This window comes from Mauremys mutica, chromosome 5, assembly GCF_020497125.1.
Source record: "Mauremys mutica isolate MM-2020 ecotype Southern chromosome 5, ASM2049712v1, whole genome shotgun sequence".
NCBI lineage: Eukaryota > Metazoa > Chordata > Testudines > Geoemydidae > Mauremys > Mauremys mutica.
Window position 1 is genome coordinate 59110629 of NC_059076.1, and position 68661 is coordinate 59179289.

Consider the following 68661-nt stretch of genomic DNA (forward strand, 5'->3'; position numbering starts at 1 on the left):
GCACTGCATTTCCCCTCCTACCTTGCATGGGAGGGAGGGGGGAGAAGCGGAGCAGCGGCATGCTCGAGGGAGGAGGCGGAGGTGAGCTGGGGGGGAGCAGTTCCTTTGCCCCCCCAGGGTTACTTCCTGCGGCCATCCCTGTGCCCCCCACCGCTGCAGCTCACCTCCGCTCTGCCTGCTCCCCTGAGCACGCTGCTGCCACTCCGCTTCTCCCCGCTCCCTCCCAGGCTTGCCACAAAACAGCTGATTCGTGCAGCAAGCCTGGGAGGGAGAGGGGAGAAGCAGAGCAGCGGCGTGCTCGGGGGAGCAGGTGGCAGTGGAGCGGAGGTGAACTGGGGGGGGGAGTGGTTCCTCTTCCCCCCCCAGATTACTTCCAGCGGCCCTCCCCCCACCACCGCAGCTCACCTCCGCTTAGGGCCAGCTCCCAGCCTTTTGCGCCCCAAGCCAAAAAAAAAAAAGGAGGCGGAGTGCCACCCCTTGGAAAGTGCTGCCCCAAGCACATGCTTGGAGTGCTGGTGCCTAGAGCCGACCCTGCTACAGATGCAGGTTCTAGTCCCACTAATCCTTATACATAAATATATGGGGAGGTGATTTATGGGGCAGCTTTTCTTGAGAGAGGTGAGCTATACCGCGCAAGAATTTATTTAGACAAAGGGAGACTGCAGCAAATGACATGTCTTGTGCGAGAAGATCTTTCTGGTGGACAAGCTACATGAGAGCCCAGTGCTTCACTATTGGTGATCTATTCATCTGAGCCTGAAGATGGTATTGCTAAGGTGAAGGGAGCTCATCCTGTGGACTTGGAAGCTGAATGAAGGAAATGAAAGAAAGTCACCGGAAAATTTTCCATCTCTTCACTGTTTGAACTCTGACAGGGCTAGAGACACCAAACTGAAGCCAGAGAGCCCCAGGGGTTACCTCCTGGGACCACCCTGAAAGACACTTTGAATTGACAGATCACTACAACACTTGCATCCGAAGAAGTGGGTATTCACCCACGAAAAGCTCATGCTGCAAAACGTCTGTTAGTCTATAAGGTGCCACAGGATTCTTTGCTGCTTCTACAGAACCAGACTAACACGGCTACCCCTCTGATACGTGACACTACAACACTGTCACTCTTAGGATTTAGATGATAACTCATTTATGTGTATATGTTTGCTTGCTTTAACCTATAAATGAACTATTTCTTTTTCCTAGCTGTTAAACTTTTACATAGTTTATTATAGGATTGGCTACAGGCATTATCCTTGGTGTAAGACTTAGGGTACCAATTGATATGGGATAAGTAACTGGTCTCTTGGGACTGGAAGCAACCTGATGTAGTGTGATTTTTTGTGTAAGTGACTACTAAGTCCAGTTTGTCAGGGTGGCAAGATAGGCTGGAAAGTCTAAGGGGACTGTCTGTGACTCCACAGTAAGACTGGTACAGTGATCCAGGAGTTCACATTTGTTACTGGCTTGGTGAAATCTAATTATAGAACACACCATCAGTTTGGAATATCTGCCCTGTGTATGACAGTCCGCCATGAGGTAGGCACTCACAGTCATGAGTGACTCCTGACAGTGTGAGAACTCTATCTTTCAAGCCTGCCCTCTGCAGAGCTCCATAACGCATTTGTTGACAGAAGTATGAGGCTAGGAAAAAGGAAAGCAGTTCATGCCTTGATTGTGTCAGGTCCTGAACAAGTCCATGACTTTTCAAATCATTACCAAACCATTTAAAACTTAAATTACATTATTGGTAACTGAATGTTTGCTGATATATATGAATCTGCAGGGGAATCACAATTTTTTTTTGCAAGATATAACCGTCATATCTCCAACAACTCACAGGACCGGTCTCTGAAATGTTTCAGCGCTGTCAGAGTACATTAACAGGCTTAAAACGGAGAGAAGAAATTTCTACCAGTGCCAGCATTTCTGATATTGCCTATTATAATTTGGATTTAATATGTTTATATGTAAACTTTATTTTGCAACTTGTCTCCCCTACACTTTAAGAGGACTGAATTGAGACAGCTTTTTCAATGGAGGGAAAAGTCTAATACTTCAGCTCTGAGAAAAGAAATTTGTGTGAAAACTAAACTAAAAATAGTAACTATTCAATCTTCATGGGAAGTCCATTAGACCAGTGATTATTGCTGATATCACAGGAAACCTGCACATATAGGTGTACTGACCTTGACATTTGCTCCAGGGATAATATTATGAAAATTGGCCAACATCCTGGCTTATTCCTGGCTTTTCTGTACAAGTAGCAGGAGGAGAGAACTCTACTCCTCATGCCAACAGTACTCTGTTCATTCCTCAGTATGTCTTTCAAGATTGAAGTGTCAAAATACTAGACAATGTGATATTCTGTGTTGATAACTTGATCTTCTAGAATCTTAGTTTAAATTATTTGGATCTACTTGAGTTCCCTAACCTGATATATTTCCCTGGGTACTTTATTTTTCCTGATCACTGTTCATTGACCCAAATCACCAGTTATATACTATAAAAAGAGAATATACATATTGGGCATTGAGTTTTCTGGTCATCTAAAGGCCTTTTGAACCAGTTATTAAGTCTTGTATATGTGAAAACAGGTTCAGATGCTCTTAAGATGGCCAGAAAACTCAATTCCCAATACATATTTTCTCTTATGTTAGTTACAGCTTCAGGATTACATGCTAAAAACCTATGCAGCTTAGTCAGAAGCAGGTAGCAGTAGAAGTAGAAGCTTAAAAGAAGAACATTTGAAATCAGTTTAAGAATTTCAAGCCATCTCAGAATCAATGGCAATATATCCTATGCAAGATACTAAACCCTTAAGGCCTAATTTACAAATAAAAGATCCCAGGTTTTGATATTTGCTTGCTGTCCTTTCTCTTAGAGAAATAATCATGCACCTAGCTAATGACTGACTATATTGCTGTCAACATCACTTTGAAATGATTAGGCCCAGTCGATGTGGCATAAAAGGAAAAAAGATGGTCAACAGGCAATTTAGCTTTTATTTTAACACTCCCTTGAGGATTTTTATTACCCTTCCCTTTTCTGTTCTCAAGGTTAGCTCTGGCTAGACTGTTCCTGGCTTCTACTTCCTGCAGCTAATGCATATCTACAATAGACTCGCTTCTCTAACCTCGGAGTGTGCCCTTCCACCTGAGTAAGAAGAGTCCCTTCTTTTTTCTATTATTTGTGACCTTTCCCTGGGTTAAAAGGTCACTCATGCAGCAGGCAGGTTTCCCTTTTTATGGTGATTGCAGTGAAAAAAGCAGCTTCTACCTTGTTAGAAGTGACATCACTGTACATTAAAGACATCATATCTCCTTTCATATTAAAATGCCTGTCAGTTCTCCTGCTCAAAGGCTGTAAATCTGCCACAGTAGCCTGTGCTTGGGGAGCTTTCATTATGAAAATATGAAGATAAGCACTCTGTTTTACTGTCAAAAGAAAAAAAGTAGCCTGCTAGTAATGAGGTTACTTTAAAAAAATAAATTTACATTTTCTTAACTGTGAACTATATAAAGTGGGGGCAATTTTCAAAAGAAATCCTTTTATTTCATTTTTTAAAATCCAAACTTAAAACCATATGAGTAAAGCATGAATATACAGTGCTGTAAAATTTATTAATGCATCTATTTTACACTTGCTCATGCAGTAAATCACTAATCTTTTCCTTTGACGTTAGCCCTCCAGCCTTGAGAGAAACGTCGTACAAGAATTTAACCTGTTTTTCATCTTTAAATCAAAATACCTATGTGGTCTGTAAGAAACAGCGTAACAATATTCAGCTATTATATACACTATTTTAGAAAATGTCTGGTAGCAAAATATCTCCTAAATAGCAAGGAAAAATATAAATAATTATTGATCGTTGTCTCGTGGCATCATTTTAATAATACTTAGCTGCTATGTAGTGTTTTATTTACATTGAACAGAAAGCCCTTTATGTAGGAGGGGATCTATCATTATCCCCAATTTACAGAAGGGAAATTAAGGTACGGGAAGGTGAAGTGACTTGCCCAAAGTCATAGAGCAGGTCAGTGGCAAAACTGGGTATAGAACCCATGTCTCTTGACTCCCAGTTCAGTGACATAGCCACTACTTAAATTTATTATTCAGTGCTTAGCTTGTTTTAGGTGGTAGAATATATTTGAATTGTATCTAAAAATCATCACAGAAACAGGATACTACTTTTTTGAGATTGCACTATAAAATTTTCCATTTTGAGAGACTTGTATTGGTATTTTCTTTAAGAACATGGAATCATTCTCAAACTGCAGGGTTATACCTGCCCCTGGAAATTTCCACTACTTGCATCCGAAGAAGTGGGTATTCACCCACGAAAGCTCATGCTGCAAAATGTCTGTTAGTCTATAACAGGGGTCGGCAACCGGTGGCTCGTGGCTCGCCAGGGTAAGCACCCTGGCGGGCCGGCCTGGTTTGTTTATCTGCCACGTCGGCAAGTTCGGCCGATCGCGGCTCCCACTGGCCGCGGTTCGCGGTCCCAGGCCAATGCGGGAGGCAGGAAGCCGCGGCCAGAACATCCCTCGGCTCACGCCGCTTCCTGCCTCCTGCATTGGCCTGGGATCGCGAACCGACAAATATTGGGTCGCGAACCGACAAATATTGGGTACGGACTTGTATCTTATACGTGTCTTGTATTCCTGGGTAACTTGCACCAGATAAAATTTACATTGAGGCCAGACATGTATTGATGGCCAGCTATGTATTGATGTATTGAGGCCACAATAGGCCATAGAAGAAACTCATTCCACCCAGATAGCTCTTCCTGTGGATGCCTCAGACTCCAAGAGACCAATAGCCACCCTCTGTGAGTCATCAAGCCATGTAAGGACATGGGATATGCTGGACTTCATCCTGGGCCAGTAACTTTCCATAAGCAGGGGCTGTGGGCTTTGTTTGGAACAGTACATTTCCAGGCACATGGCAGAGGATATAAAAGACCTCTGAGATAGCTCCGTTTTGCCTCTTTCCTGCCCTGATTCTCTGAACCGTGGATTTACAACTAAAAGGAGCATTTTGAACTATGGACTGAGGACTTTCCAATCTTTTGAATGTTACCAGAGAGACTTTACAAGCTGGCAGCCTATTCCATCAGTGCTACAAAACTGATATAAAGACTTTGCAATTATTTGTATGTATATGATCTATTAATCATTCTTAACTTGCTTATTTTTTATTATTATTAAACCTTTAGTTTTAGTTACTAAAGGATTGGCATCAGCATGATTATTGGGTAACATCTGAGTAATATATTGACCTGGTAAGTGGCTGATCCCTTGGGATTAGAACAGTGGCCCCCAAACTGTAGGGCACCACCCAGCCCACCCAACTCCAGCCCAGCCCCCAGCCCTGCCTGCAGCCTTGCTCCCAGCCACAGCTCGGCTGCCTGCCTCCATCCCCAGCTCTGCTCCCAGCCGCAGCTCCAGTCCCCAGACGCAGCCCTGCTCCCAGCTGCCAGCCCTTTCTCCAGCATCCAGACACCAGCTCCTGCCCCCTGCTGTCAGCCTCCATCCTCCACTGCAACTCTGCTCTTGGCTCAGATTGTGTGTTGGGGGAGGTGGAGAGGAAAAGGTTAGGGACCACTGGATTAGAAGGACCCTATTTTCAATGAAATTGGTTTTCAGTAACTACTCATCATAGAGTCCGGTGTCTGGGTGGTGAGCCAAAGGCTGGAATGCCTAAGGAGACTGCATTTTTGATTTCTTGTTAACTAGTGTGATGAGACAGAAGTTAACTTTTGTTACTCTCTTGATAATCTAATGATAGAATAACCCGAGTTTGGGGTGAGTCCGGCCTATTTCTCAGCAGTTTGTCCTGAATTTGGTATCCTCAGCTGTGATCCACTGAGGCACAGTGACAGAGGTCTTGGCAGGTGAAGAGGGGGTCAAGTTGGGACATGTCACTAGAAGTGGGTAGAAATAGGGTTTGAGGTAGATATGTGTTGGAAGGAAAGAGGAAATAGATTGAAGCTCATGTTAATGGGCTGGGTTAGAGGGGGAATGAAGTAGGAGTAGATCACAGGAATGGAGAGAAAGTGGAATGGGTACATGGTTGTGAAGGGAGGGATATTCATTCTTTTCCTCCTGTCTGCCAGCTTCCAACTATAATTCTCCCACCACCAGCACAGCACCTTCTAGCATCACTTCACCATAGCTTCCAGCTTCCCCTTTGGTGTTCCACTACTCCCCTCTGCCCTAGCTTTTCACTGTTCTTCTATGACTTGCCTCTCACCTTCGGGCTGTCTCTTGTTCTCTGTGACTCTCTTCCTCTATGTAGAAGGTGAATGAATACAAGATTTCATTTTCAATAAAGCAGATCAAGTAGTGAGAAGTGTAGTTTTTTTTAATGGTCCAATTCATAAGAATTTATAGCCCAGTTCAGCTGAATATATCTAACACTTTCCTAGCCAGACAAGCCCCCGGAAGTTACAGATCCTGCCTTTGTGGCATCTATCCTTTTTCCAGAAGAACAAATCAAACATTTTCAACTCCACAGTCATAGATCTTATCTACATTGAGCTTTTTCTCAAAATTTCCCATTGTTACTAACATCAGCATGGCTCCACCAGTGATAGCAACAGTATGATGTCTAATGAAAGGAATTGGTGGTTACCGGCATTTTTACCCATGTGTCACCTAGAGACTTTCTGAAAAGCATTATATGACATGATGATAAAACCCTGGCACCTTGTCTGCAATAGCACTCCCACTGTTCCTAGAGCTAGAGGAGCTGCACTGATGGGTAGTTTTATGAAAAGCTCAGTGTGGACAATGGAGTAGTGAGCCTCTTGCTGTTTCCCTTTCCTAGAACGTTACATTCCTATCTCTGGCCATGAAGCAGAGACACATTAATACATAATCTTTAGTGGCTGATTTTACTTTGTTTTATTTTTGATGGTTTAGGCTTTTATTTTTTAAAAAGAGAGCAAGAAATGAAGTAGGAAGGAATATTTCCCCTCATGTGCAAACCCTACACAATCAAGTACATTATGGTTCGTTTTTCGTCTACCTCTGAAGCATCAGGTATCAGAACTGGTTCACGGACAAATGGTCTTTGGCTGATTCTATGTTTACAGATTATTAAAAATAAATGGAATACTGTACCTAGTGAAAAAGAAACAAAGTTAAAAGGAAAGACTTAGGAATGTAGAATGTCTTCTTTTTCATTAAAAACTTTAACTTGTAACTTTATATAAAGCTTCATGAGATTTTACTTTTATAAAATGTATTTTTTATTTCTAGTCATGTCTTTTGATTTTATCTATTCTTGTTATTAAATAGCAAAATTGTTTTCATATTCAGTTTCACTGCCTTAACCTCAGACATAATGATTTTGTGGTCAATGACCATGAGTTGAGTCCACTGAAAATCTCTGCTCATGAAGGCTCTAAGAGTGACCTACAAATGACACTAAATCACTTTTCCTTCCTAATGAAACTGAACTCTCCATGGCTCCAGCTAATAATGGCATAGCAGGAATAGGATGATTGCATCACAATGGCTAATATTTTAAGTACTTAACAGATTAAATTTTCAGTTTCCTAGTTTAGCAGTGGATTAAAACTTTATGTTTAAAAATACTGAAACTGTTAATAATTGAGATTTTCAACATTTCAACCATATTTGCCCATCACTTTTAAAATTTATACTAATAATGTTTAGCTCTTTTATTACATCTTTTATCTAACCAAACTTCTGTCAGATATTATATTCATTTTACAAGTGGGAGAATGGAGGTACTGAGCATTTAGTATTTCACTAGAGGTGACATAGGAAGTCTATGGCAGAGCCAGGAGACAACCCAGATCTCTTGAGTTCCGGTCCCTGTGCTGTATAACCAACACCATCCTTCATTTCAGTTCATTTTCAGTTCCTCAGCCATTCTCTTTTTCCTCATGATAGTATTGTATCATTGTAGCTGAACAGATACTTTGCAGCTACCACCTGTGGCTGGCTGGCAAGCTGGCTGATATCCAGGAAAGTACTCTTCTCACACTAATCTACTGAATCATTTTCACATACGGTACCTATTTTCTTTCTTTTCTCTTCTAACATATGATTATGATTAATTATTTGTTTTGCAGTAGTGCCTAGAAGCTCCAGTCCCCTGATGCTATGCCCTGTACAAACATAATAAAGAGATGGTTCCTGCTCCAAAGAGTTGACAATCTATGGTCTCAGTCCTTCATCTTCCTATCATTTTTCTTAACCTTTTCCAGGTAGGCTTTTCACATTTCACTTAGTTACTCTGCCCTTTTCTATATGATATATATTGGCCTGTGTCAGTGAATTTCAGTTCACAACTTTTCAATGTATTATGTACCTAAATTTTAACTACTTTATCCAATGAAATACTGCCATTGGGATTGACTTACATTTCCTGATCTCTGGAAGATACACACTTTGAGGATGGAAGGAAGCAATTCTTATCTTATTTTAGGCTTCTTCCCTCCACTCCAGCCTACCTGGCTTCACCCTGTTATATTTTATTATTTAAAATCTGTCTAACCCATTTGTGAACATATATACAAATTGCCTCAACTACTGGGGTGAGAATCCATTTTACACAAATAATCATGCTCTTAGTAAATAAGTCTTCCCAAATTCTCCCTATGCTCAGTTTTGTACTTATTGGTAATTATTTGTACTCCTATTTCTTTTACTTTGTCACAAGGGAAACAGGTGACACATCGACAGTCAGATATTGCTACTTTAGCTCTGCCACAGGTGGGACCCCTTTGGAAGTCACCTGATGTGCTGAGGTACCACTGAGTCTACCTGTTCTGCCAGCATGGGCCCCCTTTAACCTGTCTTGCAGAGTCAGAACTCAGATATCCACCTCTCTTGGAGTACAGACCAAAGATATATTATGAAATTCGCCTATTCCCTCTTACCCCACCCCCAGTTGGAAATTGCATAAACTGGGTTGTATTTTATACCAGGAATACATTTATTAACCATAACAAGTGTATTTTAAGTAGTTGAGGAGCTAGCAGACAGACCGAGGCAGATTACTAAGAAAATAAAACAGAGCACGCACACTAAGCTTAATACATTAAAGAAACTGGTTACTTGTGATTTCTCATCCTAATGTGGTTCTAATAATCTTCACAGGCCAGACACCTTCCAGCCTGGGCCCAGTTCGTCCCCCTGTTCAGTCTTAGTTGTTTCCAGCAGTCATCTTGGGTGAGGTAGCAGGGAGAACTGACAACCAGGATCACCTCACTCCCGACTGTTAAATAGGATTTGCATAAAGCAGGAGTCCTTTGTTTCCTAGTTTGACCCCTGCCCCCTTCCCTTACAGTGGAAAGTTACAAGAAGTCCCAGGTAACATTTTAGTATTAGGTGACAAGACCACCTGACTCTGTAGGGTCCTTGTAGCCATTCTTCACAGGCTGACCCACACATTCACAGGAAGACTAAGCTCTTTTACAGTCCATTGTCCTTATTGATGGGCCATCCGCCCTGTCTGGCTTTTCCATTGTTGTACCTGAAGCGTTAGCAGTGGGCATCACCCAAAGTAGCATAGTTGAAATACAGATACATAGTCAATATTCCTAATTCTAGATCTAGAAATGATACATACATACAAATAGGATAATCACATTCAGTAAATCATAACCTTTCCAATGATATCTCATGAGCCATCTTGCATAAAGTATATCTCCGTTATGTCATTCCTATCATAAGCATATTTTCATAAAGAATATGGAATGACACATCACAAGCTCTAAGAGGCTACACATTGCATTTCCAGAGAGGATCATGAAGACTGGTCTAATCCAAGTGCAGAATAACTAAAGAATAAGTCTCTGAGTACAGTTGCCAAAAAGTCAAAGTTTGGACTGTCCATCTGGGGCTTGATCCATGATCCAATACTTTTGAAATCAACGGAGAGGCTCTGAGGTTCTTGATTAGAAGAGAGCAACACAGAATTTCCCATGTATGACCAACCTGTAGAATACAGAACAGTGGCAAAAGTAGGCTGGGTGACCAGAAAAAAAAATCATGTGATAGAGGATTTCCTTCTGAGTCCCTGTAAAGAGACATATTATACTCATCCTGCAGGTCAATGATTTATCTGCCTTGTAGCATGATTCAGCTGACTGCGCTGTAGATCCTTCTTTGATACTGTAGACAATGGACTAGATCCTTAAATCCAGCTGAAGTCTGTTGAGCACAAAGCACAAGTTTTTTGGGGGAAAGGGTGTCTGAACACTTTTAAATTTACTTCTCCCCCTGAATCTTGGAGCTAGCTGGGTATTGGTTCAGCCTGAGTGCAAATTAGAGCAATCACATGGCCACTCCTCATTTCCTCAGGTCATGTTCTCTATGTCTGGAGAATCCTTAGGTAGCTGGGTAAGCTGGCTTTGCAGCTGCTTTGCACTAGCTTAAAGAGCAAAGCAGCCATAGTGATTTGATCACTTGACCCTACTTGTTTTCAATCTGATGTACTGAATCTGCACCACCAAGTTGGCTGTGGAAACATTTGAATTGAAAAGGCATGTGGATTTGATATTCCACACCAGAAAAATCAAGGACATGTGTTTCTTTAACATAAATATTTCAAAAAGTCTAAACATAAAACAATGAGTCCAATTTGTTAATGCTGTGGATAGAATTTAGTTATGATAAATGCCACAGGCGAAATTAAATGGAGTTGCCATCCTTTATTTAGTACACTAGAAACAATGTTTTCACATGATCTGTTAAACTATGTTTTAACTGAACAGAAAACAGGAGAGACAAACATGACACATGTAAGTAACATTAGTTTATGCACTACTAGAAGATATGCGGAGACTATGGTGACAAGAGCAGAATAGGATCCTATGTAGAATAGAATTTTACTAGATTCCTTTAGCTGAAATCTAGTGCAAGAACCAATATATTATTGTTAAGCTCTAATTTTAAAATGCATTAACTATTTAATTGGGAACATGGCAGTGAATCCACAGTTCTAGTGATCTTAGTATAGCATGGCAAAGAAATGCTGAAAAACTAAGCTTTCACTTAAAAAAAAAAGGTAAGTCTCCAGCCCTTGTCTTGAAGAGAGCTCTTAAAGTATAACCCAATTGCTAGGGAGGCTTGAATTTTTCCATCAAGAGACACCTGCCAAGCCTTTGAAGGCTCATGAAAGTGTATATTAGGGGGAGCCAAAGGGAACCCTCCTAAGGCTTGTGAGGGGGTTCAAACAGACTTCAAAAGTATGCTGGAAGTTTTCCCTATCTGCACACCTGAGAAACTACATGAGAAGGAAAGAAATGACCCCTGACTTCCTCTTCTTCCCCAAGCCCAGTTCTCACACTATCCTTTCTCCCTCCCTGAAGACCTCCTAATATCCTCCTATGATCCTTTGATTTGCAGCATGAGGGGTCCTGCAATAGTCAGTGTGGATAGCACCTCTACCAACTGATTGTACTGTATCTTTATTTTAGTGTTAAGTTGTCTTGTATGTAATGATGATCTTGATCTGATTTAGGGGCAAGCAGGAAGTTTAGTCCTGACAGTCTGTGCTTGAGTTGGTACTTGCAGTGTTCCAGTAAATCCCTGAGATTCTATTAGTGAGTATTACAACTGGGGGCAGTGGCTTCTAGATGGCAAAAGTCCTTTTGCCTAAGAAGAAATTTACTGGTCATACAGATGAGACTGGAATCTGTGAATACTTAGACTTGGAGCTGTTGCTCTCTGTCAATTAGTAGACTGATGAGAAAGCAGCACCGTGTCTAGCAGTGTATTTGGATGGTCATGCCAAAGCCTTTTACCAGCAGCTCCCCAGTGCATATTGTGGTTCTTATAGACAGTTATGCAAACACTTCTACAACCACTATGAGGGAGTATTGGCTCTTTTGTTTCAAGTCTGCAGAATCCCTTTCAGATTCATGAATGCACCAGAGACATTTCAGAGGTGTCCCTGACTGACTATATGACTAAAGCAGGCAGATCAACATGGAAACCTGCATGGATAGCAGACTACTTGGATTCCAACCAGTTACTGTTTCCAGTTCTTATTTAGCTAAAGGCGGAGGGGGGGGGGGGGAGTTGTAAAGTTCAGTGCAGATAGTACCTCCACCAATAGATGGTGCTGCATCTTTGTGTTAAGTTGCCATCTTGTATGGGGCGGCCCATAAATTACATAACACATTAGGATGTGGGACGGTCCTTAATTTTGAGTGTTTGTTTCAGTGTTACAAAGGGTAGGTGGTCTTGAAAATCACTAAAAAAGAGTGGTTTCAGAGTAGCAGCCATGTTAGTCTGTATCCGCAAAAAAAACAGGAGTACTTGTGGCACCTTAAAGATTAACAAATTTATTCTAGCATGAGCTTTCGTGAGCTGCAGCTCACTTCTTCGGATGCATAGAATGGAACACACGGACAGGGGATATTTATACATAGTATAAATATCCCCTGTCTGTGTGTTCCATTCTATGCATCCGAAGAAGTGAGCTGCAGCTCACGAAAGCTCATGCTAGAATAAATTTGTTAGTCTTTAAGGTGCCACAAGTACTCCTGTTTTTTTTACTAAAAAAGAGTGTTACATAATTAATTGACAGCTCCTATGATATCATATTTGATCTGGGGGATTAGGAGGAAATTCACTCCTGCCTGTGGTGCTGGAGTTACTTGCTGTGTTCCAAAAAAATCTGTGTTTCTATAAGTGAATATTACTCTCTTCTGTAACTAGAAGTCTGTTAAGGAGAAAGGGGATGAAGGTGCTAATACGTCCTCTCTGCCTTCTCTTCCTGCATCCTGGAAGCTCCGGAGTGACCCACTCTCCAAATGCTCTGGTGGGAGGTAATGGAGCCAGTAGGTCTCTAAAAGGGGGTGAGGATGAGCATGAGTTGAGAAGGAACATAGAATCATAGGACTGGAAAGGACCTCAAGAGGTCATCTAGTCCAATTCCCTGCACTCATGGCAGGACAAGTATTATCTAGACTGGGGGCATATCTGACTGGGAGCATGAGGATGGGTCAGGGATTATAGTGGGTATGAGGACATGGAGGGAATGGGTCTTTTGCTCGGAGGCATGAAATACTTCAAGAGCAGAGGAGTCTAGGAACTCAGAATCATCTTCACATAGGGTGTCCTAGTGCTGTAAACCACAGAAAGCTGCAGGAGCTGGAGGAGCCAGGGGAGTGCAAATGCTTCCCCTATCTTCTCCAACTGCTCCTTAGCTCGTTTTGCTCCTTGCATTCCCCATGCTCCCACCAATAATTTACTCATCCCTGTATAGCCCCAATCTCCTGGAGAGCCCAGAAGTATAAGGCCTACAGATGGATTGGAAGGTCCTGACAAACCTAATGAGAATCATGGGGTGGGGGGAGAGACAGAAATGTGATATGTTAGCAATCCTATCCTATAGATGAAGACATTTAACGTTTTTTGAGGTAGTGGGAAGGTTATCTGTGATCAGGACATTTCTAGGCTCAAACAATGCCCAGCTTCAGGAGGGACACTAAGTGCAAAACTGGAAATCTTTTGTTCTCAAAAGCATTCTTGCACACAAGACACGCTCCCAGCAGTTTTCCCAAGTAATATCTACTTGTTCAAAATGAGATTTTGACCTGTTTATCAATGGTCCATATAAGCAGGACCTCTGGTGGCAGCTAGTACCTAGATCAAACTGTTATAAAAGCTAATAAAAAAATGTGGGTCACCGGTCACCTTGTACATATAGAGGGGATGAGCATGAGAAGTACTGATTTCAATTGGAGGTGCAGATGCTCAACATCCCTCTGAATTAGGCCCTGTCGTCACAAACCCAAATATTGGAATTCTAAACCTATAGGCTCTCTCACTTTCTCCTCTCTCTATGGTTTCATACCATTGTAACTCCATTGACTTCAGCAGAGTTACTCTGATGTACAGCTTCATAAGTGATCTCAGAATTAGGCTTACAATGGTAACTTGATGGGCCTGATCCAGAAGTAACTCCACAGAAATCAATAGAGTTACAGCGGTGTAAATGAGAACAAAATCTGATCCAACATCCCTATTCTCTCTGAACTGGAGCTGCTGTGCTTGTCTGGTAGATGAGATAGAGCAGCACAAACATATTCTAAGATTGAAAATGTATTGCTATTGCCATGTAAAGCAGGACAAACCAGAGCTCTCTGCATTTATTAGTGTATTCAGTTCTCTTTTCGGATTCCAGAGGAAGTCTTTAAAACATACACTTGGTAGCTTCTTTCTAAAGATAGATGCTAACAAAACTCTAGCTCAGGGGTCGGCAACCGGTGGCTCGCAGCTCGCCAGGGTAAGCACCCTGGCGGGCCGGCCCGGTTTGTTTATCTGCCGCGTCGGCAAGTTCGGCCGATCGCGGCTCCCACTGGCCGCGGTTCGCGGTCCCAGGCCAATGCGGGAGGCAGGAAGCCGCGGCCAGAACATCCCTCGGCTCGCGCCGCTTCCTGCCTCCCGCATTGGCCTGGGACCACGAACCGCGGCCAGTGGGAGCCGCGATCGGCCGAACTTGCCGACGCGGCAGATAAACAAACCGGGCCGGCCCGCCAGGGTGCTTACCCTGGCGAGCCACGAGCCACCAGTTGCCGACCCCTGCTCTAGCTCCTAACACCCTTTTAAACTTTGAAAAATTCAAATCACAGTTTGGATCTTTTGCAGATAACCCTACTTTATAATGAGCCATGAAAACCTGGACCTGAGCAACTCCAAACGGAAAAATTTGAGTTGGAATTTGGATCAGTCTTTTCTGCTTGGGCTCATCTCCATTTCCCTCATTTAGAGCCTGATCCAAAGTCGCTTGGAAAGACTTTAACTTAATTCAATGGGCTTTGCATCAGACCCTTAGGCTCCTTCATTGGTTTTGCAGCTGAGAGTTGTAAAAACTAATTTCTCAGCCTGTGAGGATCCCAACAAGGGCAGTCAGGGCCAAGGGTCAGAGCAGGAACAAACCTGAGGCTGGGAGTCACAGAGGAGTTCATAGTCAGGTTCCAGACCAGGGTTGATACCAATGGTCAGAGTCAGGTTACAGCATCAGAGTCAGGAGGCAAAATCCAAATTTAGGGGAGTCAAAGCCAGGAATTCAGGAACATTCATAGCGGCTAGAACCACACTGTTGCCTAGATACTTCCCGGAATGTCCCTTGGGTTTATATAGGGCAGGGAATCAATCAGGAGCCATGAAGCTATCTGTCAAACCCTTGAGATGAAACTTCCCATGCTCTGTGTCCATAGCCGGTTATGAGAAGTGCAATGCAAGCAGGCTACAACTTCTGTCAGGTGGCAACCTGGAGGTGCTAGTTCTGCAGACCTGGGGAACAGACCTATGGGGACTTACACTAGCGGCTACAGTGCTGGGGGAGGCACCAATTCAATGGATTGGCTTCATTTTGAATTTTTCTTTTACATCCACTTGGAGAATTTCAGGATGAAATTTTGGCTCCATTGGCAAAACTTCCATTGACTTCAGTGGATCCAGGTTTTCACCCCTTATCTCTGATTTTCAAGAAATATAATAGTGTTTCCCCCTGTACCCTCAGACAACTCTGTAGTTCTAATGTTCCCATGGAGACCTTGAACTTTCAAGCTTCTCCCTTTTGCAGTGAGATGTTTCCACTTGCTGTACCAGAAGAGTTTGCTTCCCTTCCTCCCCCCATTCTCACATGCTCTGAACTGGCACAGATACACTGTGCATCATTATAGCATACATTTCTACAGGTATTTCTTCCAGTTGAGTTTACTGGAGTAGGCATTTAAAATCACTGAGGTTTGCAGTTATTTTCTGTCCAATTTTCTTTGTTCTTTGGGTGGCAGAATAAGTTCATTCTCCAAGACCCCAGTTTCAGGTGCTGTCTTTGTCCTCCTGTTTACTGTATCTTCCTTTTATCTTCCAGTGACTGTAGCCTGGAATTGCTCAGGCTGTCTGTACTTAACTGGGTTCTTTCTCTTGTCATCTGAACTGTTGATTTTGTGTCTTTAAGTTATATAAATGTTTTTCCCCACAAGAAATAGAAGGTGAGGAATTGAGCACTCCTTTAACACATATTTTACGCTGTTATACAACATTGTCTCACTCTTGAAAGGCTTTCATTTTAAGTAGAGGGTGGTGGTGGTGGTGGGGAGGATGCCTTAATTTTGACGCAGTTTTTACTGCATTAAACGAAGAAAGAGACCATTAGATTTTTAAAGTTTTAATTAGGTTCTCTGCACAAGGATTTTGAAATGCTTCATGTTTAAGGCTTAGCAATAGGTATATGTTATACAGATTTCCATCATTAAGCTCAACTGACAAAGGCCAACACAACTTTTTTTTTTTTTTTTAAATTTTGTAACCATTTATGTTTGAGGTGAAGATGTTAATATGGAAATTTTGGGAGCCGAGAATGACTACGGACTCCATCAGTGTAATTTATGACCCTACATCTCAGGCTAAATGTAAAGACAACTGCAATTGTTTTATATCTCAAGGCCAGCACATAGCAGTTGTGTGAAATTTGGAGTGTTAGACATAAACTTTTATTACCAAATTATAAATAATTTCTACCACTTACAATGTTCACCCTCAAGTTCATCTTGATTAAAACACAAGGGCAGCTTCTCACTGATTTCATTGAATTGTAAACCTGAAAAGGCTTTATCCTAGTTCACGATGAAAAGATAAAGCAATATGGTATTTAAAAGACTCTATTGAGATCGAAACATACAAAGTTTTAGAGCTAAATCCATTTTCATTTGGATGAGTGAGACACAAAAAGATAAAATTGTTAGCTAGTGAAGTCTAAATTTTATTTTCATTTTTTGAAGCTTTGAAATCATTAAAATTCCATTAAATATGGATTATGAAAATCCTTCGAAGACCACCTTTCTGAGGTCACTTTGTCACTCAGAAAATGTAGCATTCTTTAGGCTGTCCATTAACAGGTGTGTTTACATAGTATATGAATATATTCGCAAAGGAATTCAACAGTCTTTCATCCCAGATGCAAATCACACTACACCAAAATACTCAACAATAGACCTCTTATTGCGCTAAGGTCAATTCATCACAGAGCTTCAAGCCCTAAAGGAAATATTGCAATTCATCAAAGAAAGGGAACCAGCATTTGGATTCCTGATTCAATATCTTTAACTCTGAACTGAGGGGCACCAAGTGTCTACAGTTCGCAAACTCAATTCCCAGGCCTGAAACTGGGCAGGTTAGGGAGGTGGAAGAACATTATCTTGTGTGTGAGCTTGATATGCATCAAAGACAAAAATCAAAGGCATTTCATCTGTTGAATAGTATAAAATAAAAAGAAAATATATATATAAAGCCAACATGAATAGGGAGCAACCTATAGGCTAAATGGTTCTGCAAGTTAGGATCCTGGAGACGAGTGATGAACAAACAGAATTTATTTAAACACAACATAGAAAAATAAATACAAATTACAAAAAAAGAGAGCCCAACAATCACAAAATATCACTGTTCAGATTTGCAAAAATTGTTATGAAAATTGAGCATCCCACAAAATCTCTTTGCTCAGTCTTTATTATACTGACTAATAATAATGGGAAAACTAGTATTTTACCATCAAAAATATTACATACTGAAGACTAGTGGCCAAGTTAAATTTTGCAAGGCTGTCCCTAGCAATAACTATTTTAGGTCCGTTCCTGCTTCAAGTATTAGATATAATCAAGCAGATTTGGAGGCTCCTGATAATACAATAATTGCCTGGCAACCCAACTGCAATGTGGCTCCATTTATTTGGCCATGCCCATTCCAGAACTCCTAGGCCAGTAAGATTAACTTTATCAGGTTCGCATATCTTGCTTTTTAAAACTTTTAGGCTTTGAGAAAAATGTTACCAAGAGTGTAATAAAAATATGTTAAATAACTCCAGAGGCAGGAGAGGGAGACCTTCATCAACCTGTTTTCTAAAGCTCCATTCTCTACTCTCTTTTTATTATTTGTCATATATCATTTAATAAGTTATTAATACAATAATGACTGAAGAGACAGAATGAATATAAAATCTAGATCCCAGTAACATTTCTAAGTGAACACAAGCAGTCCTTTCCTAGTACTATCGCCCTAAAGAGAATGATGCATGGTCCAGTGGTTAGGGGCTAGACAAGGAGACTCAATTCCTTGCTCTGCCCCAGCCTTCCTTGGTGACCTTAGGCAAGTCACTTTGGGTGGGATTCATAAGGAGAATTTAGGTATCACTGACATTCATATAACCCTTACTCAGCTGGTGCCTATAATCCCTAGGCACCCAAGTTTCCACATTAAAGTCCCCAAAGTGCCTACATTTCAGCATCTGGGCATGCACACAACCACCTTAGTCCTGACACTACCAATTTGGCACCTAACTCATGAGTAAGCCCCATTACAATTACAGCACAATTCAGAGACTAGACTTGACTTTTGGGCCTCATCCAGTAGGCATGCTCAGAGTACACCTAAACCCACACAAAACAGCCAGAGAATGAGGAGGTGTTGCCAGGATGTAGGACACCCAAATTCACCCCCTCTGCCTGATGTGGAGAAGGGATTTGAACTTGGGTCTCCCTGCTCCCAGGAGTCCTCCCTATGAATACCACTCGTAATTCCTCTGTCTCAGTTCTCCATCTGTAAAATGAAGATAATAGTATTTCCCTACCTCACAGAGGTATAGTCAGGATAACTGTACTAAAGCTTATGAGGTACACAAATACTTCAGTAATAGGGTTCTTACGAGTACTTAAGATAGAGACAAGAATATTTGGGCATTAATGGAATAATATTGTACTAGAATGGAATAATATTGTAATAAAATTATATTCTGCATCAACATTTTTCTATAAGAACAATGAGGAGTCCGGTGGCACCTTAAAGACTAACAGATTTATTTGGGCATAAGCTTTCATGGGTAAAAAAGTGCCACCGGACTCCTCGTTGTTTTTGTGGACTAACATGACTACCCCTCTGATATTTTTCTATAAGAACTCCATTTACATGTTATTTTCTTCTATAAATGTGAATAACACACACACAAATTTCCAAAGTAAACTCCAAAGGTGAATCAGCCTTGGAACATTCAGACAGATTTCTCAGTGGTTTTATAAGAAATCAATAATGCTTTTGCATTGTCATAATTCTAAAATAGATGTGACTTATGGTCTATAACAAGATGAAGTTTGACATGATATAAAATAGAAATGGAATAACTCAATACAAAAATACTCAGATTTAAGAAATAGAAGTTTCTTGCTGTGAGCCAGAGAAGCGTTCTATATATTAGGAAAATATAGTCTAGAATTTTGATAATTTCTCCTCCCTACCCCTTCAAATTTGTGCAGAATTCTCTCTCTATTAATGGAAGAAGGAAAAATGATAATTATAATAAAAGGATAAAAAGAGAAACTATTATAGGTTATTTCCCAGCTTGTTTGTTGCATAATCTCAAGACTTCGGATATCTGGTTGAGAGGATCTTCAAGGTCAATTTTCAAAATACTATATAGATCAAGAGAGAATGTGGAACTCTACATATGAATTTTGTCCCAGATTAATTTGGAATATACTAGATTCCATTTCCCACCATATTATAGAAAAATTCCAAGGCAGCTGCTGCAGAGAGATCCAGTACAGAGGCAGCTGTGTCCTCACTTCATCTTTCCAAGTAGTAGGAGGATAGAGGTCAAGGGAGGGAGTTATGGTTAACTGGGGAGAAAGTGTGAAGTTCTGTATGGTTTTTTTTTTTTAAAGTTTCATTGGTTTATTGACAGGGTGAGCTACAGAGCTCAGATAAATATATTTTAAGTTTGAATGAAGCTGCTTTAAAGGTCTACAACAAAACAGTCAATTTGTAAACTTTACATCCATATTGATGTTACATGATTTGCTTCCATAGTTTCAAAATTCCTTAAGGGCAGAATCCATTATGGACAATAACTCTGTATTTTCTGTCCAAGCAGAGGTCGATGGAAGAAGGCTTGCAAGGGGGAGATGCTAATCAGCAGATACCCCTCCCCCCACAGCCAGTGATAGTCATCCCATCCCCTGACAGCTGAAAAGAACTTCCCCCAATGACTTTTGTAGCACCAACCAAATTTTCTAGCGGCAGCTCTGATTATTTAAAAATATCAACAAAAACATTATCACAAATTCTGCCAAATTGTGCTTTACTGACAGTAGAAGTCATAGAACACAAGAAGTGAGTGGTCATAGAGATTAAACGAGACTAGACTAGATTAAACCTAGGGATGGTCTCTCCAGAACAAATTTGTGGCACACTTGGAGACTCAATATGAGAAAGCTTGCATGCTGCTGTACCTGCTCTATGAATAGAAGAATTAAATTTCCACTGTTTTCAATCAAAAATGTTTCCTAAGCATAGCATTCACTTACAAAATACTGATAATAAACACAAGTGGAGTTTTTATACACTAGTAAAGTTCATATTAAGAACTGTCAAATGCATTGTGCAAATAGAACATTAGAGAAGTTTTCAGTATCAGTCATAAGCGAGTGTGTGCAAGAAGTTAGAGCATGGCTGGAAGGCATTCACACCAGGACTTGCCACTACCCACCCCTCCTTCTTCACACATTCCAGCACCTCAGACTTGACCAGTTAACAGCTTTCTTAGTGGGAGAAACAAGACAAAGGAGTCAGTGTATTAGAAAGTTTGGACCATTAACCCTTTAAATGATATCCTCTCAAAAGAGAAGTGAAGGACAGGGAGAACTTTTCACATGGCTCTAAAATTAATAGTATTGCAACAAAACATATATGAAACACCAGCAAACTGCATGACATGACCCCCTTCAGCTTTCACAGACCTCCTGTGTTAGGATGGACTGATATTTTGGCCCGGTCATCATGTAGCAGGAAAGAGAGGTGACACATGGGGGAGGACTCACAGGTTCATGTGCCCCCCTCCAGATTTCTGTCAGAGTAGGAGTCAGGCTGAGTTCAGCTGAGGGAGATGTGCATCTTGGGCTCCCGCTGAGCAGAGGGTTGCCAACTTTCTAATCACACAAACTGAACACCCTAGTCCCACCTCTTCACAGAGGCCACAACCCCTTCCCCAAGGCCCTGCCCCCCCTCACTATATTCCCCCTCCCTCTGTGGCTCACTCTCCCCTACCCTCACTCACTTTCACTGGGGCAGAGGTTTGGGAGGGGATGAGGGTTCTGGCTGGGGCTAGGACTGGGGGGGTTGGGGTGCAGGAAGGGGTTCCTGGCTGGGGGGTGAGGCAGAGGGGTTCAGGGTGTGGGAGAAGGCTCTGGGCTGGGGCAGGGGGGTTGGGTGAGGGCTCCATCTGGAGGTGCAGGCTCTGGGTTGGGGCTGAGAGGTTTGGGGTGTAGGAGGGGGCTCTGGGTTTGGGTTCAGCACTGGGGCTTACCTCTGGTGGCTCCCAGTCAGCGATGCAGTGGGGCGGTAAGGCAGGCTTCCTGCCTGCCCTGACTCTGTGCTGCACCCCGGAAGGGGAAGCAGGTCTGGCTCCTAGGTGGAGGCACATCAGGCAGCTCTGCGCACTGTTCTCGCCCACAGGCACCGCCCCCGCAGCTCCCACTGGCCACAGTTCCTGGCCAATGGGAGTGTGGAGCCAGCGCTCGCGGCGGGGGCAGTGTGTGAAGCCCCCTGCTCCCCCCACATAGGAGTCAGACCTGCTGGTGGCTTCCAGGGCGAGGGACTAACCTGCCTTAGTGCCGCAGCACTGCCAATTGGACTTTTAACAGCCCAGTCGGTGGTGCTGACTGGAGCCACCAGGGCCCCTTTTCGACTGGATCAAAAACCAGACACTTGGTCACCCAAGCTGAGCCCTTCTAGGGGGCACCCAGAGCAGGGACCAGAGATGGCACAGGGAAGCCGTCTGAGTCCCGTCTCTTCCTCGCTCGCAGCCGCAGTTTCCTGCTTGGTAGTAGGTGTCCGGGGCCTGCTCTGGCCCACACCACGCCCACAGAGGGGAGGCGATGGGAGAAGTCAGAGGGGAAGGAGCTGTGAGCAGAGTGGGGGCAAGGTGGTGTGGCTTGGAGCAGGTGTGGGAGGCGCAGGGGGAGTAGGAAAGAAGGGGCCAGAAATGACACGTGGGGTGGTCACATGCCCCCCTCCTACAAGCATGTCATAGAGTCTAGACACTAACTAGGCTCTTACAAGACTCAACCTAGTTTGAGCAGATCTGACCTGCAGCGGACCTGCTCTGGTCTCCAGCTAGGACAGGCCCGTACTTAGCTAGCCCGAGGCTGGCAGTGGCAGCAGGGCAGCTGCAGGGACGGATAACTGCCGCAGGGACTGGACAGTGGCGGCTAAAGGGTAGAGCACCCTTCAAACCCGAGCACTGGCGAGCAAACGCGCGCTCAGTCTCTTGGGTGTTTTGGCTCAGCCGCCTGACCGTAGCGGAGCCGGAAGTACGGGAGGGGGCGTTGATTGGTTGCGAGCGCTGCCCGTCCCTCGCTTCGCTTGGGAACTGGCCGACTGAGTGGCCGCCAGCGGACGGGGCGCGGGTGAGCGAGTGAGGTGGGTGCGCGAGAACTCGGGGCAGCAGGGGCGGCCGCCGCGCGCCCGGGGCGCTCTGTCCGCACGGGCTCCACGTGGTCAGGGCCGCCGCGCGCAGCTGGGGCGCGGCTCCTCTGCGCGTCTCTCCCTGCGTGTGCCGGGGCCCCCGCGCGGCCCGGGGGGAGGGAGGCGCCCGCTGCCTGTCGCAGTGAAAGGCGTGTGCGGCTCCACGCCGGGCCCTGCCCAAAGGCGGCCCGAGCAGCCGCTGGGGCTCGGAGAAAAATCCCAGCTTGGGGAGCGCGGCGGCTGCGAGCCCCTGGGTCTAAATAGGAACCCGGAGCTGCCCCGGGAGCGGAGTGGCGCTGATTGGGCAGCGGTTCCACAGCTGAATTCAACGCCCCGGGCCTGCTACCGCCGCTTGCAGCCCTGTGGGGTTCAAGGGAGCTGCCCCGAGCGAGGGGTGTAGGGTCAGGCTGGGCGCAGTAGCAGCGAGAGGAGCCCCACTAACTTACAGCGAGGGTCGGACGCTCGCTGCATCCCATCACAGCGTTTGGCTATGCACAGGCCCTTTGCTTCCCTTCAGGGTGAAGTACAGAAAGGATCTAGCTCAGTGCTTTGAGCATTGGCCTGCTAAACTCAGGGTTGTGAGTTCAGTCCTTGAGGGGGCCATTTAAGGATGTGGGATTGATCCTGCTCTGGGCAGGGGGTTGGACTAGATGATCGCCTGTGGTCCCGTCTAACATATTGTATGAATGTGACAATCTAAGTGAGGTGGAGCAGCCCACAAAGCAGGCTGGATAGTAGAGCCTGCACAAGTCCCGCATCAGAGGCTGTTCTTCTCACTTGGGATTCTATCATCCATTTCTGAGCTGCTGCAATGTCAGCCTTGGGCTGGTATTTTTACACACAGTTACTGTTTTTCATAGGTTGTTCTAGTTGCTGTGGGTTTTCTATGTGCCCACCTGTTACTAGATGAGTGACAATGTGTAAAGTCCCATTAAAATCTGCAGTACCATTTCTGATCTGGAGGATCCTAAATGAGAGATGAAAAAGTAACCCAATACATATGCTCATTCATGTAATGCAAAATTGTTGCCTAGGCACTAGTCTCAAGAACTTTTTAAATCTCTTAATCAGTGGGGTCTCTACTGTTTCCCTTGGGATGCTTTTATGCAGTCTTATAAAGTAAGGAAGCTTTGTTTGATTTTTATCTTATTCTTATTTACTTGTATATCACAGAGCGTGCTTGATGCTCACCAATATACACATTTAAAGATTGTCCCTGAGCCACACAGAACTGAGTGATGTAGTTTTAAGGCAACCTAACTTTCAAGTGCAGACCAGCCTTAGGGTATGTCTACACTACGGGATTATTCTGATTTTACATAAACCGGTTTAGTAAAACAGATTGTATAAAATCGAGTGCACACGGCCACACTAAGCACATTAATTCGGTGGTGTGAGTCCACGGTCCGAGGCTAGCATCGATTTCTGGAGCGTTGCACTGTGGGTAGCTATTCTGTAGCTATCCCATAGTTCCTGCAGTTTCCCCCGCCCCTTGGAATTCTGGGTTGAGATCCCAGTGCCTGATGGGGCAAAAATCATTGTCGCGGGTGGTTCTGGGTAAATGTCATCAGTCACTCCTTCCTCTGGGAAAGCAATGGCAGACAATCATTTCGTGCCCTTTTTCCCTGGATTGCCCTGGCAGACGCCATTAGCATGGCAACCACGGAGCCTGTTTTGCCTTTTGTACTAGATGCCGCTGACAGAGGCGATACAGCAGCATTCATTTGCTTTTGCATGATAGCAGAGATGGTTATCAGCCGTTCTGTACCATCTACCATGCCATTGTAAATTGGTAATGAGATGACGGTTACCAGTCCTTCTGTGCTGTACCATCTGCTGCTGTCATAGGTGCCCCTGGCTGAGATCGGCCGGGGGCGCAAAAGACAAAAATGGGAATGACTCCCTGAGTCAATCCCTCCTTTATGGTACCTAAAAATAGAATCAGTCCTGCCTAGAATATGGGGCAAGTGTACTAGAGAACCAGTGTATCAGAGAACCAGAGAGCACAGCCGCTCCGTGTCAGATCCCGCAGAAATGATGAGCTGCATGCCATTCACAGGGGGTGCCCCTGCAACAACCCCACCTGTTGATTCCCTCCTCCCCCAGCCTTCCTGGGCTACTGTTGCAGTGTCCCCCCATTTGTGTGATGAAGTAATAAAGAATGCAGGAATAAGAAACAGTGACTTGTTACTGAGATAAAATGAGGGGAAGGCAGCCTCCAGCTGCTATGATAGTCCAGACAGGACATTAAGCAGTGTGGAGGAGAGGAGCCCAGCATCCCGCTGCTATGATAGTCCAGGCAGTACAGAGTCTTTTCTTTACACATGAAGGGCGGGGGCTGATGGAGCTCAGCCCCCTGTTGCTATGATGAAGATGGTTACCAGCCGTTCTGTACCATCTACTGGGAATGATCAGGAGTTTTTTACCCAGGCGCCCCCGGCCGACCTCACTGGAGGCCAGCCAGGAGCACTCACAGGCTGATGATGAGAACGGATACCAGTCCTACTACACTGCATCATCTACCACAAGGCTGATGATGACGATGGATATCAACCATATTGTACCATCAGCCACCAAGGAGGGGGGCGAGGATGCTGCAGTTGATTGCTGTAGCATCACGTCTATCAGCAGCATTCAGTAAACATAGGGTGACATTTAAAAGAGTCGAGAGAGGATTTTTTTCCCTTTTACTCCTGGGGGTGGGGGTGGGGGGTAAATTGACGAGCTATGCCCTGAACCACCCCGGACAATGTGTTTGACCCTACAGGCATTGGGAGCTCAGCCAAGAATGCAAATGCTTTTCGGAGACTGCAGGAACTGTGGGATAGCTTGAGTCCTCAGTCCCCCCTCCCTCCCTCCATGAGCGTCCATTTGATTCTTTGGCTTTCCGTTATGTTTGTCACGCAGCAGTGTGCTGAGTCCCTGCCGTGGCCTCTGTCTGGAGATTTTTTAAAAATGCTTTGGAATTTCGTCTTCTGTAACGGAGCTCTGATAGAACAGATTTGCCTGCCCATACAGCGATCACATCCGTATGGTCCATGCTGGAGCTCTTTTTGGATTTTGATTTCGGACTGCATCGCCACCCGTGCTGATCGGAGCTCCACGCTGGGCAAACAGGAAATGATATTCAAAAGTTCGCGGGGCTTTTCCTGTCTACCTGGCCACTGCATCCGAGTTCTGATTGCTGTCCAGAGCGGTCAGTGGTGCACTGTGGGATACCGCCCGGAGGCCAATACCGTCGATTTGCGGCCACACTAACCCTAATCCGATATGGTAATACCGATATTAGCGCTAGTCCTCTCGTTGGGGAGGAGTACAGAAACCGGTTTAAAGAGCCGGTTTATATCGATATAAAGGGCCTCTTAGTGTGAACGGGTGTGGCGTTAAATCGGTTTAACGCTCCTAAAACCAGTGTAAACGCATAGTGTAGACCAGGCCTTAGACAGTTAAAATACACTGAATACACTCTTAATATTTTTCTCTGTATCTTTTGCTATAGCTGACACACTGATGGTGTGTAATCACAACAGAAAGGGAAGTGGTTCATGAAACACTATGCAGTCCACACTATACAAAAATTTGACACCCCCCACCCCCAATATAATACATAAGTGTTATCTTAAAGACCTAGGAATTAAAATTAAGGTGTTCAGCCTTCATCTTTGATCAATAAAGTCATTTTACACCATTGGCTCCAGTCAAGGTTCTGAAGTTTACTAGTCCTACCCTTCTGCCCTGGAAGCTGAGAAGCAGTTTTACAGAGTTGCTAGTCTTGTCTCATTTAGAATTTAGAAGGTGAGGAGTAGAAAAGGGATGTTAGAATTCACAGATACAAAAACCTAGCACAGATATAAGAATAGACTGGATAATATGTATTCTGACTACTGAAGAAGCATAATGACCCAGAACAATTCATATTTTTAATTGACTGCTGTGTTTAAAACGTGAAAGTGGTAAAAGTTTTTCTGAGTAAGGCTCTCCAATGGTTGATGTGGGTCATTGAAAATAGCATAGCAAGATGTTGTTACATTGTGATAGGAGGACCTGTAAGCTACATTTAGAAATCATGCTGAACCAGAATGAACAGCTGTCTTTTCTGATTACTTCTCTAAAAGTGATCAGATTGCTTATGGTGTTTATACAAGACAGCCAATTTGTATTTTTAGATTGTACGTTTTCGGGGACTTTCTCTTGCAGTGTAGTTTGTACAGTGCATAGCATAATGGGGCCCCAAATTCAGTTGGGATCTCTAGATGCTAGTATAATACAAATAATAACAACAGTAATGTGGGAGTGTTTCTGAGTAGAATTTCCAGTGTAAACTTATGTAATATTTTTAATGAGTTCTAAAACTTGTTGAAGTCACATCAGACTGAAAATTAGCAGTAAACTTAATGTCAGCAGGTAAAATAACATGCTGATAGACCTAAAATTGTGGCCGTTCCTCTAATAAAAGATATATACATACATTTGCAGACATACCATCCTGATTTTACTATTGTGCCCACTGCAGTAACCTTAAATCCATTAAGAAAAGCTTCTGTGCATCCAGGACTCTGACATACTAACTTTTACATTCCCTCTTCCTTCTTGCTCCCCAGTCTATGGAAGTCTTTATATTGGAAAAACTAGTACACTAAACCTGAGCCTTTTTGGAGGGAGCTAGGTGGTTCATGTAAGCTGTGTGTGATGCTAGACAGTTTTAGAAACTACTTTTGCTTATTTATTTATTTATTTAAGTAAAAGTTAGTAAAGAGTATAGTTATGTTCAGATACTTCTTTGGTCTTTTGTATTAAAACGTTTTAAAAATGTTTCTTCTGGTTTTAGTTTTGTTAAAATATGTTTAGTAGTTTTATTTGCTGCAGTTAGCTTTGTTTCTAAAAGTGAAACTTTGTAGATGATGAGTTGATAATACAGATCAGTTCTTAGTACCCTATATACTCAATCATAAGCCGGTTCATTTAGAAGCCGACCCCCTCCCGCCCCGAAGATGGATAAGTAAAAATGGAAATTTATGACCCATTCAGACGCTGACCCTATAATTCAGGGGTCGGCAAACTTTGTCTCTCGGGCCATCAGGATAAGCCTCTGGCGGGCCAAGATGGTTTGTTTACCTCAAGTGTCCGCAGGCACGGAGGTAAACAAGTAAACAAAGTGTCCCGGCAGGCCTGACGGCCGGGAGAGCAACTGGTGGGGAAATCCTTGGGGGGTGGGGGAGTAGGAAGAGAAGCTGGGGATTAGGGGAGTAACCTCTGTGACCACCCCCCCACATGACCCCACCCCTAGCCTGGGAACCCCACACTCTCCCCATCCCATCCCTTCCCACCTTAGCTGGGGTGGGCCAGGTGAGGATGTCTCTGGCCTGGCTGGAGCAGCTCCCGCAGGCTGGGTGGCGCAGACACAGCCTGCCAGCCCTGGAGCTGCAGCTGCTTTGGAGGCTGGGGGGAGAGCAGCCTGGCCAGAAGGAGAGACTCTGGCCCCGCCTCTTCCCTTCTGGCTCTGCTGGCTGTGCTGCCTCTCCTTGCTCCCTCTGTTGGGGGGAGGGGCTGTGTCCCACCTCTCCCTCTCTATACCCGTTCATAAGCCAACCCCCTTCTCTGATGCTTCCCTTTTTTACTAAAAAAAAATTTGGCTTACGAACGAGTATATACGGTATGTTTTTAGCTGAATCTAAAGCATGCACAGTACATGCTCATGTACTGATTATTTCCATATATTGTGTGCATGATGTAACTTCATTGAGTTTGAGAGAGTGACTTCAACCAAATTATTTTTTATTTTCATGAGCGTAACTAAGATCAGAATCATTCCCAGAATTTTACTTTTAACACAATCTCCTTGCTCTTTCCATTTTAACATAGCAGTCTGCATATAACTGTATTTCTGTATTTTTTTTAGATATGAAACACATTAACTATTCTTGATTCCATAATTCGAGTAAAGCTGCTTTAACAAAAGGTGTTATGGAAAATAAAAGCCTTTGCTGGCTACATTGGAAGTTTGCAAGAAGCACAGCATGGTGAACAGATGTTTAACAGAAAAACATATGAAGATTCCTATTAAGAATTTCAGAAACTGCAAAAAAGTTAAATAGAATGTTTCATGCTATGGCTATGGAACTGCAGTTTTAAGTCTGTCCTCTTTTTCTACAGATATCACTTTTATCCACTTTGATATTTTTTCCCTACTGAACACTTTGAGAGCCACAAGACTGCCTGTCTTAGTGAATATATGTTTTAAGATCAGTATTTGAGTTATTTATCTAAAACATTTTTTTCCCTCCCAGACCACCAGGACCATCACAATGAGTCTACGGAAGCAAACCCCTAGTGACTTCTTAAAACAAATTATAGGAAGGCCTGTTGTTGTAAAGTTAAATTCTGGAGTTGATTATCGAGGTAAGTTCTCTCCACTCTCTCCCAGAATGAATAATGTCTACATTCTCACTGTTTGGGGGAGGAAGGGACAAATACAATGCTTAACTTTAAAACAATGACTGTCCCATAAATAATAAAAGCAAGAGAACTTTGCAGGAATGTTAATTTCGTGGTACTTGTATTTTCTTTCTGTGGCTGTGTTAGTATGGCGGCTTGCATATATCAGGATTATTGCTATAGTAATAGTAGCTTGAGTTAGATTCTCAAGTTCGTGTTGTGACTGGTGCAACTCCTGTATCCTGTGGGCCCAGAGTGACATATTTATTTTAGTGATTTCATAAGCTCCAGAGAGAATTTTGTTTGGGAATCTTGAACTGGGGATCCCAGTTAGTAGTGCAGTGATCTGAAGTGTTAGAATAGCCAATTTTAGATTTGGGAAAGGGTGACATAATGTTAAATAAAAATAAATAATTCTGGAGAAATTGCTGATGGGGAAAAAAACACTTGTTTTTTTGATTAAAACAATTTGTCTAGGTCAGTAGTCTTGAAAGAAGCAGCGTAGGCTCCGAGCGTAGGAATTTCGAATCCTCTAGAGTTACGCATATGTTTAACTGTTGGATTGGGGCCTTAAAATGGGATTTTTTAAAAGAACTGTAATGTAGGAGCAAAAGTTCCAATGGCTCTAAATGGGATTCTTGCTCTAACATCACTTAAATGCTTTTGAAAATCCAAGTTAGTCATGGGCCTATCCTCTCATAGGATTATCAAGGAGAAGCTTCTCTTACAGGTCTAGTGACCCAGCATGACTTCTATCAGAATAGGTCTGTTGGCGCTGTGTTCTTTTTTGTTTTAGCAGTGTCATCAGAGGTTTATACCTCACTGCTTGCTTTCAGTGAGGAAGAGGAGACTGGCTGGGACGTAGAAAACACTCTAACATGAAACTATACATTTCAATTTCCCCCGCCCCCCCAAAAAAAAGTATTTTACTGAGTGCTTCAAATATATAAATGTTATAGGCCCGATACTGATCACACCAGTTTTTACACGGGTATAGCTCAGCTGACTTCACTTTATGCTGTTTGAGAGAATAGCGCATGTGTTATGGTGAGGAAAATTTACTTGAGGATTTATTATAGTACATGAAACTATAATGTAAGCTGCATTTGTGAAATTCCTTAAAACATTTAAAAAAACTTTTTGTTCAAAAAGGATTCCAGACTCTCATTACAAATTTGTCAACAAATGTATCTATTTCTGTTTCTAGGCCATGTTGCTAATTGTACTTTTTTGACAAATATCACCTAATGCAGGTATGACTGTATAATTGCAAAATGTCTCAATTCTGTGCCAAGTGAATGCCACATTTAAGGGAAGAGGCCATGAAAAAGCACAAACCATATTTGGTAAATTACTGTGTGTGACTTGCTTGCCTGTGTGTGTATATACACATTTAAAATGTAAATAGGAGGTTGGGTAACAATAACATTTTATGCCAGGCCTGTTAGTAGAGTGGAAAAATACAAGGAGGAAGAAAAGAATGAAATAAACATGAACCCACACTGGGAACAAAAAAGGCTGTGAAAACACTGCCATTTAAGGCATACGAATGATATTTTTAAAAGGTATGTAGTCAACTTTAGACTCACTTGTCTGAAATTATTTTTTACCTACTATTGTTAAAAGTAATTCCCGAGATTACTATAACAGAGATCAGAGCGGGGGTGGGGGGGGGGAATCTTTCATTTTGTTTATTTCGTGCAATTAACAGCACTTTGCCTGTAGTTAGTCAGTTTCTCCTATTTGTGTGGAAAGAGAAGAAAGAAAAACACTTGTAGGAAAATGTGATCCTAAGACCATAAAAGTTGGCAAGAGAGTTCAAATTCCTAGTTATTTAATGGAAGATCTTACAGTAACACTGCTGAGATGTGAGGATGTGTGCTAGACAAGAGTCCAACTGGATTGTTTTTTCCACATTGCTGTTCTTTAATCCAGACAGTTATACAGTTAAATTATACAGTTAATTATTTAGAACCCAAAAAGTACCAGACGTTTTCCGATCCCAGAGGAAAGCGTAGTCCCAACCCTAAAGAATAGAGTCTAAGATGACAAAAATGATGAGTAGTAGGGGAAGGGATACAGCATATAAAAAGACCAGTGTGACAGGGCACACATCTTACTAGTTGCAAGTTTAGTGTGTTTAACAAAAAAAAAAAAATAGTTCTTCAAGCTATCCCCAAGCTTCAGTTCTAGTGTCCCTAGCACCTGTTCCTCCCAACATTAAACCCCTTCCCTCTACATAAATGAACAATTTGTTCATTAAGTAAACAGAATAAGTAAGTAGATGGCTAAAATCCTAATCCTGCCTTGAGTTCCATGCTGGTGGAGCTCTTTTGAAGAAACAGGGATTCATGGGTGTCACAAAAGAAGCAGGTCTTGAGGAGGGATTTAAGGGACTTACTGGACCAGCTCAGGAAGTGAATTCTGTATATAGAGTGCAGTGCAGAAGAAGACTAAGAGAAAAATGGGAAAAGAAAAGATACATATTTTTAAAAGCAACATTGCTTCTGTATTCATTTGTTTAAAGTCAAGAAAATAAAATACTAAAGGGCAGGGAATTTTTCTTTGTGATCAGTAACTAAACTGTATAACTATCTTGGAAAATTGATGCCTGTGGCATGTTTAAAAATGTGTTCATTTTAAAATGTTGCAAGCTTAGTTATAATGAAATAAAAATTTATAGTATTTTTTTTAAAAGTAAATGTCAGTTACTACAATTTTAGCTGAGTTGTGTTCAAGAAAAATGTTGAAGTTTATTGAAATGTGTAACTTATAGGATGAAGATAACAGCTGCCAGTCAAAGAAATTTTTTCTTTAAAGATATTGTAGATCAAAATTGTTGTAAAATGTGGCATATTATGGGGCACTATGCTATCCTATATTAAGGTGATCACTTCATGGATATTGAAGTTATTTAGAACTATTTAAACTAAAGGATTAAGAGAGCTGTCTGAAGTGATCTCTGGACCGTTAATTTTGATTTTCAATAAGACTTGGATCACTGGGGAAGTTCCAGGAGACTGGAAGAAAGCTAATGTTTCGCCATTTTTAAAAAGGTAATTGGGATGACCCGGTTAATTATAGGCCTGTCAGCCTGACATCAGTCTCAGCCAAGATAATGAGTGGCTGATACAGGGCTCGATTAATAAAAATAAATAAATAATTAAATAACCGAAAGAGTGTAATTAATGCAAATTAACATGGGTTTATGGAAAATTGATCCCATCAAACTAAGTTATTTTTTTGACGAGATTACAAGTTTGGTTGATAAAGGTAATAGTGTTGACATATATACTTAGACTTCTGTTAGGCATCAGAGTTGGTACCACGTGACATTTTGTTTTAAAAAAACTAGAATGATATAAAATTAACGTGGCACACATTAAATGGATTAAAAACTAGCTCAATGATAGGTCTCAGAATGCAACTGTAGATGAGGTATCATCATGTGGGTGTTTTTTCAGTTGGATCCTGCAGGGATCAGTTCTTGGCCCTATGCTATTTACCATCTTGATCAGTGACTTGGAAGGAAACATAAAATTATCACTGATAAAATTGCAGATGACACAAGAATTGGGGGGAACAGTAAATCATGAAGAGGACAGGTTACTGAGTTAGAGCGATCTAGATCACTTGGTAAACTATACACAAGCAGACAGTGTGTTTTAATACAGATAAATATAAATGGATACATCTGGTAACAAAGAATGTAGGCCATACTTACAGATGGAGGACTCAGTCATATGAAGCATTGACTCTGAAAAAGATTTGGGGGTTCTAGTGGATAATCAGCTGAACATGAATTCCCACTGTGGACAGAAGAGCTAGTGTGATCCTGGGACACGTAAGCATGGGAATCTTGAGTAAGATAGGAGATTATTTTATATCTGTATTTAGCACTGGGGTGTAGTTCTGATGCCCACAATTCAAGAAGGATGGTGATAAATGGGAGGGGACAAAGAGCCAGGAGAATTATTAAAGGATTAGAAAACATGCCTTATAATGATAAACTCAAAGAGCTCAATCTATTTATCATGGCAAAGAGAAGGGTTAAGGGATGACTTGATTACAGTCTATAAGAACCTGCATGGGGAGCAAATGATGGGCTTTTCAATCTAGCAGAGAAAGGTATAACATGATCCAATGGCTAGAAGTTGAAATTGGACAAATTCAGACTGGAAATAAGGTGTAAATTTTCAATGGGGAGAGCAATTAACCTTTGGAACAATTTACTAAGGGTCATGGTGGAGTCTCCGTCACTGACAGTTTTTAAATGAAGATTGGATGTTCTAAAAGATCTGCTCCAGGAATTATTTTGGGAAAGTTCTATGGCCTGTGCTATACAAGAGGTCAGACTAGATGGTCACAAATGGACCCTTCTGGCCTTAGAATCTGTGAATGTTGGCACAAGAACAAATGGCTATAAACTGACTGTGAACAAATACAGGCTGGAAATTAGAAGAAGGTTTGTAGCTACCACAGGAGTGAGGTTCTGGATCAATCTCCCATATGAGTTGTGGGGACAAATGACTTAATGAGTTTTAAGAAAGAGCTGGACAAATTTATGAGTGTGATCGTATGACGGGGTTGCTTGTGATGGTTGGGGGTAGGACCAAAGAGCCCTGAGCTCATTTCCAGTTTGTTTTATGTTCCTAAAAGCTCATGCTTCAGGATTTCAGCCAGCCACCTGCAGGAGTCAGGAAGGGATTCATACCCCCACAAACCCCGTATCTTGTTTGTTTTTGTTTTTCAATCTCCTTTCTCTGAAGCATTAGAGATGGGCACGGCTGGAAATGGGACATTGGACGAGGGGGACCAGGGCTCTGAGATGGCACCGAGCATGCTCGCTCTCTGGTCCTTGGCTGGGTGGTTTTTGCTTACCTGCTCAGAGTCTAACTGATCAGTATTTGAGGGGTCGTGAAAGGCTCTGGTGCACCTCAGTCCCTTCTGTTCTTTGCCTGTGGCATGTAATAGTCTAGTCTCCTGTGGTATATAATACTTTCATCTAATTTCAGTTTAGTGCCAGTGCTGGGAAACGTTGGTGGCCCGTGATATACAGGAGGTCAGACTAGATGATCTGGTCATTCCTTCTGGCCTTAAACACCATGACTCTATGGTGTCCCTGACATTTCATTTAGATAAAAAACTCAACCTCTTTTATATAGACTTTCCATTCATTTTTCTAGCTAAATTCAGTGTGCCCAGTTCCTTTCTAATACATGAGGCTCTTCTGTAGAATATTAAGGGCCACCTATCTCTTGCTAATACATAAACGAATTGCACCATTTTCAACTTTCCAAGCCGAAGCCATTGATCTTGTGACAAAGTTATGTTTTATCACAAGTAGTTTTTTTCATTTACAGAGCGATTGATGAAGATTTAATCACTACCTGATGGATGATGAGGATATGGTGACAATTTTTCATTGTACCATTGTTGACCTGCTTTCTAATTGGCTTAGAGTAGACTGTATGCTTCAGTTAATCAGAGCAGTTTATCTAGAAAGAGAGGTTTGAGTTGTAGTCGAAGAATAAAAGACTGTCAAATTTATGTTTACCCTGATTTTTGAAATCTAATCTGTTTTGTTTTAAATTTTTTAAAACTTGTTAAATGTCTTCAGGTGTCCTGGCTTGCCTGGATGGGTATATGAACATAGCTCTGGAGCAGACAGAAGAATATGTAAATGGTCAATTAAAGAACAAATATGGGGATGCATTTATCCGAGGAAATAATGGTAACTCTCCCTCCTTGCAATACTCTTGATTAGGAGATTGGTTTTGGCATGGAATTTTGAATTTGAAGCATGTATGAAAACAAAATCAGGTGACTGCCTATCTCCAGCCACATCTATTTCAAACTTTTTACTCTTGCTAGAGGCCTTACTTAATCTTTCTTTTACCTACCATCTGTGTTCTCATTTCCTCCTGCTGCGCTATTCTGGTCCTATGCTCTTCCTTATTGATCCCTGTGACTCCTTCCCCTCTCCCTGTCTTTTACCAAGTACCCTCTCTTTTCTATCCCTCCTTCTAACCCACCCATCACAGGACACTTTCTTTTCTTAGTCAGCCAACCAATAACATTCACCAGAACTGTCTTGTCTATCTAGCTGTCCCTTGCTTCACAGAGCTTATCCCATCTTGCTTTGTAAAGCAGTGTGTACATTTATAGGGTTCTGTGGATATTGATAGCACTGTAATATACACTCACAGTTTGATTGTCCAAAACTGAATGTTGACTAACTTAACTGTCCAGTGCAGTTTATTAATATTTAAGACTGTGCTTACAGGTGAAGACTTTACTCTCATTAAAGAAGATTGCCATAATTAACACTTACCCATGACACGTTATAATGAGACTTTCCAAGGCTCAGCTACCATGGAAATAGGCAGAGTATAAGCAACTAGACCAGAGGTAGGCAACCTATGGCACACGTGCCAAAGGCAGCATGCAAGCTGATTTTCAGTGGCACTCACACTGCCCAGGTCCTGGCCACCAGTCTGGGGCGACTCTACATTTTAATTTAATTTTAAATGAAGCTTCTTAAACATTTTAAAAACTTTATTTACTTTAGATACAACAATAGTTTAGTTCTATATTATAGACTTATAGAAAGAGACCTTCTAAAAACATTAAAATGTATTACTGGCACACGAAACCTTAAATTAGAGTGAATAAATGAAGACTCGGCACACCGCTTCTGAAAGGTTGCCGTCCCCGAACTAGACAGATAAGTTTTAGTGTGGTTCAAAGACAGTTAAGGTCCTATCCCCAGTATAAAATGGCCTATCTTTAACTGTACTGAGGGATAATGGTAGTGTAACCCAACCCCTTGAGATGGAGGTATTTGTAATATAGGCATACCTTTCACCCTGGTAGCAGGAAATGCCAGGAAGAGAGGTTGGGAGGTGGCTGTGGGCAAAGATTCAAGAATGAACAGAGGGGCAGAGGTCACACGTGCAGAGGAATCAGTGTAGAGAAGAGAAGTGAAGGCACAGGAATAGATGAAGTCACCCAGGAGCAAAATGTAAAGAGGAAAAAAGGAGAGGGCCAGGAGCTGAACTCTGGACATCCACAGGCAAGGACAGAAAGAGAAAAACAAGAGGAGCACAGAGCCCATACGAAAGAGAGAAATTATACAATCTTTGTCTCAATGGGAGGATGAGAATAGAGAAGTCACCTTTAGGGTTGGCCAGGCATCTCTTACAGAATTTTGGATAGGTGAGATTGAAGTTAGGGAAGCAAATATGGTCAAGGGGTTTTTGCCCCATCTCACCTTCCCCCTACCCCCTTTTTTAAAGACTTAGAAATAAGAGCATGTTTTAAAGGCTGAGGGAAGAAGCTGGATGATGGCAAGGTAGCCCACTTCTCATTATGGGGTGGGCTGTAATAGATTCTAGAAAACAGGTTGAGCTGAGAAGTGACACCCCTCAGTTTGAGAGCATAGTTAATTCTGAAATATTTCACACTCTGGGCACCCAAGATGCAAGTATCATGGCTTCCTCCTCCTTTCCCTCTGCCCCAAAGGAGACCCTTTCCTAAACATTTAAAGGGTTTCCTGCATCAGAAGACACCGTGGTACTGGCCCAATAAGTGAAATGTACAGACTCTTTCATAGGTTACCATGACCTTTGCCATAAGTGAGGATCTTGAACCTTTTGTTGTCAGATCAAGACTGTTATTTCTAACACCCTTAATCTACGCATCCTGTTGGACTCTCCTCGGCATCACAGAAGGCAGTTCCAGTGAAATTGGTTTTAGGAACAGACACACTATAGAATCCATCTGTACGTCCTCTATCTGTTATGGTGCACAATTTGATGAAGTAATATATTAAACTAAGTGTTCTACAAGGAAAACTGGAATAGAAACTACATATATGTAGTTTGACTCAGTTAATATTGCTTTTGGAACTTCAACTTTTACATTTTCTGATATCTTGATTTAATTGATAGGGTAAACATGGCACCTTATGTACTGGAATTCTTTAACATGTTTCACTTTTTCCTTTTCACAGTTCTGTATATAAGCACACAGAAGAGGAGGATGTGAAGATGCCTAAAGAGAGAGGTTTTGTACGGCTGCATTTTTTCCTAAATGATGAGAACTGTTTGATTTGTAGTTAGTAATTCTTGGTTGAACAATACAGCTGTTTAAATATTTGTTATTTGCTGTAAAGCTGGTGTTATTGTAGTGACTATGGAGAGAAGAGTTTTTTTAATTCCAAACTACCAGAACACAATTGTAAACTTTTCTGAAAACGTCAGTTGTGAAATGTGCTTTGTTACACTGTGCAGAATTAAATAAAAAATGGAAAAGTATGTGATGTATGTATTGCTACAAGATAAATTTGAAGCAATATTTGGTTTGGTTACTTCTGGTACTTCCAGGAATGCAGAGTGGAAAACAGTGTTGGCCAGGTGATAATTGTCACTCCTATACAAATGCTTTGTTGAAAATTATGTGGCCCACTTTGGGGAAAAAAATAGGCCCAAGTTTAAATACTGGACTATACTAAGAGTCAACAGGGTAAAAAGTTCAGCTGCTGACTGGCAAAATTGGCCAAAACCCCTTGAATTATCAATTTGAATAGGGGATGTAACAGCGATACTTCAACAATGGGGGCAGGGAAAGAATTGAATCAAATAGAAGAAAAGCCCAAGGGATTAACACTGTGGCAGCTATAGAAGTCAGTCACACAAGTGAACAGCTCTTTAGTTGGTATGCCAACAGAGCCAGTAGGTCACTTCAAATCCTAGCAACTTTCTTTCCTCCAGATTGCAGTTACTTTGTTTTCTTTCCTTCTTTCTCTTCTCCCCACCAACACAATATGAAGTTTTAAAAAAGTTAAAATTGCTTTTATTTTAAAATACATCTAAAGCTTTTTTCAAACTGCTCATCAGGTGAGGTTGTTAGTCTCAGTGGTGTGTATTTACATAAACACATTGTGTGTCCTGTTCATACTTTTTCATTATTCCCACCACCTTCTTATACACTCCCTTCCATTCTTCAACTAGCTAGCAATGTGAACAAATAGATATCAAGCTCTCAGCATGTAGCATGTCAGCAGGATGGGGAGAGAGAGAGAGGGGGGGGAATTGCTACACAAGCAGTGAAGTAAAAAACTGTGCATGTATCCCACAGCAGCTTTAAGAGATTAAGTCAAAGCTCAGTGAGTAAACTCAGCTAGGTTCTGGATGGCTACTTACTAGCTTATAAAATACTTTTACCTCTCTAATTTCTGCTTGATTGCAATAAAAAATAGCTTTAGGGTACCTATGAAGCTAAATCAGAGTGGAAAACTGCACTAATACCCAGTACTTTATGCTTTCCTGTTGCTCAGTGCAAGGTTACAGCTTTGGGTAATGTACCTCATGCTGAGGTTGTTTAACCAATTTGTTAATGAGTTTTCTGAAACCTTGTTTTATTCTCTGAGCAGTTTATGCTGTCTTCAGGAAAAACAAATACTTCTGAGTTGTGGATGAATGAGCACCAAACAATTGTGTGAATATTACATTGGCCCATTCTCCCCAAATACCAACAGGTTCTCAATGTCAGTAGGCAATGGTAACATTTCAGTAATCCAGGGGAGGAAAATGCATAGTGGGTTTGTTTGTTTTTTAAAGATGAGGGAATAATTCCAAACAATTATTTTGCAATTAATAGTTAACCTTTCTACATTAAACATTGTGAAGGACTCCTCAGAACATACAGAGATACTGCATTATAATATGCTTCAGTAATTTATAATTTCTTGACAAGGGCTTGACAAGGATCCAGCATGTAAAAAGAGATCACCAATGTACTCTTCTATAAATTACTTCTTTTAAGAAGAAAATGGATGTGCCTCCAAGTGGAGCATGTAGTTTCTCATTAGTTTTGTAGTATGTGTGTGGTTGGCAGGTTACTGTGTCCTGCATTCCCTGAAATTGTTTTAGAAGTAACTACTTTTATTTGTTTTTCCAAAATCTAGAACAACTTATTTTGTGAAGCTTTTATTTTATTACAAAAATCTATGCATCTCCAACTTCATAAGTGAAGTTTTTCTATTTCTATAGGTTTAGTCATGGAACAACTTTGTAATCATGACAGCTATATAAGATGCTACTTCTGAAATGTCACCAGAACACATGATTTGTAATCATGCAAGTTGTTTTAACATTGAGAACTAGAACTTGCAGAGTTTCTGCCAAGTGCTAAGATTTTTTTATTTACTTTAAGAATAAAAATGAATAAAACACTTAAAATTACCTTCAGAGTCCTGGAAAAAATATTGGTTAATCCCCTTGTGACATAGATAAGCATTTCCATGTTACTGATGTAAAGTTGTGATTTTGATTTTTTTTTTTAAATTAAGTGTTCTTTCGGGGCGAGATTCCCAAAAGTGACTAAAGATGTGTGACTTTCAAAGGGAGTTAGGTGCCTAGATCCTTTAGCCACTTTTGGGAAATGTCACCCGTAAGTCCCAAAAAGATATTAATGAACATCACTCTGGTCTTTGTCCAAGAATTCCTGCATTTAGATGTAGCTCACTTTGGGTGTCTGATGTCTTCCACCTTGGATTTAGTTCAAGAGATAAATGAAGGGCTATTACTTCACCATTGTTTGTATCACAATAAACTAACTGCAAATGCATCAGGCAGGGATGCTTCCCTGTTATCCAAACATATGTTTAGAAGATTTTCATGTAAAATCCATCAGCATGTAAAAGCAAAATAGCATGCCATTCAAGTGTACAGACATAAGATACCACAATGGGCCATTTCAGTATATAGTTACTGTGGAGAATGTAGGACATGCCTATTTTGATGCAACGTTTGTGACTTGGCTTCTCTATTCACTTTTGTATTGCTACCCACTGGGTGTGAAGAGGTTAATTTCTTCTCAGGCACAGTGTATAAACAGGGAAGTGACTGGCCATGAGTCAGTAGGCATGTTAGGGTCCATATGAGTAGTCTATCAAGAACTGTCAGTATATGAATGGAGACTAATGATTGGACCATTGACTTTTAACTGCTGGCCAAGGGGCATGATTGGTACTAGAGACAAAGAACGGAAGTCTGAGCAGACTACAGTAAGATTTCTGACTCAGTGCAGAGATTCAACCCAGGGAGGTTGATAAAGTAAAGCCTAAATGCACACATTCTAATCTAATGTTCCTAAACACTGTGTTCCAGCTGACTAATCAATCATGTCTTGTTTTAAAGAGACTGTTCTGTGTCGCTGTAAAGAGCTGTTGGTTCTAGAGCTCCCAAGAGGGTGCCACTTGACTGAAGCATTGTATTTGATGGGTGGGGAGACTATCTCCTCCTATTAAGAAATCAGCCCCGGTGGTTCTGAAGCCCAAGGTCCTAGCTGAGGAAGGAGAGAATATGACACTTCATCTTCCATCCACATGTATGTCTAAAAATAGACTCAAGAAAGAGTAGTGACCTGGGATATGCTTGATTCCTAAATCTGGCCATAAACACTATTTCCCACAAGCATGTGAAATTTGGGAAAACCAAATTGTTAGCTATAGCTTCTCAACTAATAGCCTGGTTAGGGTGAGTACACAATCAGATTTGCTGCACCATCAAGAATGAGAAAAGAAAGAAAAAAAAATCTTAAAGGGAACTAAATACTTATTAGCTGGAAGAGATGGAGTTGCAGCCTATAGTAGTCAAAAGCAAAGTGATCTTCCTGGGCCTGCAGCTGGTTGTATCCCCCAGATATAAAGGGCTAATTACTACAAGAGCATGCTGGGATCCCTTTAAAGAATCCCTTTAAAAAGGTAAACCCAAATCAATGGCCATGCAGTCAGTTCTTATGAAAAGGGCAAGGAACAGACATCCCATTTCTGAGGGACTCATGAAAACCAGCATAGGATTTCAAAGGCCTATTATGTTTTATATTTGGGTTAGTTCTGTCCATCTTTCCTGTGCTATGATATTACATTGACAAACAAATGTCTAGATCCCTTTTTAGTTGCTCACTTCACTTGAGATTTGTCATCATGCTACAGCCCAAGTTTGCAAATAAACCCACTTTATTGCCATGACTCATTGACTTCAATGGGATTAAAATTAAGGTGTCAATCGCAGTTAACTCACACAATTAACCCAGATAAATTAATTGCGATTAACAGGGATTAAAAATGCAATTAAACAATAGAATACCAAATGAAATGTATTAAATATTTTTGGATGTTTTTCTACATTTTCAACTATACAGGGGGGAGTCAGACGTATGACACAAGTTGTTCCTCAGAATTGCATTGTAAGTCAAAACATAAGTCAAAGCCGCTTTTCCCATAGGAATCAGTGGTATTAAGGGGTGATTGATTCCTCAACCAAGGCTTGATACACTGATTTCACCACAATAAACCAGATTTTTGTACTAAATGAATTATATATGACTAATGGTGCAATATCAATGTATTTACTGTACACTGTATTTTGTAAACAGCATTCAAATGATTGGGGCGGCAGCTTATATGAGCTCGAGGTGCTTAAGCACCAGGAATATTCAAGGCTGAGGGCTGTGCTCCACCAATATTTGGAGCTGGGTTTCTCCCCTGCCCCCACCTCGGAGCTTCCCTGCCTGAAAGAAAACAGCCAGTGCCTCTCTCCCTTGTTTGTGCTGCTTTTGCCTAAGGCTATAGAGATCAGCGGCAGGCAGCCTCTTGGAGCACCGGGGAAGAGGGGGAGGGAGGAGGCACACAGGTGCTTGGGAGCTCTCTCCCCTGTCCCCCCTCCCCCCGGCACCCAGGGGCAGCAGCAGGGGTGGGGAGGCCACACATGATGGCAACCCCCCGCCCCGGTACCCACCCTAGGGGAGGCGAGTGGGCTTTCTGGACCTAAGAGAGTCCCTAGAAGCATGTGCAGTGACTGTGGTGCAGAGTGAGTGTGCTGCGGGGGTGGGGGGGGGAGAGAGGAGGGGTCCCTCCCCTGGAGCTTGCTGCAGCCGGTAAGGGGGGAAGGGGGGAAATCCTCTCTGGCCCTAGCCCTGGGGCAGCCTGTCTGCATCCCAAGTTCCTTATCCCCTGCCCCACCCCAGAGCCTGCGACCCCAGCACCCCAACCCTGAGCACCCTCCTGCACTGTGAACCCCTCATCCCACCCCAGAGCCCTCACCTGAGGGGAAAAACGTGCAACTTAAATTTGGTGGTCAGTTTGGAGTGTCATTGTGTTTAGCACAATACTTGATTATTTTACACCCTTTAAAGTATACAGGTGTTACAAAGTGGGACTGTTCTTAATGTTTTCTCTGACTACTGTGTAGGTGCCTCAGTTTCCCCTATGCATTTCTCAAGGATCTAGATGGTGGGATAAGGGGGTGTGATTGCTGTAGAGCCCTAGAGTGCCAGTGTGATGCCGTCTGCACAGAGAATGGCTGAAACCCTATCTCCTGGTAACTGATGGCCTGGGCCGCTCTCCTGCAAGGTGCCAACTGAAGGTGTTGGAGAACAAAGAGATCAGGTGGCCTCCTAATGCCTGGAAAAGAGACAAAGGCCAGAGGAGGGAGTGTCAGTGCCTGTGTGGACTTCCGGGAAGCGCATGGTGTGGAAGGGGATGCTGGCATGCTTTGGAACTACTCCCTTCAAAGCCAGTCAGGACTCTGGGGGAGCCTCCTCTCTCTTGGAGCATACTGTCTCCAGGGCAAGAAGCTTACACCTTCCTGGGTCTGACCTCAGAGCATTCTGCATGTCCTTCCACACTGTGCGCTTTCCGCAGCGAGTGTGCCCAGACAGGTCCTGGGGCAACCAGAGGTCCCTGCACCCCAACTCTGCAGTCAGACGTGACTCTCAGTCAGCTGGTAAACCAGGTGGTTTATTAGACGACAGGATCACAGTCTAAAACAGAGCTTGTAGGTACAGAAAACAGGACCCCTCAGTCAGGTCCATCTTGGAGGGTGGGGAGCATAGACCCAAGTTCTGGGCCTCTCCCCAGCCAGCTCCAAACTGACACTCCCTCCTCTTGCCTTTGTCTCTCTTCCGGACAAGGAGGCCACCTGATCTTTTTGTCCCCAACACCTTCAGTTGGCACCTTGCAGGGGAAACTGAGGCACCCACACAGTATTCAGAGAAAACATTAAGAACATTCCCACTTTGTCACAACAGAAGCAACAAAATTTAATATCGTATATTGAAGCAGGCAAGTGCTGCTTCTGACTTTCCACTTTTAATTGACCCTTGTAATCTTGTGTTGCCGTTGTGTTGTAGCTTCATTTAATATTGGCTTACAGGGCGAGAGCGGGAGGGGGGAAGGGGGCACCACCATTTTGGGCACCACAAAAAATTATACAAACCTGCCACCTATGCAAATAAACATATAAACTCACATATGCTGCTCAGAATGCTGGCAACACAGGCTCAGAAAGCCAGGGAGACGGGCACACACGCTGACTCTCAGACAATCACTATTCAAACTTTCTGATTGGCTCCCAGCCCTGGGCTCAGCCAATCAAAAATAAGCAGCAACCCTACCCAGCAACAAACTACCCTGCTGCTTCAAAACCAATCAGAAGCGACCCCTTCCAGCTCCATACCAGTATAACACAACCAGGAAGTGATTTCAAGCAACTTTACTGCAAATGGAGCATTGTAAGAGTGAAACAGGCATCAGAGGGGCAAAACGGGCAGTCAATTCAAAAGCATTGTAAATGGCTTGCAAGTTGGGGCTCATAAGTCCGGGGACTCCCTGTATTGATTTCAGTTACAACACAAAATATAAAGTCTACACTGCTCACTTTAGATTATTATTTTTATAGCAAATATTTGCACTGTAAAAGGATAAACAAAACACCTCATAGAACAACTGTAGTGCAAACTTATAAATATAGATTTTTTTTTGGTTACATAACTGCACTCAAAAACAAAACAATGCAGCACTTTAGAGCCTACAAGTCCACGCAGTTCTACTTGTTCAGCCAATCGCTCAGAGAAACACGTTTGTTTACATTTACGGGAGATAATGCTGCCCGCTTCTTATTTACAATGTCACCAGAAAATGAGAACAGGCGTTCGCATAGGACTTTGGTAGCCGGCATTGCAAGGTATTTATGTGCCAGATATGCTAAACATTAGTATGCCCCTTCATGCTTCGCACCAATCCAGAGGACATGCTTTCATGCTGATGACCCTCATTAAGAAAATAATGCATTAAATTTGTGACTGAACTCCTTGGGGGGAGAATTGTATGTCTCTGGCTCTGTTTTACCCGCATTCTGCCATGTATTTCATGTTATAGTAGTCTTGGATGATGACTCAGCACATATTCATTTTTAAGAACACTTTCGCTGCAGATTTGACAAAACACAAAGAAGGTACCAATGTGAGATATCTAAAGATAGCTATGGGACTCAACCCAAGATTTAAGAATCCGAAGTACCTTCCAAAATCTGAGAGGGACGAGGTGTGGAGCATGCTTTCAGAAGTCTTAAAAGAGCAATATTCCAATGCAGAAACTAGAGAAACCAAACCACCAAAAAAGAAAATCAACCTTCTGCTGGTGGCATTTGACTCAGATGAGGAAAATGAACATGCGTTGGTCTGCACTGCTTTAGATTGTTAACGAGCAGAACCTGTCATCAGCATATCCTCTAGAATGGGGGATAAAGTATGAAGGGACATATGAATCTTTAGCGCATCGCACATGTAAATATCTCGCGACGCTGGCAGCAACAGTGCCATGTGAAAACCTGTTCTAACTTTCAGGTGATATTGTGAACAAGAAATGGGCAGGATTATCACCTGCAAATGTAAACAAACTTCTTTTTCTGAGCGACTGGCTGAACAAGAAATAAGACTGAGTGGACTTGTAGGTTCTAAAGTTTTACATTGTTTTATTTTTTAATGCAGTTATTTTTGTACATAATTCTATATTTATAAGTTCAACTTTCATGATAAAGAGATTGTATTACAGTATTTGTATTAGGTAAATTGAAAAATACTATTTCTTTTGTTTTTTACAGTGAAAATATTTGTAATAAAAACAAATATAAAGTGAGCGCTGTACTCTTTGTAGTCTGCATTGTAATTGAAATCAATATATTTGAAAATTTAGAAATATTTAAATAAATGGTATTCTATTATAATGTAACAGTGCGATTAATCGCACGATTAAATGCGATTAATTTTTTAATCGCTTGACAGCCCTAATTAAAGTGAAACGTGTAAGTGTCTGCAGGATTTGGGCCTAATAGTAGTGGAACAATGGAAGAAATAATGCTTACATCTTTAATTTTTATCCCTTTGCTTGTTGCCAGCTTTGACCTATTGTCATTTTTGAAAACAAGCAATTGCTCAGCAAATTGTTTGATATTTTGTTATTTCAGTGCTAAATTCTACTCCCTGATACCCGTACAACCTTGTTGAAGTCAATAGAAATGTATAAGCGTAAGTGGGAGCAGAACTTCTCCCATGGTCTTTGCAGGCTGTGACTATTCACCAAATAAAGGGTTTTTTTAAGTGTTCTCTTCTTCATCCACAGCCTCCTTTAGGCATAGGCCATTGCTATCTGTTTTAAAGATGAACTGAAGTGCTTTTAAAAAAATTCAAAGTTCTGCTTGGATCTTAATTATTTAAGGGCGCTGCCATTGCTAACGTGCCCATAGCGCAGGGCCCCAGTTGAGCCAGATAAACTTGCACACATTTACGAATGCATTTTAAAGTAAAATATCTGAAAAATTTCTCCTCGGGTTTTTTCTCCTACTACAGTGCTGACACCTAAATTGAATGTTGCTCCCCTGCACCATTTTAGATGGTAGTGTTGTCATCAGCTTTTGAAGGTGGAACACAAACCTTTCAACTGAGGGAGCCAATATGACCTCAGCCATTTCCTCTGGTTAGTTCCCCCCCCGCCTACCATGCATGTTGAGTCTCGGCTAACTAGCTTTCATTTAAGCCTCTAAGTGCTGGGAAAAATCAAACAAATATACTTTCTGGGGCTCGTGAAACAGATGTACAACTGAGTGTCATCCACATCTAGAAGTCAACTCAGTCTGCAGTGTCTCATTATGTAGCTTAATGCCCTCCCATACCCATTGAATAAAGAGACATGACAGAACAGAACTCTGATGAGACAGCTGTAGGCACTGATGAGAAATCATCCCAAACTATTCTTTTGGGATCTCACAAACAGACAAAAATGGACCAACCAAGTCATTCTGGTTATTCCTGCCAGGGTCTGCAGCATATCAATGATATCAAAGGCTCCACATATATCTGTAAACTAATGGTGCAAAAGTGCTGTATCAAAGAAGAGAATTTGGCTGCTAATTTTCAGCTATTGCTAGGAAGAAGTCACTGACTGATGAAAACAGTGTAGTCTCTATCCCAAACACAGGCTTAAAGCTGGAGTGACGAATTGAGGAAATCTGAGAACTCCAGGTATTGCCATCACCTTCTGCATAATGTTTCATAAAAGAGGGAGATTAGACTGGGTGAAAATTGGTGATAGAATCAAGTGAGTGTTTCTTGAGCAAAGAATTGATCATCTCTTCTTTAAGGGGTGCTCTTAGGGAGGTCTTGATAATCTCCAGACCTAAAATTCATAGAATAGCTGCCTACCTCTGATCTGCCTAATACCTCTCCAGCTCATTTCCTGAAATCTTAGACTTTAAAATATATTTTATTAGCATTGTGTTAAAGGACAATATAGTGTCAACATTAACTCTAATGAAGTTTGTTTTGGTGGTGGGTTTGTGCGCGTGTGTGTTGCGCGCGGGGGGGGGGGGGGAATTATAAGATTATGGAACGAATTTTACACAGCGTCCAGCTGCAGCATACATACTACTTAGTCTGGTTTCATGCTGTGAATTGCGTGTCACCTATATTAATTATTAGTACCCAGGAACTAAAGACAATGAAGTAAGACTGGAGTAGGAGCCTTTTAACTTAATGTTTTGGCTCTGGTACATTTAAGTCAGCTGCTTATGGTTACTGTAATGCATATGAGAATTGTTCTGCTTATTTCTAGCAAAGTATTGCTTCTGCTGCCATGTAAACACGCGTGAGAAAAAATTCAGCTCCTGGGGCCTTACGACTAAAGGAAGCTGACGTCTTTGTTTTGCAAATCTTTACCATGCTAATTAAAAAAGAACAAGGGCCCCATCCTGCTAAGCATCAGTAAGAGTGTCCAAGGGTGATCCCATACAGAACATACTACTTTTTCCCCCCTTGCTTTGTTTTTATTTTCATCGCAGAGACTTGATGGTAAAATGAATTAATAAATAAAATGAGTGAGTGGATGGGAGATGAGGAGGAAAACTAATACGATTAAAGCTGATTTGGGCACTGGCAGAGAGTTCCTGTCGGTATTAGGGTAACAGCTGGTGCACTTCCCATTAGAGGAGAAAGTGAAGAACTTGCCTTAAAGGATGAGTCTCTGTCCGGCTGAGGGGGAACTGTTACAGTGAGCCTGAAGGAATGTGTCCCAAGGTAAGTGAATGTCAATGGCAGGGAACAGAGTTGAAATGGTACTGGGGCTAAGGTCTCCCTGTCTGATAGTGACAGGCTCTTGTAAAGGGGTGTGATACGTGGGGAACAAACACATGGCACTTAAATGATGGGAGTGATGGAGCTCTAGAGAAGGCTACACTGCCTAGCTGCTCTCTGCTTGAGGCTGGGAACAAACTGTTTCATGTGTAGTGGCAGTTTTTCAGAATTAGTGGCAAATTCAGAGGGGATGTAAAAGGTGATGTAACCGAGACTTTTTTAGTCTCAGACTCCCTCTGACTTTTATATATCCACTTACTGATGCATGAGCCAAGGAAAGAGAAGCCAGTATAATTTACATGTTGAAAAGGAGTTATTTGAAGATGTACATTAAAATAGGGCTGGCCTGCTTTCATGTACACATTCATTCACATGTCTGATAAATATTTGTGTACACATTCTCTATTACTTTTCAAACCTGCACACTGCTACATGCAGGCAGCACCAATGAGTATATTCTGTCTGTCTTAGGCATTTATTTACCGTAGGCTCTGGGAAAAAAGAGCTATAAGTTCCTGGATAGATAGCAGGCGTTAACTTTGTGAATAGTGCTTCCTCATATTTATATTAGAGTTTAAAGATGAAATCTTGATATTAACCAAAAATAAGTAGGGATTTATCTTTGGCTTCAAATGTTGATTTCAAATTTAGAATCTTGGCTGTTTCACCATCACCAAACAATGTCAACAGAAGAAGAAAATTTAGAAAAATAGTTAATTATTAAACGTTGATGGATATAGGTAGCAAAGACATTGTGGGGTCAATACAACCCATACTTCCAAAGCCTTGAAGGGTTTGCTCTCAGCAGACCCGCTGTGGTTCTGTTGTGCACAGTGGAGTCAGGGTATGTGCTCTTCCCCACCCACTGCCGTGATTCAGAACCCCAGCTTGGTGGTGTCTCTATGTATCAGTGTGCAGGTGGAGCAGGGACAGAAGATCTGCTGCTACATGGAATCTTTCACTGGGATGGGCAGTAGTTTCCATGGAGCAGCTCCACAGACTTGCGGGATAGATGTTTCCATTTCGTGTACTGCACAGTTACTTGGGCAGGGCAGTGAATGCCGAGCAAAGAATTTTGTACTCCGTGTAGATAAATGAGAACTTGCAGAATCCTTTCTGCTGATAGTAATGGTAACAAGACACTTTAGAGTGATGGTCGTCCAGCTTTTTTGCTCTGTGTACAACTTCAAGAAAAAGAATTCTCTTATGGATCATCCCCCACCTCCCAAACCACTTCTTAAAATGTTCCTTGATTGTGCGTTACCAGGAAGGGCTCCATGAGTCATAGGGAATTTTTTTTTTAATTGAAAGGTTTTGGGGAGTATTATTCCATGTCTCAATGAATTCAAAGATAACACATGTGCCATACTTACTGATTGTATCTTCCTAGAAATTATTACTTTGAACTTAACCTGGAGTGTAATGCCTGTTATTTTGAATAACATAAGGTGGAGGATGGAATGAAAGTCCAGGTAGTTATCATTGGATGGGCATGCACAATCTTGTGCTCAGTTTCGTACACTGCTGCCTTCTCCCATGGAGCGAGTCTTTCTGCCTGTGGTGACATGACACCCAAACATATAAGAGCTCAGCTTCAGAACCCCCGGAACAACTATATCATTCTCCACACCAATATGTCCTTCTACTTTCCAGGTGATAAGGTACCAGGTAAGGAGTATTAACTAACTTTACAACATAGAACATTCATGAAAATGTCACAGTGCTACTAGTAGTTTTCTCCTGTTCTGGGCCAAGCAGAGAAATGCAAATCACAGCAGCACGGATTCTGATTACTGTGTATCTAGCAGGGAAGTTTTCTAGACTGCACTATTGACTCATAAGGAGTAATTATTTGATAGGAAACTTGTATATGTATGTATATACGTATAAATAAAACACATGATAGCTAATCTCAGTTAAGACATTAATCTTTGAGTGATGAGAAGAGGGATAATCTACACATGGAAATGCCATGAATGAGTTGTAGCATCTCTCCTCACAAGGAATAAATGTAATTACAGATAACCTTCATTTACAGTATGTATGTAAAATATGCATTCTTTTTTCTCATTATAATCCTTTCAGTCTTAATGAACATTCTGCAATCAGTTATACTTGGGTAAATTCAGAGAATGAAATTGTACATTTCAATGGGATCTTCTTCAGATTTTCCCCACGTGATAGATGCTGGGCCCGAGGCAACCATCACTGAAGTCAATCAGGCCCATAGATCCAATGGGAGAGTCTCACACAAAGAACTTTGTAGGACTGGGCCCTAAGTATTTTAAATGGCAATGAAGAGGAAGCTGACCTGTAAACATATTGTCCATCCTACCTACCTACCCACATACTCATTCCTATTTAAAAGACCAGGTCTTAAAGAAAAATGGAGCATTCACTCTTTTGTGCAACAGGACAGTTTAATTCTTATACAGGAGTTCTTTCCAAAATTAATCAATATGGTGTATATGCATATATTAATAGTGTATAGATAGCTGTATTTTTCCAAGTATCAGCTGATTAGTAGTTCATAATTAAAAAATGACTCAGGCAAAATTTCCATGTAGCTTTCACGGGAAAAGAGGCAGCATTAAAGAATGTTCTGATATTTTCAGAATGCTTAAGAGAGAAATGTAGAGGCAAAATGGCAGGCTTGGTTCCATATGGATTCCTCCTAAGTTCACCAATTCCAAAGAAAATTCCATTGGAAATGATTTGTGTCAGAAATGCAAGTGGATGCCTTGGACAAATTGCTTTTTGTACCATCGTTTGTTTTGCAGTGACAGTGAGGAGCACTCGTGATTTCATGGGCTTTTTGCTTCAAGCTCGCAGGGTCTCTAATGATCAAGTTGCTGGCACTTTTGTTTTCATTCCTCCGGGTTCCAAACTGCTGACTTGTTTTGAAGATGGCGATTCTGTAACTCATTCTGACAAGTCACTGAAGAGAAACCTGTCATTTGTGTGGAAGGCACCTGCCCAGCCCATTGGAGACATCAAGTTCTTGTAAGAATACATGGGTCCCAACCCTACTTCATATCTACGGAAAGTCCCGATGCCCTTACAGTTTGCCATGTTCAGTGGGGGAGGGGCAGGGAACAGTGTTTAGATATTGCTTGACATTCACCAAATATTGGAGTAATTTCTCAGCTGCTGTAAATTGTCATAGAGTCATTGTCTTCAGTGGCAATTTACAGCAGCTGAGGATCGGCTCCTTTGTATTTATATAGTCAGCTTTCTCCTACTATTAAACAAATCTGCAGATGAAAAACAACAGCCTAAATACTTTGGAAATCAGTAGCCCTGTATATGATTTCACTGATTTTTATTTACCTCCTTTAAAAAGTTAAATATAAATAGAATTGTTCACAGAATAAGTGATTGGCTTGCATCAGATAGTAACAGAGAGGACACTAGATATCCAAGATCCGATAATATAGCTCAGTTTAGGCAATATAAGTTATGAGTTACACTAATACATATTGCACCCAAAAATGCAGTCATTAAAAGAACCTTAAAGTTGCAAAGTGAAACACTCCAGAATTGGGAAATGGCAGCTGATCCAGGGCTGCCACAGGTATTTAAATTGCTGTGTAGCCACACCCCAAGAGATTCAGGATTCAATTTCAGGTTCTGTAGGAAAGCGTTTTTTAGTAGTTATAGACCTTTCTTGTCTCTGTCCTCCTCTGGCAGAAAAGCGGTATGGAAAATATCAGCTTGAATGATTAAAGCTTGGCAAAGTTATAAGCAACTGAATAGAGGGGCTTATAATAGAAAGTGTCCAACAGTCTCAGTTATACGTGGTGCTACCAGCCCTGCTATAATACTGTTATAAAAGTAAAATTGATGAGCCTTTTTAATCAGTAACTCCCACGTGCCTCCTTGCCCATGGAAACAAAGCTAGTAAAAGTTTTCCAAATGTATTTGTTAAAATTTGAAATTGTCTTATTTTCCCATTCAGTTTTTCATCAGCCCTAATTATAAGTGAACCATTACACTGCATTTTCCCTATGGTTTCTAGTGTGTTTTATTTTTAATATAAAAACTGCGATGGACTAATCTATTAATTTTTATTGCACTGTTTTAGGTTTTTTTTAAATAATTCCTTCGGATTAGGGAAATTTCTGATATTCTATTAATACAGGGTGACTAAATTTTTGCCTAACATGTTATTTTTGACAGTTTATCGGTAGTCCAGTCATATTTTGTATACTGGGTAAGGATTGAATCTGCTATTGTGTCCCACCGAATAAAAAACAGAACACCTGCTGATAGTAGCAAGAAGTTCAGCACTATAATGCCAACACCACTGCAGAAACCTACTGATCCAAAAGTAACAGTTACAGCAAGCAAAGGTATGTGTTATTTTACTGACAACTTAGTTCCAATAGAATATTCCTTCTTCCAGCTAACACAAGTGACATAAATTAACCTCAGGAGTTCACTTAACATAGTTACTGGGGCCTGATCCCCTGAGGAAAGTCTTGAAATGACAGCACCCATCACCATTCAGGGTCCAGGCTTTAATCAGAATGAGGGCGGCGATATACAGTTTAAACAATGTTGCCAACTTCTATGATTTTATCGTGAGTTTTACTTAAAGCCCCAGCTCTGGGAGACACATGATTTCATGAGAATTTCAGCTTTCATTTAAAACAAAAAAGTTTCCAGCCCTCACGTTTGCAAAGAACAGCATGAAAACATGACCTGAGTGCACTCCATAGACTCAAAAGAAAAAGAATCCAAAATGTACTCTTTTTAATCTAAAAAAATTAAGCCAGTTTCATGATTTTGGAGGCCTGACTCATGTTTTTTGGATGTTTGGGTGTGGCATTATTGTTTAAATAAGAGAAAGTCCTATCTTTATTGTCAGTGTGACTGTTTGCATGACCTCAACTATGTGTATTGGACAAAAGGCAGGTCATATGTCATTTCTCTCACTTTGAAAAAGCCCTGCTCACTCCAAACTGAACACACATCTAGGAAAAGCAGATAAGTATTTTATCATTGCTTCAGCAGTCTTGGGTGAGTGAAATACCCTCTTCCCAAGATGGAACAAGCCATGAATCTAGACTTTTAAAAAATGATCCTTGTTTCTTAAAGTATTCAGCATGGCACCTTGGCTTTAATTTAATTATTTTATCTGAACTTAATTTGGGGAGGGCTTTATTGGTTTACTCTCCAGTTTCCATGGGATGCCTAGGTTTCTATTTTAGCTTTGTGCTATAGAAATCAAAGTTATTATTATTTTTGGTATATGAATGCAGATAATATATTAATCAATATCATTAGAAATGAAGATTTGAAACAAACAAAGAAAATACACTTGTTCTCTTTTTTGCGTTTCTTAAGGTTCTGCTACGCCCAACAGTATTACTGTCTTTACTCAGTCTGCAAAATTTATGCCTGCCAGACTGACTAGAATTGCAGTGACAAAAGTACTGGAGCCTGCTTTTGGAAGCAGACAAGACACAGAACAACTTGATAAGGGAAAGCAACAGTCTGAGACCTCTGTGGATTCAGTAGCCTTGAGGGTCAGCAGCAGACATGGAGGAGGGCAAGCCAACAGAAGCAGCATCTACAGTGATCAAAGTCTGGAGCCATCACTTGAGTTTCAAGGGCTGGATATGGCAAACATCTTGCGAAGTTTCCTTTTACAAGATTATACCTCCAGCCCCAGCACATCCGATGGGTACTGTGTGAACAGTGAATGTAATGTACTGAATATGCATACAACTACTCCAAAAGTTATGGAAGGAGTAAATTAGCACCTGTTTCTCCATGGGGCGAGTACTGCCCATGTGGCAAGCTGTGCATTCCTACTAGGTATTTGCATGGTGAGATTTTGAAAATTACTCAGCCCCTTTTGGGGCTGGGTGTGATGTTAAGTGAAGCTAATACTACAATGGGACACTTTAAATAGAACTGAGGAGAAGGTACTCAGGCAACTTATATTTACATTTTTCGTATTTTTCCAAAAATAATCAAATAAATGATGAATCTAGCAGGGCCATCCTTCCATCCCTGGAGAGAAGGAAAAGGAAAACTGAACTAGCTGATTGCAAAAGTTTGGATTCAATGGGACTTGGGCAGGATTGGGTCCAATAGGCTTCTATATAATTGGAGTGGGGAGTAAGCAGGGCTGCCCAGAGGATTCAGGGGGCCGGGGGCAAAGCAATTTCAGGGGCCCCTTCCATAAGAAAAAATTGCAATATTATAGAATACTATATTCTCGTGGGGGCCCCAGTGCAAATTGCCCCACTTGCCCCCCCCTCTGGGCAGCCCTGGGAGGAAGAGAAATTTGGCACTGAATGTTCTGCATTATCTTATCTGTACTGTACTTGGGTTGGACTGCATGACTGCTGTCTCTGTTGGCCCCTCTCATCACAACAAATGTTTACCTCCTGAGGCTATTCTAGTGAGCAACATTTTTAATAAGCTACAGACTCTGGGTTTTTTCATTGTAATTTGTACAGATAAACAAAATATATTAAACTTATCCTTCCTTTTCCAATATTTTAGACCACCAAGCATCTCAGGTGCTTCTACATCACAACTCTGTTTGACATGTAAGGAAAATATACAGGTAAGAACTGTGTGGGGTGTTTTGTTTTGTTTTCTATTGTTGGGGTTCCCCTATGACCGCTTCAGTTCCCTAAGAACTCAGTTTGGCTCCAGTCTCATCATTCAGTATATAATCAAATTACATTTGAGTTGACTGGGCTTAAGTGAAGGAGTTGGGTACAGGGTATGCCACACATCCAACCCAATTCCTTTATAGACAATTACAGTGCATCACATGTTTTGGGATTGGTGTTGCCTCTTTGTAGGAACCAATCCCTGTGCAGCATGCTCTACTCACACACTGTCCATGCACAACTTACTCTTTACCTCATCTTACGTTCTAGGCTTATCTGAGCCATTGTTATCTTGGCCATTAAGTGATTCCCTGGGTGTTTCTCCTTCCCTTAGCTAGAACAGACATTCTGTTTCCAGCCTGCTGATCCATTTACCTTCCTAACCCCATCTTCCAAGAAATGAGGCCTCACCCATGTCCAATTACTCACGCCAAGTCAGGCCTGCATCTGCCAAAATGGAAAATTATTGGAAGCAGGTGGAAGTTTTAGCAGGAGATGACAATAAAACTTTTGTACCTTAACAGCAACATGTGTTCTGTATATGCCACATATATTACTAAAGCTATTTTAACACTGTTAGAGTTTTGAATGTTTTCACTACCAGTAGAGCCATGTGCCTTGATTACTACAAGTTCAACTGTAAAATGATCTAAAAAACCTTTTCAATATATAGCAATGACATGATTTTAAATTGCAACAATTTGAGATGTTTTTGGTTTAGAACCCTGCATTGGTTGCCATGAGGAGGCTGGAAATCTCCTTTTTCCAGTGATCCTGTTTCTAGCCCTGAAAGGCTGATAGATATTAAAGCTGTCAGTGTCTAGGACTCTGATCTGAGCCTCAGGCAGTTGTATTCTTTTGGGGGAGATTTCGCTATATCTATCTGTATCTATTGTGACAAAATGGCCGATGTTGGTATGGTGGGTCCTATGCTTTTCTTGGCGGGGGCTAAGACACCACCCCTTGCCCCTGCTCTTGGGGTGCTGGGGGCCCCTCTAGTGGCTCGGGAAGGTGGTAGAGGAGGGAAGTGGGGGAGGGGTCTGGGTTCACTCCCTATTCTGAGCCCCAGCCCCTCTCAACCCCAACAGGTTTCTTACCCTCTTCCCCCTTGAGTAGGGTTACCCTCGGTCCTTAGGCGCTGGGAGAGGGAGTCTCCCTTACTTCGGTTCTCTGGTCTTTCAAGTCTCAGCAACACACCTCCAAGCTCCAGTCCTCTCTCCTTCCTCACACAACCTGACTGCCTGAAGCAGGGGTTTTTTATTAGGTTCCTGACAGGGTCTTAATTGACTGCAGGTGCTCCAATTAACCTGTCAACCCTCCCTAGTCTACAGGGAACCACGCCTTAAGTAGCCTAGGGCTTATATATTTCCCCTCTCCCACTGTTCCCTGGCCCTCATGTATCACACTCTCTCTCTCTATATATATATATATGAATGAATTAATGAAACAAGCCTGACCCAAAGCCCCATATCCAAGCATGGCCCAGAGATGGATCTATGTTCATCTGTTTTGCCACTGAGCACTACCTGTGTCTTCATTACACACCACTTGTCTCAGTGATCTTTTCTTGCAGAAATGGATGGGTTTACTGATTTGTTTTCCTGCTTAAACATTTTGCTAAACCTAAAACTCTTTAAAATCTTTCTAATTCACCCGACTGTAAATACCGACTTCAAAACATATACATGGTCCTGCTCATTGAACCACACTACATATAGCACATGTACAGAAATTTACTATTCCTTTGAACTCTGAAATAACAAAAATAAATCATAATATATAAAGTGCTCACACAAATTTATCAGGATTTGTACAGTAAGCTTAAACAGGCACTTCGGCATGGGAACGTAGCACTTCTGAATGTACAAGCACAACTTGGCTTTGTTTAGGCAGCTAAATGGCCCACATCTTGCTTTAAAGCAAAGTACACCAGCTAGAAACATTTCAGGCTGTTTCCTCTCTCTCCTTTCAGTGTATGTTCAGACATAATGATGGGATTGTATTAGCTGCTGTTCTGGGCTGTACCTCTTAGAGGGCAGTCAACATCCTGAAATCCTCTTTAGCCTGCATGATGTGTACAGACCCAGGCAGTGGGGCCGATTCTGTTGTCCCTTACTTTGGTGTAAAACAGGATAAACTCCATTGAAGTCAAAGCATTTACACTAATGTAAAAGCATTGTAGGTGAGACTGGATTCAAACCTATTGTATTTATGGGTCTCTGGCCTGTACCTGCTTCTACTAGACAGCTGGGGTCACCCTCGCCAATTTGTGAAAGGTACGGCTGCGGGAGGCCTCCAGGTGCAGCTCAGGTGCAGCGTCCTCCGTCAGCAGCCAGGGGTTGCAGTGGTGCCGCCTGATGCAGCTTTTGCTTTGTTTTGCACCTGCTGCTTACTGCTGCCATTGCTGGTGCCTCTGTGCTTTAGGGGAGGCAGCAAGCAAGCAAGCAGCAGGGCGAAGAGCCGATTCTAGGTACAGCACTTGTCCCATCCCATACAAGTAGCAGCATGTTTCCTCCTCTCCTGAGTTTCAGAGATGGTGGGATTTAGGGAAGAAACACTGAGAACAAGAGAGAGTGTGTGTGTGTGTGTGTGTGTGTGTGTGTGTGTGTGTGTGTGTGTGTGTGTGTAACTGGAGACAGGGCAACTAAAATGATTAGGGGTTTAGAGAGGGTCCCATACGAGGAAAGATTAAAGAGGCTAGGACTCTTCAGCTTGGAAAAGAGAAGACTAAGGGGGGACATGATAGAGGTATATAAAATCATGAGTGATGTTGAGAAAGTGGATAAGGAAAAGTTATTTACTTATTCCCATAATACAAGAACTAGGGGTCACCAAATGAAATTAATAGGCAGCAGGTTTAAAACAAATAAAAGGAAGTTCTTCTTCACGCAGCGCACAGTCAACTTGTGGAACTCCTTACCTGAGGAGGTTGTGAAGGCTAGGACTATAACAATGTTTAAAAGGGGACTGGATAAATTCATGGTGGCTAAGTCCATAAATGGCTATTAGCCAGAATGGGTAAGAATGGTGTCCCTAGCCTCTGTTCGTCAGAGGATGGAGATGGATGGCAGGAGAGAGATCACTTGATCATTGCCTGTTAGATTCACTCCCTCTGGGGCACCTGGCATTGGCCACTGTCGGTAGACAGATACTGGGCTAGATGGACCTTTGGTCTGATCCGGTACGGCCATTCTTATGTTCTTATGTTATGTTAATTGGGGATTTGGATAAACTAGGAAAGTTATGGGTGGTGGATGAACTGAGGGGTCCTGCATGAATGGGGGGCAGGGTGAGGGCAAGGCCTGAACTGAGGCACTGGCAGTAGGGGCTGAAGGGATGAACTGACAGAGACCCGGAGAGGTATGAACTGGGAAAAGGAAGGCCTGGAGAAGTCAACTGGGGATGGGTGGCTGGAGCAATGACTTGGAAGGGGACAAACTGGAGATTAACTAGGAAGGAAAGAGGCAGTTGGGAGATGCTGAGGAAAGAAGAACCGTAGGGAGATAAATGGGTGGAGTCTGAGGGGGAGAGATGAACTGGGGACCTGGATGGGAAGTAGGACAGGAGCTGGAGCAGGAGAGTGGATTAGAGTGGGGGACAAGGGGAATAGAGAGGCTATGTGGTAAAAGGAAGAACACTACACAAAATACAGAGAAGGGGAGCAACAAGGGACAATAAAGTCCCAGATCTGGGAGATGCCATAAGGAGAGAGAAACATGGGAATCCAGAGAATCAAGGGAGAGAACAAATGAGAAATAATTAGGCGAATCCAGGAGAGAAAAAGGAGAATAGAGGGAAATAGAGGCGAGATCAGTGAGCAAATGGACCAGAGAACAGGTGCAGTGGAGTCAAAGGAGAGATCATGTGGATCACTTGGGCAAAGGGGCTGGGCAAGAAAAAAATGAAAGAAGGGAAAGAAAGAAAGAAAGAAAGAAAGAAAGAAAGAAAGAAAGAAAGAAAGAAAGAAGAGACACACCGGGAACATAAGAGAAGAGAATTTTACAAATCAGGAAAGAAAGGACAGAATGAATCCAGAATGGAAGGAGAGAAACAAAGGGTGAAATCTCATAGTATTTTCCAGGTAGACAGCCCTTTTTCCATGTGGGGGAAGGGACTGGGATGGCTGTTCCAAGTATCTGTGCTGTATTGGCACTGCTAGCTAGCTACTCTAGATTCTGCAGCTTAATTACTGAAATTCTCTTGTTCGCTGCCTACATTTTATTGTCACCTTCTTCAGTGGTAACCTCTCCCACAATCTGAGCTATTGCTGTCATTTCCCTACCTGGCCTCACAGCTCACCAGGACTCTTGCCAGACTGGCTACCCAGCAACAGGGCCGGTGCAAGGATGTTTTGCGCCCTAGGCGAAACTTCCACCTTGCGCCCCCCCTGTCCCCCTGTCCGCCCTGAGGCCCCCCCCTGCGGCAGCTACCCATCCCCCACCCTCCTCCCTGAGGCACCCCCCCGCCACAGCTCACCCCTGCTCCGCCTCCACCCCGAGCACGCCATCGCCGCTTCACTTCTCCCGCCTCCCAGGCTTGTGGTGCCAATCAGCTTAGGCGCTGCAAGCTTGGGAGGTGGGAGAAGTGAAGCAGTCACAGCGTGCTCGGGGAGGAGGCGGGGCAGGGATGAGCTGGGGTGGGGAGTTCCCCTGCGTGCCGCCCCCCCTCCTTACTTGCTGCAGGCAGCCCTCCCCACGCTTCCCTGTCCCAGCTCCCTCCGCCTAAATACCGGCGGCGACCGGGGCGGCGGAAGATCCGGCCACCGCGGTTGCTGCCAAAGAAAATGGCACCCCCCAAATCCTAGCGCCCTAGGTCGCCTAAATGGTTGCACCGGCCCTTCCCAGCAAGCTTTTTAAACACCCACTAATGAGGCCAAGAGCTTTTCTGGTGTAATTGATGGATGTGCTAAAGAGCCTGCTGGACTGCTCAAGTTGCATAGAAACCAGCTACTAAGGGCCCGATCCAAACCCAAAGAAGCTGATCACCCATGGACTTCACTGGTTCTAGATCAGGCGGCAGCTGTGCAATGTGAAGGTAAGAGTTCAGTGCAGGTCTCAGATTCATTTCTTTCAAGGGCATCTCTAAAATCCTCAGATTGCCTCTGCAGCCAGTCTTGACTAAGATCTGTAGTGAAGTCTAGGCTAAAGTCTAGCTTGGGGTCTTCATTTTGTGACTGCTAAAACAAGGTGCTGTGCAACAAGAAGAAACTGAGAAATGAGTGAGTTAACAAAATACTAACTCACATTGTATGGGATGGTTCAGCATTATTTACAGGTGGCAGTTTTCCAACTGACAGTGTAGCATGGGAAAGCAGGCAACTTTTGGCCAGGGCTGAGTTATTGAACTTTAAAATCCTATGGGACCTTTTCCTTTTATTTAAATAGTAACAAAGGGGGAGGTAAACTAAATTCTTCTGTGACTCCCCTGCCCCAAAGGCCTGATCCAAAGCCCAGAAAAGTTAATGGGGATCTTTCTATTGATATGGCAGCATGATCCTGGCATTAGCAAAGCGTAATCATTTGGTGTGCTCAGGTGTCGATTTTATATTTTTGAGCAAGATATGTTAAGTGGCTGCAGGGCTGGTGAAAGGTGCCAGGTACCAGCCCCAGAAATTGAAGTCCTCCATCTATGGCATCCTGTGACGAGATATCAAGCAAGGGTGTCAGTTGTGTCCCTGTTGAATGCACCAACTCATTTGACAAAGGCCAAGAAACAACCATTGGCTATTGTTCTTGGTTATTCCCAAACTAGATGGATTTGAACCAGTGACTAGGAGCCGAAAGAGACAGTTAAACCCACAAGCTGTTTAGACTCTCATCAGATATTGTGTCATATTTTTGCTTTTAAGGAGGTTGCTGTGAACTCCAACCAGGAGATGACAAAACCTGTATTGCAGGCTACAGCTTCACTTTCCACCCAGCTTTGGTACACTTACCTGCTTGCAGTTCCAGGCACAACGTCACAGCATAGAGATGGGGAAGCTGACTTGGATGTCTCCAGCAGTTTATCATCAGCTTCAAGGCAGATGGCAGAGAGGCGGTCAGTGACACAGAAGGCTTCAGCAAACTTCTTGCTGCAGTCAGAACATGCAGTTTCCAGCGAGGAGGAGGAGAACCAAGAGGAGGTTGAGGGGAATACACTTCCATGGGTGACCAGACCCATGCCTGATGCTGCTGTTCCTGGGAAAGGAGCAGAACACCCCAGAAAAGGGAGACAATTCATAGCAGCCCAACTTGGCATTCTCCTTGGTTGTACAGCTGCCCTCGGCATGGCCCTGGCTGCCGGGCTGCGCTGCATCCATGCCCAGTATTGTCACAAGCGAACAGAAGTGTCCTTTAGTGAACCAGACAATGATGTCATCACAATGAGAGAGGGTGGGGAGATGATGCAATTCAGGAAGATACGGGAAAACAGCTTTGTGCTGGTGCAGGCCGAGTACAACTGGATCAGCCCATCAGGCAGTGGAAAAAAGACAGTCATCTAAAAATACCTGCAAATCCCACATAGTGCTTTATAGATTAGGTCGCGTCACATGTAGGGCAGATGGTAAAATTAATTGGAATGTCTAACGTGAATACAGGAAGCTGCTGTAGTGTAGCTCCTATATATAACCATCTCAGTAAATATACTCCAACTGAAAAATGATGGAAGTAGATGCATGTTCTGATCACAGTACAAATGCATGCAACTCAGTTACAGATGTTATGAAAAATAGATGTTCTAAATTACAGATGCTATGAAAATATAAGTAGATGTATTGTTTAAAGTGTTACACTTAACACAATAAATATTGTATAGCTACTCATTAACTGTGCTATTGTAGCCATTACATTTCCTTTGTTGCCTTAAGGTATAATCAAAAATAGAAATTCTTCCTCTGCACTTTGGTGTCGTCTCTTATTTATTCTCAGCAAAAGTTTCTGGTGTCTTATTTTCTTCTTCTAGAAAACAGACAAAGGTGATCTTAACCTCAGTTCTCACTTAAAACTTCATACATTTTGATTGTGAGAGAGAGACTTCTCAAATCGGTAAAATATTTGACGCTTGAATTCAAGTTCCTGCTCAAAAACACAAAGAGATGACATGTCAGTTGAGAAAATTGATCTGAAGAAGGCAGCGGCTGGCTGGCATTATTGAAGAGATCTAAAGGAATGAAACACACAGCGGTAAACACTAGCTTTGGGGAGAAACATGCCTCTTTGCAGGTGTAAATGGAAAGAAAACCTTTCCTGTCCATTTACACCTGATGAGGAGACATGTTTAAGGCTAACAGCCAGCATTTCCTCCCCCCGCCCCCCCCCTTTTTTAAATTCAGTTCAGTGATGCTATTGGCACAGACACATATTGAGGATCCTCCTCAGGTCTTTTCAGGGAACCCCAGCAAAGGCCAGATTACAAATTAACAGCATCTTTGTACTCTGAAATTTAGCAAAACTTTTCTCTGATTCAGATTGTGCAGCCTTAGCTGCAGGCAGCTAACAGAATGGGCACTTACTTAGGGCCACGTTGGGAGCTTATCAGAGACATATTTAATTTGCATTAAATGAAGCCCATTTCCATGAAGGAATAGCCTGTGAAGAGGTCATGTCACAGCATGCAATGCTCCATCTTAATGTAAGGAGACTCTGCCAGGACCTGTTTGGGCTACACCTCTTTATTGAAAGATGAGGACACATGCAGGGTGTCACCTAGAACTCAATGGATCATCCCAAGACTAACTGTACCATCTTATCTTTGATAGTGACCATGAGACTGATTTTACTCTGACTTACACTTTGTACAGCTTCACTTTGCTTAGTACACTGTCTTCAACAGTAACAACAAGGAGTCCTGTGGCACCTTAAAGACTAACAGACTAACAATCTGTTAGTCTTTAAGGTGCCACCAGACTCCTTGTTGTTTTTGTGGCTACAGACTAACACGGCTACCCCTCTGATACTTGACATCATGTCTTTGACAGTGATGCCTGGGGGGGTAAGTCAGCCCAGAAATTCCCTACTATGCCTATTCTTGAAATTTGATGAACATAATGGATTTAGTTCGTTTGCCAATACATTTTTGTATCTTACTTCTTTATGCAGAAGGAGTTTGATTTTTTCAGTACTATGATCAGTGGTGTTAAATGTTGCAGTCCATATGTGGCCAAATTCTTCTGAAACTAACTTCACACACACAGTGAACTAGAGACACAATGGGTGGAGAAAGGTCTAGCTATGTGGAACTATTCAAATGCACAAAAACTTATAAAGGTAAACTTGATAGGCTGAATCATTCTTTATTATTACAAGGAAATTATTCCAGTGACAACATCTGCATCCTTTCACTGCGGAATAAGCAAATCTTAGGCATAAAATGCTTTTTGTGAAATATTTTTGTTGCAAAACTCAGTAAAAAGCTGTTATTAAATAGCAATTATTGTTAAGTGAATGTTCTTACATTCATTATGTTAGATGAGCAGGATGCTTATGCATTATCTATTATGAAGTCTATAGACTTACAAGGTAGGAAGGGGGAAAAGTTCATTCATCTCACACGCAGAACACTTTTTCTGGTATTTCCAACTGAGGTTCTGTCCTATGTCACCCTTTAAAAAAATTACAACTTTATATAACTCAATATAGGTGAACTGTAGTTTCTAAAGCAGACTGTAGTCAAGTCATTGTTAATGCAGCCAAAAATGTCCTAATTAACTGAGAAAATAGGTCAACAAGCTAGTAAATATTTAAACAACTATCACATTTTATTTAAAAAGTTTCCTATGATGGCTTAGCAGTTGATGAATAAATTACAAATGCTTATTTCCTCTCTCACCATTTCTCTGCCTGTCCATGTTTCACATTATCGGATAGTTATAGCTTAGGAAGCTTACCCCTCCCACTCCCACCTTTTAGCAGGCTAATTGGCCAAAGCGAATGACACCAGAGTTGGGAAAGATTTGGTTAGCATGATGGAATTTGGTGGAGAGATGGGTCAAATCCTACTTTGTTACATTCACACAAATCCATTTTTTATTAGTACCTGAGTAATATTTGCATTGTGGTAGTGCCTAGGAACCCTAGTTATGGCCCATGATCCCACTGTGTTAGGCACTTTACAAACACAGGACAAAAAGATGGTCCCTGTCCCTCAGAGCTTGCAATCTAAGTAATTGTTACCCTCCCCACCGGTTGTCCAATGCAGTGGTTGGCGGTGAGAGTTGCACACCAAGAGTTCATCTAAGTTGATGCTGGGAATGACTAATGTGAATACGCGCATTCTGCTGGCCCGCTCAAGACCCATTGTTTTTGTGCTTCTGAATGATGTTTCTTTTATTATAATTGCTGTGAAAAAGGGTGTTAGTATGATTATTAATAATTGAATCTCTAATATTTAATACCTACATATAATGCTTTTCTTCTGTCATTTACAAATATCAGTTTATTAACCTATTAAAATTCAAATCACATTTTGAGTAACAAGTGAAAATTTATTTCCCCTCTCTCAACAAACTGCTGATATTAACATGGGGGTGGCAAAAAACTTGAATGTATGCCTTGGACATTATTTTTACTACAGGATCCCACTGCTTACACCAGAAGTTGGCAGAAGGTGGTCTGTAAGTTGTTTTAGGCTGGCACTGTGCAGCAAAGTGATGGTATTTGCATGAGGATCATTGGTGGAAGAGCAACAAAGAACAGGAGGTCAGTTCTAATAAGTATTCATTCCAAGTTATAGCGCCGGGCTACACAACTAAAGGACATCAAACACGATTCCTGTGCCACCTGTATTGGTTGTCCAAAGCCTTTGCAACAATCCTCTGATCTTATCTGCTCTACATTAAAAAAAATAAAAGCTTTAGCAATAAAAAATTCTTTCAAGCTAACCTCTGTACAGATACACCCATTCTTCTCCTTACCTGCTTACTGTAAATGTCTCTTCCCTGACACCCCCCATGCCATCCCTCTCCTGCCCATACAAACCATTGTTGCTCAGGGTACGTCTACACTACAAGACTATTTCGATTCATCTTAATTCGAATTTCTGGAATCGACCTAATGTAGTCGAAGTTGTGTAGCCACAATAAATACAGTAATTCGACTGTGTGAGTCCACAGTAACGGGCAAAGCGTCGACTTTTGAAGCGGTGCACTGTGGGAAGCTATCCCACAGTTCCCGCACTCCCCGCCGCCCATCAGAATGCTGGGATTTCCCACCAATGCATGCTGCGGGGGGGGGAAACTGTGTCGAGGGTGGTTTTGGGTAACTGTCATCATTCAATCGTCACTCCCGCCGGCGGGAAATCAGTTCGCGCACTTTTCCTGTTATAAGTGACAGCGCGGACGCCACAGCACTCCACTGCGACCATGGAGCCCGCTGCGATCATCGCTGCACTTATGGCCGTTGTCAACTCCTCGCACCTTATCGAACACCTCTTCCACAGTGAGATGTTGAGAACTCGGTCGAGAAGGCAACGGCAGCGTGGTGAGGACATGAAGTCTCAGAGTGGCACAGAACTCTCAGAAAGCACGGTACGCCGCGCCGTGGAGATCATGGTGGCAATGGGTCATGTTCATGCTATGGGACGTCGATTCTGGGCCCAGGAAACACGCACGGACTGGTGGGACCGCATAGTGCTGCAGGTCTGGGATGAATCACAGTGGCTGCGAAACTTCAGGATGCGTAAGGGCACTTTCCTTGAACTGTGTGACTTGCTGTCCCCTGCTCTGACGTGCCAGGACACCCGGATGCGAGCAGCCCTGACTGTGCAGAAGCGAGTGGCCATAGCCCTCTGGAAACTTGCAACGCCAGACAGCTACCGCTCAGTAGTGAACCACTTTGGTGTGGGCAAATCTACCGTGGGGCTTGCTGTGATGCAAGTAGCCAACGCAATCGTTGATCTCCTGCTCTCGAAGGTGGTGACCCTGGGAAACGTACAGGTTGTCATAGATGGCTTCGCCGCAATTCCCAAACTGCGGTGGGGCTATAGATGGGACTCACATTCCTATCCTGGGACCGGCCCACCAGGCCAGCCAGTATATAAATCGCAAGGGCTACTTTTCCATGGTGCTGCAAGCACTCGTGGACCATAGGGGACGGTTTACCAACATCTACGTCGGGTGGCCGGGCAAGGTTCATGACGCGCGTGTGTTCAAGAACTCTGTTCTGTTTAGACGCCTGCAGGAAGGTAGTTTCTTCCCAGACTACAAAATAAATGTTGGGGATGTGCAGATGCGATCCTCGGAGACCCAGCCTACCCACTAATGCCCTGGCTCATGAAGCCCTATACAGGCGCCTTGGACACTGACAAGGAACTCTTTAACTACCGGCTGAGCAAGTGCAGAATGGTGGTGGAGTGTGCTTTCGGACATCTGAAGGGGAGATGGAGGAGCTTACTGACTCGCTTGGATCTCAGCGAAAACAATAACCCCATTGTCATTGCAGCTTGCTGTGTGCTCCGCAATCTGTGTGAGAGCAAGGGGGAGACGTTTATGGCGGGATGGGAGCTTGAGGCACATCGTCTGGCTGCTGATTACGCTCAGCCAGACACCCGTGCGATTAGAAGAGCACAGCGGGAAGCGCTGTGCATCCGGGAGGCTTTGAAAGCCAGGTTCCTCAGCGAGCAGCGTGACCTGTGACTATTAACTTTGTGTATAGAGAAGCGGAACCTGCCCCTGTTTCTTTACCCAGTTTCTGTTGACTCTCCTCTACAGTTTCATATCCCGTTCACCCCGTTTGCCCCCTTCCAACACACGTGTACAAATAAAGTTAATAGAGCATTGTTCAGCAACAACCTTCTCTGGACTACTGACTTTGCGTGAAAGGGTTGACACAGGGACGGTGACTGTGCTGGGTTGGGTGTGCAGTGATGTAGAGACCGCTTCTAGACTATAGGACTGATAGGCTCCTGCTCGTACAGCGGTCTCTGTGGTGAGGACTGGTACAGGTGCGTGTGCAGGAATGGGTGAGGGGTGCAGGCTTTGCGACGAAGTTTGGGTGCAGGCCCTGGGCTGGGGGTTGGGGGCATAGGAAGGTGTGAGTGGTATGTGATAATGGGGAGGAGGTGTAGGGGGTTGTGGGCTGGGGGCTGATGGTTTGATGCATTGTAGAGGCTCAGGGCTACGATAGAAGGGCAGGGTGAGGGCAACCTGCCTTGCCACTTGTGGATGGCATGCTCAATGACCCTGGGGCAGCAGACAGCATTTCTGCGGGTAGCTTCTCTACTGTGAGACAGGGACGCGGCGCGGCGGGGGGTGTGTGAGACGACACGCCGGGGGAGGGGTGGCAGGTAGGGGCTGGTACCTGCTCCAGGCAGGGAATTGACGGGGCTGGGGGAGACCCGTGTGGGACAGGGCACGATCCAGGCATGGCTGGTGGAGAGACCCACCTGCAAATATACCTGGCGCAGGGCACCTTCCGCCTATGAGCAGAACATGAAAATCACCCCACAGACTGACCAGGGTGACTAGAGGCTGCACTCTGTGAGTGACCAGCTGTTGATCTTGCCCCCATATCTGTATCAATATTAACGGTGAAAGTCCTATGCAATTCCCAAACCATTCTCCCCCCTTCACGGAAAGTATTCTGCAAAGAAACCTGACGGGAAAAGAAATTACCAAAAAATAAAAACTTTTAATAATGAACAGCACATTAAGGGAAGGACTTCTCAAAAGTAAGGTACTGAGAGCGTTTTGTAAGTTTAGCACTCTGCTGTGGTGCATTAACATTTTTCACGGCCCCTGGTGCCCCTTCCTCTAGTCATTTTGGGTGATGGTGGGATTGGACTTTGCGGCGGGGGGCGGCGGTCGCAGATGCAGTGAAGGGGAGCTCCGTCCTCCTTCCTGCGGTGCTGCAGAACATCGACAAGGTGCCTGGATCAGGTAGGGATACAGTTGCACCTGTGTGACGGGAAAAAGTGAGTGAATTCCATAGAGAGATTTTTTTGGTCAAAAAAGAAACAAAGTCTACTCAGTGTGTGTGAACAAGAGCAAGCACAGCACCTCTCTCATGAGCACTCACTCGGGAATAGTTCGATTTCTCTGGGTTCGCTTTCATTGCCTGTGGTATTGCACTGCAGACCAGAGAAGCGGGGCAGGAAAGAAGAATCCATGGAGCGGCCAGGCATGGTAAGCCTAGTTTTTTTTGCAGCTTTAAGTTGCATCTACAGCACTGTCCTCCTGCTGCAGGCAAACATGAAAGCAGAATCGGTGCCCCTGTTGCAGCCCCTCGCGGCCGTTCCCTGTTAGAGATCCCTGTATTCTCCCACTCTGCAGCCTCCTACACGTGGCTGTACAGTGACGCTTCTTGTTATGCAAAGGAACAGTTAAGCACAACCATTAATAATGGTACACAAATTACTCTAATTACATGCAGGAGTCTGCGCGCGACATCACACTGAGGAAAGTGTCACGGAGAGAGAGAGCGCGCATGCTGGAGGAAAGCCAACAGAACCCTGGGGCCTATGCTGCCATGCTCGTGAAGGCGCTGGTCCCCGAGTTCCAGCTGAGAGCGTTGCATGGAAAAGTGTGCTTCCTCGGGGCACCCAATAAGCAAGCCCTGCCCAGGAACCTCATGCAGAGGCTTGGCGATTACCTCCTGGAAAGCTTCCTGGAGATTCAGAGGAAGATGACAGTTCCATCCACCTGTACATAGACCTTGTGTTCGCCTAGTTGTTTTCCCAGTTTATTTAAAAAATAAATGTTAACATGTTTGAAGCAGTTACCGATTGATCCTTCTCCTGAATCAGGGTCCGTGGTAACGGGTGGGGAGTGTTGGTAGGGGATCTCATTGACGGTGATGAAGAGATCCTGGGTGTCGGGGAAATCTGTGTTGTAAGCGCTGTCGACTGCCTCGTCCTCTTAAACTTTCCCGTACGCGAACATCTCTGAGGAACAGTCCGTCGACAGTATCCCATCCTCTCAGGACACGGTCACTGGTGGGGCAGTGGTGGCAGACCCACCGAGAATGGCATGCAGTGCCTCGTAGAAGCGGCATGTCTGGGGCTGGGCTCCGGAGCGTCCGTTTGCCGCTCTGAGTTTTTGGTAGCCTTCTCTCAGCTCCTTGACTTTCACGCGGCACTGCGTTGTATCCCGGCTGTATCCTCTGTCTGTCATGGCTTTGGAGACCTTCTCGAAGGTCTTTGCATTCCGTTTGCTGGAGCGCAGCTCCGAAAGCACAGACTTATCGCCCCACACAGCAATCAGATCCGAGACTTCCCGGTCAGTCCATGCTGGGGACCTCTTTGTAGTGTGAGATTGCCTGGACTCCTCTGGTGGAGAACTCTGCATCGTTGCTGGTGCTGCTGAGCTCGCCCCGATGAGCAACCAGGACATGGGATTCAAACTGTACAGACAGGAAAAGGAATTCAAATTTTCCAGGGGCATGGACTGTGTGGCTGGTCAGAGCATCCAAGCTCGGACTGGCGTCCAGAGCGTCAGCAGAGTGTTGCACTCTGGGATAGCTCCCGGAGCTACTAAGATCGATTCGCATCCACACCTAGCCTAATTCGACATTGCCATGTCGAATTTAGCGCTACTCCCCTTGTCGAGGTGGAGTACCGAAGTCGAACTAAAGAGCCCTCTATGTCGAATTAAATGGCTTCCTGGTGTGGACGGGTGCATGCTTAATTCGATT

General features: G+C 42.9%; 2 protein-coding genes across 3 annotated transcripts; both read left to right on the plus strand.

Moving 5' to 3' along the window:
* The first annotated feature begins 22314 nt into the window (after window positions 1-22314).
* Window positions 22315-37357, plus strand: LSM6 (LSM6 homolog, U6 small nuclear RNA and mRNA degradation associated). Of its 2 annotated transcripts, none has more exons than XM_045019905.1 (4): window positions 22315-22463; window positions 28796-28907; window positions 34564-34677; window positions 36958-37338. In XM_045019905.1, exons 2-4 carry the CDS (start codon window positions 28814-28816, stop codon window positions 36990-36992), a joined length of 243 nt encoding a protein of 80 aa, XP_044875840.1. In that variant the 5' UTR covers window positions 22315-22463; window positions 28796-28813; the 3' UTR covers window positions 36993-37338. The 2 variants fall into 2 exon arrangements, with proteins under 2 accessions (XP_044875840.1, XP_044875841.1); XM_045019906.1 differs by having other exon boundaries at window positions 22336-22450; window positions 36958-37357.
* Window positions 37358-47235: 9878 nt separating this feature from the next.
* On the plus strand, window positions 47236-60722 carry REELD1 (reeler domain containing 1). The gene is made up of 7 exons (XM_045019804.1): window positions 47236-47360; window positions 48866-49085; window positions 50198-50420; window positions 51597-51769; window positions 52767-53106; window positions 53937-54000; window positions 59901-60722. The coding sequence occupies exons 1-7, from the start codon at window positions 47349-47351 to the stop codon at window positions 60534-60536; spliced, it is 1668 nt and encodes a 555-aa protein (XP_044875739.1). The 5' UTR covers window positions 47236-47348; the 3' UTR covers window positions 60537-60722.
* The last annotated feature ends 7939 nt before the right edge of the window (window positions 60723-68661 follow it).

Bases quoted from the DNA above. Each gene is read 5' to 3' on its own strand.
- LSM6 (XM_045019905.1), top strand. From the start codon at position 28,814: ATGAGTCTACGGAAGCAAACCCCTAGTGACTTCTTAAAACAAATTATA. The intron at 28,908-34,563 runs GTAAGTTCTCTC...AAATGTCTTCAG, and splicing joins TTCTGGAGTTGATTATCGAG to GTGTCCTGGCTTGCCTGGAT. The intron at 34,678-36,957 runs GTAACTCTCCCT...TCCTTTTCACAG, and splicing joins ATTTATCCGAGGAAATAATG to TTCTGTATATAAGCACACAG.
- REELD1 (XM_045019804.1), top strand. The intron at 49,086-50,197 runs GTAAGGAGTATT...TTTGTTTTGCAG, and splicing joins TCCAGGTGATAAGGTACCAG to TGACAGTGAGGAGCACTCGT. The intron at 53,107-53,936 runs GTACTGTGTGAA...CCAATATTTTAG, and splicing joins AGCCCCAGCACATCCGATGG to ACCACCAAGCATCTCAGGTG.